The sequence below is a fragment of the Spea bombifrons genome, chromosome 4 (assembly GCF_027358695.1).
Source record: "Spea bombifrons isolate aSpeBom1 chromosome 4, aSpeBom1.2.pri, whole genome shotgun sequence".
NCBI lineage: Eukaryota > Metazoa > Chordata > Amphibia > Anura > Pelobatidae > Spea > Spea bombifrons.
The window spans coordinates 44,668,362-44,740,450 of NC_071090.1; the positions used below are offsets into that span (position 1 = coordinate 44,668,362).

Genomic DNA, 72,089 nt, shown 5'->3' on the forward strand with positions numbered 1-72,089 from the left:
GATTATTTGATGATCTTTAGGCCTGGTAACTTGGTTGTGTTATTTTGATAGTAAAAAAAATGGCTTAATGCGATGCAATGAAAATTTCAATTTATTAATAATTTATATAAGAATACAGTAATAACATAGTAATTATAAAACATAAAAAAATATATCAGCTGTCACTCCATACTTTTGCTTGGCAAACAATATTTATTGGATGCCCAGAGGTTTGCTCGCTAGATGTGGCTTTGTGCACTAAGATTTGTGCTCAAGTAGCTTAATGGCAAATATGAATTTAAAGTGTGATCTAGGTTTTAGAACAGCTCATTGAATCTGGAACATAGCATCTACACTACGACTCTGAAACAATGTTGGCAAGACCGTCATGTTGTACAGGAGGACCAAGTTCTTCTAGTTGTTTTTGTTGTTCACTTTCCAATTCATCCAGTCGCTTGCGAATCAAGGACAAGTCTCTTTGATGCTGCTCCTCCTAGTAAGGCATAAAAATGAACGTTACATTTCATACAATAAATAACGATTTAATATAACTTAGATCAAAGCTTCACAAATCTCAGAAGCCATGGCACCTAATTTTGTGTGATATTTTATTGTGATCTCCATGGGTGTGCAACTTTCTGAGCTAAACTATCCTAATTCCCGATTCCCATTTTGCGTACAGAGAGTCAAACTGTAGAAGAGTGCTGTATGAAACTGCAATCATATAACTTTTTTGCTGCTTTTGCTCTAGACCTTCACTAGCACACGCTTGTATACATTATCAATAATTAAGAATCATAAATTTAGGCATGGTAGTGTGAAGTACACACATTTTATTGAAACAGCCTGTGTGGAAAGGCCTGATTTCTTGCAAAGTAAAGGGGTCAGTCAAAAAAACATTAATAATTTAAGCATGGTCCAACAGGGCTGAGGGGTTGAAAGTGAGGGGATATACACTAAAACCGTCTGTACCCTGTTGTAGACTCTGTTCTCTGCGTGTGTATATCCAATAAATAAATGGGACACAAACATTAATAGATGTCTCATTTAGAAAGACAACCCACAGTTTATGTATCAAATTCCTTCAAATGTGGTGGATGTTACTGCTAGAATTCTCTAGAAACGTAGAGATGCATATTTACTGCTATAATTTAACCTGTGGACACCTTTGTACAAAGTGGTGAGTGACTGTATGGCTCATGATAGGAAAGTGTGCTTTAAGATCTATAAAATCTAAACACGTAGAACTTCCTGTAAGAGTTTATAAAAGTCGGATAATCTGCTGCCTCCTAGCAGACTTTTTGCACTTCTCCAGTAGTTTACCTGGATACTGTGGGTAGGAAAGTCTGCTCCAAGTAGTGCTGAAGATGTCATTCCCGATACTGGTATATTGGGATCTAACATTAAACTTCGAAATTCGTTGTGTCTGCGTTGCAGATCCTTCAGCTGTTTCTTAAGTCTCCCATATTCTTCACGAGGAACATTTTGCCTAATAGTAGCAAGAAAATTTTACATCTTTAAGAAATGGCCAGTAAGGGTTTGGTGTAAATACATAGATAGATAGATAGATAGATAGATAGATAGATAGATAGATATAGATAGATAGATAGATAGATAGATAGATAGATAGATAGATAGATAGATAGATAGATAGATAGATAGATAGATAGATAGATAGATAGATATATCTATGCTACGATTGTTCCAAATATGAACATGAAAAGCACACTTCAAACATCTGGAAAACAACTTTGCCCATTGCCACAAGGCATTACCTATCAGCGACTAACACATGCCACAAGCAGTAGAAAATAGAGTTAAATTGAATGCTTACTGATTTAATAGGTTGATTTTTGCCTCAAGTTCTTCTTTTGTTGCCTCTAAAAGTTCAATTTTTTCTTCATATTGTCTGCACCTTCTTTCATTTATGGCTTTTCGCTGTGGGAGTAAAAAGTGAATGCACTGAAAATAAAAATGACCTGTCCGTCTAAGAACATTATATCGTTTATCAGTGGTATAAAGCGTAAACTGAAACAATTCTACTTCCTTGCATGCTCGTTAATTGCCAAGACAAGTGTAACCAGTGCAATTACTACTAGGCAAATACAGCACAAAACCTAACCAAAGTGACATTTCTTAAAAAAAACGGCACACTAGAAATATTCATGTATTAACCAAAAAAAAATGTAGTTACATTTTCTTCTCAAATGCCATTATTACAATTATCGCATAAATTGTTACCTTCTTCTGGGCGAAAGAAGCTCTCTGCAGTTTTTCCTTCAGGTGATTATACTTTTCTTGCAACTGAGAAAGTTTGTCTTGTAGATTGTGCTTTTCCTCTAGCCAATCTATACGGTTCTCCTCTAATTCTCTGCAAAATTTCAAAAATGTGTTTCTGAACTAAATTGTATCTTCAGACTCAAAAAATAACCAAATGTATTAAAAACACAGGATAGTTAGACACTAACAAGTAAAACAAGAATAAAGTGTAATTTGGTGATTATATAGTTTGAATACTGTAAACCATGGACAATTACTATGTTACATATTACAAATTTGGAGAAAGCAAAACAAAAAACAATACAGGAACAAAAAGAAATCTGTCTTCTAATAATACGCAGGACTCCTTATTACAAATTATTTTATTTATAACTATAAAAAGTTGTTATATTACTTTTCATAGCTTTCTTTTTGTTCATTTAGTTTGAAAGGGACTTTGGCAGTGAACCATTTTAATATTTTTTTATTATATACACAAGGCACACCTTATTATAATCAGCACCAGAATTTCAAGAGCAAAAAGCTTACAGAAACTTAAACAACCACCTATGTGGCTATGTTTAGCAAACAAGTCATGAGCAATTTATCAGCCAGCCAAAAAAATAGTTAGAAGAGTTTGATGACCCCATTGGTTATACACCCCATTGTCAGGTGTCCCAATACGTTTGTCCATATAGTGTATAAAACATGTTAACTCTTCAAAATAGGAGCATTGTCATATTTTTTCCCCATCTATCAGATAACACTATGTTAGGGCCATAAAATGTGTTCTTTATATACGGTTAGCTGGGGGATACACATATTGTGAGCATATACCTTGTTAACACACACACACAGAAACGATCATGCCAATCCGCTAGTGTATGTTTAAACTTTATATTTGTCAATTCAAAACTATATATATATTATATATTCACATGGCCAAACAAAAGAATAGCAATAAGGAAACTTTTTTGTCAAATACTTTTCTGCTTCTTTCTGGACCCTTTCTGCGTGGCCCCTGGTGTTTCGAATCTCCTGCCTTAAAGAATCCACCGTTTCCCGGAGCTTTTCATTAGCTCGCAGCAGGTTATTTTCAGACTCAGAAACAGAACTTATTTGTATTTTCAAGTCATTCATTTCCTGTAATGTGAAAGAAAAACTTATAACCCATGGTTCTATGGACCAGCTAGCAGGGACACCTTCCATGAATCATTCAGTACAGTTATGGGCAATGTACATGTTTTACCAACTATTTGTACCACCTAAAGCCAAAATGAAGGGAGCACAAGGTCTGCTCCAGAGCTCCGTGCCAATGTCAGTGATTGATGCAGAGTGCCGAGGTGTGATGAGGTATAGGCAGATGTCAGAAGAGAAAGAGAGATGTGAGTTTGTTTCGGCATGCATTTGCAAGGGCAGTTTACATAGATCCGCCATAGCATTATGCACACCTGCCTAATACTGTGTAGGTCCCTTTGAGGACAAAATATTCACTTGCTGACTAATATATCCCACCTGCTGACAGGTGCCATAATAATAACAAGATTATCAGTGTTGTTCACTTCACCTGTAAGTGGTCATAATGTTATGGCTGATCGGTGTATGTGTGGTATTTTGACATCTATCCATTATTGTTTCAGTTTTAGACACACGGGGAACAGAGTGATTCACTCAAACATTTTTAACCCAAGGAGACTAGTTAGTATTTAGTAGTTTTGAATAAAATGACAGTGTCGTTCATTAAATCTAACACATGTGAAAATGTCTGCCATGAACCATGTCCGTGCCTCATAACCATACAGATGGAATGGGAAGATGTGTGAGGGCCAATACAAGTCCAGCAAAGCCATCTACAAACACATAAAATCCCTCCTGTTATGGTTCGATTACCTATCATGAACTGGTATCAGTAGCCCAGTTGCTTAAACCCACTCCAGTGTAAGCGAGTGAGTTCCTTCCTTGGATCAAGAGTATGTAAATATGTGTTATCGCTAGTTTCATGACATCAGATCATCAGTAACCTGGATGTAGAGAAACTAGCTAGGAGGCTATACATTGGATTTGGATGAAATATGTTAAGCAGCAGATCTTTCATTTGCCCATTTCAGCAGCCATCTTAACTTTAAGTTTTTAGGATCCGATGGTTTCTGTGACCTTCCCTTTGGTGGAAAATGTTTTTGCAGCATTTGTGAGGACTGTGGCAGAAATCTAATTGATATGCTAGCTGTGCCACAAATCTTAGCTTCCCTGAGGTAAACCATTCCCTTATTCTTAACCCCTTCATGACAATGGCCGATTTTATTTTTTTGTACCCTTTGTGACAATGGCCGTTTTAACCCCTTAACGTCCAAAACACAAAACAACCAATTGACGTGCCTGGCACGTAATTTTATTAAACAAGCTTAATGGGGCAATAAAAGTACCGTTTTGCTATTTCAAAACCATTTTTTCCAAATCTGGTAATTCTTCCCCCACATGTTATTTCAGGTATCTTTGAAGCAGGCCAGTGAAATTTACCCCATTAAACCATATATTTTTATACCCCAGGGTATTTCAAATGCTACTATTTTAACCCTTTCCACTCTCTGTCAAACCTTTTGCATTTCTTTCCCCCAGCCCCCCCCCCCCAATCTCCTGAGCACAGAGATACCACTCATGCATGGGTTTGCCTGGCTGTTTGGGGCAAAAGGGCCACATTTGGGGCATGCACATTTTTCAATGTTGAACTCTGACATTTGGTGATTTGCCCATGCTCTATTTGGTACATCTTTGAGCCTGGCCAATTCAATGGCAATCGTTAATCACGTCCTAAACTCTTAAACGGGCGTCCACCGCTATACACGTTGACACGGCCCCTGATGCCGATCTCGTTGTTGCTGATTGCTTTGACATCAAGGCATTACAGCAACACTGTTTGGGTGCAGAAATCAAACGTAGATCGATTTCTACACCCGTTTAAAGCCATGAAGGTCCCGGCACATCAATTGTCACTAACTGGATGTTTGTGCACAACATGCCCAGACAGTCAATTGTCATCAAGGTGGTTAAATAAAAGAATCCCTACACAATAACACTGATCGAAGGAAAAAAAACAACATGTACATGTAAATTTAATAAATTAAGTTCTGCTGCAAGTCAATTAAGTTCTGCTACCCTTTCATTTTAGCTAACACGCTGTGAGTCTTACTTTTTATGGTTCTAATAGTAATCTTGTAAAACAAGGTATACCTGTTTAAGTTCTTCTTGGTCACATTTTTCTTTTTGCAGCTGCTCAATTAAAACTATTTGTTGTTGAATATTTGACCTGAAAATTAAATGAAATGTTTATTTATATTTCTAGGTATAATATATGTTAATATATGCCTATTTGCTGTCAATTTTACCTCAGATTCTGAAGTTCCCTTTTAGCGGACTCCTCCGCGTTTCGAGCAACGCGTATATTTTCTTCAAGATGACTAATTTCAGACTGCCATTTTTCATCTTGTTCCGCTTTGTATTTCTCAATTTCTGCAATTCGGTTTTCCAACTCCAATCTAAATAAGCACATAAATGCTGCAGCGTTTGTGTGTGTAATTATATATAGCAAATCTTGTGGAATAATTAAATGTGAGGGTCACACAAACAAACAAGCTGTGCAATGCCAGGCAAACAATGTTTAATAAAGGGGGGGGCACACAAACAAATAGCAAGATGTCCAAAAGAATACATTTGCTCACAAACCTTTCATCCTGGAGTGCTCCAACTTGCTGAAAGCCGGCTTCTTTGGCAGCCTGAACTTTGCGTACTAACTCTCGCTCTTTTTCAGCCAATAATTCTTTATGACGTTCCAACGTCGCTTTTAAGATTGTATTTTCAGTTCCCACTGCTGCAAAATTAACATTTACAGAAATTAGCACAGATTAGAAGAAAGGCAGGATGTTTGCTTTATATTATATATAAAAATCAACATCCGCATACAGCACACAGTCAGAATTTAAAAAATTATATACCATCTAACTGATTTTGGATCTTGTCCCGATCTCTCTCCGCTTCATTCTTTGATTTTGCCGCTTCTAGTTTAATGTTATCAGTTTCAATTTTGTGGGACTGTTTAAGCTCATCAACCTGTTTAGAAAATTACCAGTTAGGTCAAAGGCAATATTACTTTTTCGAGACTGAATATTTAAAAATACGCAGTTGTTTTTGTAGCCGTACATGTCTTCCTTCCAAAACTGCCAAGGAAAACCCCTTGAACATTGAATGCATGAACAAAAAGGAAGCTCATGCAACTCTATATACTAATACTTTATTGAAAATACATGTGTTTCATACAGGTATGAGAATTAGAAATTGGGAATTAAGATAGTTCCCCTAAGTGATTTGCCCCTATTAAGACTTTCCCATTTAATATATGCTTGTCTGTAGGATGCTCTTTGCAAAGTGGTCAACCTGGGTGCTAACTTTTGGTTTTGGCATCAAGAAAGAAATACCTAAAATGTTTCCGCATACAAGGATAGTGGGCAATGCTCTTGAAACAGACTTGATACATACCTTGCTAGCTAGATTGGTAACCTCACGCTCTGCCTTGTGTAGCTTGGTTGTGAGAGCTATATTTTGTTCTGCTGCCAGGTGCAGCTCTTTCTCTAAACGCTCCTTCTGCAGTTTCAATGACTGCTTTTCAGACTAGAGAGATTGAACATTCATCATTAAGCAGTAAAACATGCATGGATCTAAAGTAAACAGAAACGACTGCAGATTACAGTCATTTGTAATATCTGAATGTATATCGATTCCACTTTGCATGCAGTTTGTAGAGTCTGAGTCATTTTCTTGAAAGACAAATTCACCTGGGAACATATTAAAAAACTTTGTGCAAGGTTTCAAAGATTTGAAGTCAGGTTCAAATACCCAGAAAAAGAGTGGTAATAGAGGCTTTACACTTGGATAAAGCTTAAGAAAGCCCATCACAAGTAGTATAAAAATAATGTAAAAAACATTCAGGATGGGACTGGACGACAACTTCATGGGACAAATTGTTATTTAGAGTCAAAATCTATGTTTCTATTTTTTAAACACTAAAGAAGTTTTATTAATAAATTTAAAAAAAAAAAAAAAAAAAGTGTTGCCTCTTCTGTGCCCTTTTTCATAAACAGATCAGTGTGTATATAAATGTCTTTACCTCCAGAGACCTCATTGATGCCTGCGTGTCAATCATCTGTTGAGCCTGTGTCCTTTGAACACTTTCTGCCTGGGTAGCATGATGTTCTTTCTCTGCTCGCAACTCTTTCACCTCAGCTTCTAAATCTTTTAATTTTTGACATAGATGGGCTTTGTCCCTGAGGAGGACTTCCACACGACTGCTGTCTCTTTTGGGATCAACAGTCATCATTTGATTATACAGCTCTTCTTTATCCCTTTCTAGCTCCGAGATCTACAAAAGTAAATAAATGTCTATTGGTGTTACTAACACAGGTGCCTTCCAACCTCCTCCACAGGAACCATCTGTACCCATTACTAGCATTGTGCTACAATGGCAGTTGCAGCCATTGTAATAATAAGCATTGTAATAGACGATTGCCTGTGAAAGAAACAGTATTTGTGCAGTACCTCTGTTTCATATTTCAACTTTTGCTCTTCTGACATGCGTGTACGCTGATCCAATTCATGTTGAAAATGTGATTTCAAAAGAGTGTATTCATATCGGAGTTTGTTGTAATCTCCTTTATACCTTTCAACATCCTACATGAAAGAAAAAAAATAGCACAGGTTATTATGCTCCTTTAATATAAAACACATTCAAATATATATGTACACACATACAACGTTCCATTTATAAATGAAACAGTGAAGAACAACTCAACTAAATCAACTAGAGAAAAACACACTCAACTGGCTCAACTTGAATAGAGGTCTACATCTGAGCCCAAAAACTCTTTTGGACCTCTAAAATATTCCTTATGTTTGCAGGAAAGCTCAGCTCAGTTCATGTCACATACCCTTTTAACGTATATGTAGTTACAAAGCTAAACAAAAGCTGGGAGTTTTTTTTTTTTTGCTACATGCATAAGTTTTATACAGTCAAGGATTTCAGTTCATAACAGCACGAAGGGTTAAGTACAATTCAATATTAATAGTATGTGATGCCTGGTCCTGCATACACACACATACATGTGTTTACTAACAGCAGTGTCCTCTAGTACAGGTATGCAAGGATAAATATATAACCGCTGGCACTCACGTCTTCCAGTTTTTGTAATTGTTCCTTCATTGGAGCTTCTATATCTTTTTGAATCTGTATTTTCATATGTTCTATTTTCTGAGGGGAAGGTACCTATAATTCAAAGATATTTTCAAAGACATTGTTAGAAAGCCTACCCAAAACAACAATAATAATAATAATCATAATAATAATAATAATAATAATAGAGAAATGCCAGGCCAAACATTTTAAAACAAAAAAACAATTTATAAAATCCAATCAGTAATTAAATTTTCACTTCCATAATTATTTTATCCACTGCCTCCAAAAAGATTTACATTGCTTGTAGACTGCATCAGACAGATATATTTTAGAAATGTAATTTTCCTTCTTTGGTTTCATGGCACATCGTGATGGCTCAGAAGGTATATATATATATATATATATATATATATATATATATATATATATATATATACACACACACACACATTGTATAAAAGGAATAATTAACACAGCTTTAAATAACAACATTTCTTTGTAAAGTACACTCACATCTAGCCCATCTATTTATTTCCACATACCTGTAGTTTAAGCTCTTCCACTTCTGTTGTTTTCTTTACTAGTTCTTCCCGCAGCTCTGTGAACAGTAGCTGGAATTTCTCAATTGTATGCTGCTTCTCAGCTAAATCTCGCTTGTATTCCTGTTGTGATCTTGCATGGTGATTCTGCAATCTACCAAGAAATTACACAGGATCACACTCAACCTTTAACCTACTAACAAGAGAAATGGGTCAAGAAACAACTGAACACCCAACAAAACAATCAGGTCAGAAAGGGATAAAGTGGCAAACTCTTATTGAGGCCTACAGAAAATGTCTATGAAATGATCTGGAAATCAAAGAGAAACTTAAATGTACCGTATATTTTCTTCCTTTAAAGTTAGGTAGTGGGTCTTGTAAATCCCACATCTCTTTCTTTCATCTTCCATAAGTTCCAGTAGCTCCGCGTCTTCGGAAGAGACACCAGCGCTTCCACTGATTTGAGGGAGCATGATCTTTCCTTATTAATGTGCAACCTTAACAAAGCACAGAACAATGATCATTCAGAAGCTGCAGGTGTATGTCTTCAGCCCTCTAAGGATGATATTGTGCATGTCTCCTGAGACAAGTGGGAAGCGCTAAAAAAAAAATATTAGAAAAACAAGTCGATCAAGTTACATCATTATTTAATGGGGATTCGTAGACAGATAATTGAGGTACGCATGTGCTGAAAAATAAAATATGCTAAAATTACTTAGATTAGGAAAAATCTTTGTGGCTCACATACTGATAAAAGAGGTTTCTCATGGATGTATATATATATATATATATATATATATATATATATATATAAATAATATACACACACACACACACACCCCCCACCCAATACAAACTTGCTGCTGTACACATGGGAGCAGATATCTCCACCCTCAGCATGTTACAGCCAGGCCAGGAGCGTCCTGTCCCCATGGCAACGGAGGCACTCTCAGCTCACCCACATATGCCCTTCTAACTAGAGTACAACTCAAGCTTATCTGTGTAAAATGCCCTGTCAGCAAAGCTACCTGCACAGCACAAACCCAATAAATCCATTATCTTCAGAACCTCAAAGTGATGCAGCTCAACACGTTATAATGACACGTTATAACCACCAACATCATACAGGACTCTTCAGCTACTGCTGTATTTTTACTTTATTACAGAGAATTCATTCCTACTTCGGTCTTGGGGTGATTAGCAGCCGATGATATTTCAGAAGCTATCGGCATTCATATAACGCTCTAACATATGCCACACCAACAAACCATTATCCCGCCTCTGCCCAAAGTGTGGCACCAACAGCATACAAAACCGTTCGCTCTCACGGCACTCGGGTTACTCACCGGTAATATCATATAATAAACCGACGTAACTACAAAACACCAATAATTCGCTGGCTCTCCTACCACTCAACCGTCACATATTATTTAAAAATGGCGCTCTAGCTCCTCCCCGGTCTGAGATTCAGCTCTGACCACGCCCCTATTTTTGACGCACAACGCTGTCGCCCGGCGGCTTCGAGACAGTGTGGCTGCTGGCTTGGGCGTTGAAAGGGAAGCCCGCGCTACATTCTGTAATGTGTGTTTCTCTCAGGAACATGGACGAATGTATAGCAGGAAGCTCTGTGGCTATAGGTTGGGCGCTGCTCCATGACGGCAGTAGGGGTTGGTGTGTGTGTGTATTGGAGCAGAGCGCGCGCACACAGTAGCTCATCATAATGGGGTGAAGGGATAAAGTTGTACCGTGTTAACCCGTTATGGACCGGATTGTGTGTTTTTTTTTTTTTTTGTGGTGTTTGTGTTTAGCTTTAATTTTCATCGCTCTCATTTAGTGTACCCACTCAAATTATTATTATTTTTTCAGGACGGGAAGGGCTTTGTTTCCATATCATTATTTTGATCAGATCTGATTAACTATAAAAAAAAACCTCTCTCTAAAATATTTGAAAAATCTTTTACTCATCTACAATAACCTACTACATAGATTCTAAGATTTGTCCTGAATTTATAAATACCCATTTTTTTCTGCAAGTTATAGGGCACCCCATTTCCCCATTGTAAACTTGAGAGCAGAGCCCTCTCTACCTAATGTATCCATTTGTATTCTAGTCTCGTCATTCCCCTTTGTTGGCAATATATTAAATAAAAGGTAATAATTGTAAATAGACCCCAACGAATATAGTGTATTTGATTTATAATCGCACCAACAATTACAATTTTCACAGCACTTCATACAATACAATATAGTGCTGAAATTGTTTAAAGCCTCTCAGCAGTTTCAGAGTAGAAACCATGGTGGCAGTAGTGCACCAGAGATTTTGTGAAAAACAAGCTGAATATAATTGTTTTGCTTTTTTTTTTTTTTAATTTTAATTAACCACAAGGTGTATATATCATTTTGTATAACACTCCTCACACAGAAAGCTTTTTAAGCACAGGCACTCCCTCTATAGCTTTCTTTTTGTTGTGGACGCCGGGTCTTGCAGCAAGCACCGGCAACAGTTGTTAGAAGCACAAGCAAAGAGACATGGAGGTGTCAAATGTTTCACCACCCAGGCCTTTCTCATGTGGGCGCTCCATTCATCTATCATTGGATTCATGTAGTGTACAGAGTAACAATTATAATTTATCCCACCTGGCTATCGAGAAAACTTTTAACCCCTTAAGGGCAATGGGCGGTTCGTAAACCCATTGAAAACAATGCATTTTGAGCCCGTACATGTACGGGCTTTGTCATTACGGGGTTAAACTCAATATTTGCATAAGAGTGTGTTTACTAGACTTGTGGTTGATGGAGAAGGCAGTTGTAATATTACTGTGAGCAGGGCTGGTACAAGGATTTTTGTCATCCTAGGCAAAAGCTTATTTGGCCGCCCCCTTGGCTCTGCTCCTTGTATATCGCCCTAGAGCAGACCTGGGCAAAGCACGGCCCGCGGGCCACATCCGGCCCGCTGAATAGCTCGGACCGGCCCGCAAAGAGTGTCCTGGTGACTCACCAATGAGTCCGGTGTCCCCCCCGCCCCGGTCACTTACCTTAAACTCCTGTGTTGGAAGCGTTTGTCTCGGGTGCCGGCGCTTTACGCTGGGCGCCGGCATATGACGTCAGACGCCGGCGATCAGCAGTGAAGCGCCGGCACCCGAGACAAACGCCTCACGCTTCCAACACAGGAGTTTAAGGTAAGTGACTGGGGCGGGGGGGGAGATCCTGAGAAGGGGGGGTTAGGGAGTTAGAGGGGAGATACTGAGAAGGGGGGGTTAGGGAGTTAGAGGGGAGATACTGAGAAGGGGGGTTAGGGAGGGAGGTCTTACTGTGTGTGTGTGTCTTACTGTGTGTGTGTGTATCTTACTGTGTCTGTGTGTGTCTCACTGTGTCTGTGTGTGTCTCACTGTGTCTGTGTGTGTCTTACTGTGTCTGTGTGTGTCTTACTGTGTCTGTGTGTGTCTCACTGTCTGTGTGTGTCTCACTGTGTCTGTGTGTGTCTCACTGTGTCTGTGTGTGTCTTACTGTGTCTGTGTGTGTCTCACTGTGTCTGTGTGTATCTTACTGTTTCTGTGTGTGTCTCACTGTGTCTGTGTGTCTCACTGTGTCTGTGTGTGTCTTACTGTGTCTGTGTGTGTCTTACTGTGTCTGTGTGTGTCTTACTGTGTCTGTGTGTGTCTCACTGTGTCTGTGTGTATCTTACTGTGTCTGTGTGTGTCTCACTGTGTCTGTGTGTGTCTTACTGTGTCTGTGTGTGTCTTACTGTGTCTGTGTGTGTCTCACTGTGTCTGTGTGTGTCTTACTGTGTCTGTGTGTGTCTTACTGCGTGTGTCTTACTGTGTTCATAGCTTATTCAGTTATTGTAATAAATATTTTAGCCCATTTTTTAGCTCAAAATATTTTTTCCTTTTTTTTCTCCTCTAAAATCTAGGTGCGTCTTATCAGCAGGTGCGTCTTATAGAGCGAAAAATACGGTATGCACTCCGAAGCCTTGTTCATTTTGTTCACTTCTGTGCTGTGCTAATAGTTATTCAGGCCTTACTTATTCAAGCACCTCTACCAATGACGTAGGCTTGAATAACTTTATTAAACAGCACATAAGTTAACAAAATGGACAAGGCTTCGGAGTTTGTAGTTTGTAGAGGTCTGGCCCTCTAAAACCATTCCAATTTCGCATGTGGCCCCATGGGAAAATTAATTGCCCACCCCTGCCCTAGAGGGTGGCATCATGTGTGCACATCATATATATATATATATATATATATATATATATATATATATATATAGATATATATATATAGATATATGCCCCTCCCAACATTGATGGCACCTTCATTGCAGGCATAGATTAGAGATTGCACACCCCAAAGGCCACCCATATTGCACACATAGGGCTTGTCCAGAACCCAGATTGCAGGTATAAGACTTGCCCTAGCACCAAGATTGCATCAACAGAACTGCTCAGGACTGAGATCTCCTCTCATATCTCCCTTCTCTTTAGTCCCTTATTGCTGCTCTTTACATCCACCCTTTTCCCTATCTCTCACCTTTCTGTTTCTCCCTCCCCTTTTCTCTGCCCTCTGCTTTCTCATTAGCTCTCCTCTTTTTCTTCATCTCATCTATCCCATTTATGTTTCTCTCCTCCAATCTCTCTTTATCTCTGCCTTTTCTCATGAATTCCTTCTCCCCATCTCTCCCCTTTGTCCACATCTCTTGTCCTTCTCATTATTTTGTGGCACACATATAAGCACTTGTGACTAACACACATGCACACACGTCGTGTGACCCTGCCTCCTCCCTCTCACACCTCAGTCTATCACAGGGGAGCAACTTCCCCATTGCACCCCCCCCCCACACCCCAATGTGCTGCGCCAAACTAGGACATCATATGTGGCATTGGCAGAATCACAAAGGAGTAGTGGGTGCTGATTGGAGGGGGATCCACAATCTCCCCAACTGGCCCTGCTCATCCAGCAGGTCTGCGCGTGGGCACCTCCAATACAGCAGACTGGAACGCCCCTGCAGTCAACTGAATCCAGGGTGTGGTGAAACCATACATGTTTCTGAACAAATACTTTGCTTGTGTGAACGGGTACCTTATCTGCTTATTAGGTTAGATGTAATCTTGGTGGTGTACCAGGTTGATGGCATTCAAGCATATAGTTTACTAAAGCACAAGAAATTGTGCTCCCGAGTTTCATCTCCATGGAGGTCTATGTGAAATTTTTTTTTTTTTTGGTTAAAGTGAATAAAGGACATTTTAACCTCCTTTGCTTACTATCAGCTTAAAAGTGTAGGCAATGGCATATACAGACATGTCATTACTAGGGCCTGAGAGACAATCTATGGTTAGCACATTAATGTATACTCTTGTGAACACTTGTTCAGTCATCCAGTAAGGTTTCTGGTAACTATTGGACTATGACAGATGCTAAATGATTTGTGAGTAAGCACTTAATATTGTCCAATAGCAATTTCTCAAAATTTCACACTGCTCTACGATGGTTAAATGCTATTCCCATAAGGAAACAGGCTTAGAATAGATCTCAGAAACTCCTAGCAACAACTGTAAAACAGATGTTTTCAAATTATATTTTGCTGTGTACTTATGCACACAAAAAATGGCATTGAATAACAAGTCATCCCATCCTGATGCCACTTAATTACTTTTGGCATGTTTTTTTCACTCTTTGTTTTTGGATAACAGCCGTCATGTGTAGACAAGACAAAAAAGCCTACCTTGTGTCACGTATGATTGTATACATCGCTTGCTATTATATAAAGTGAGTGCATCAAAGTGCTCTATATAGCTAAGACATAAAATGTATATAAACAAAGTATGTTTACCGATCAGCCATAACATTATGACCACTGACAGGTGAAGAGAATAACACTGATAATCTTTTCATGGCACCTGTCAGTGAGTGGGCTATATTAGGCAGCAAGGGAACATTTTGTCCTCAAGGTTGATGTGTTAGAAGCAGGGAAAATGGGCAAACATAAGGATCTGAGTGATTTTGACCAAAGTACCAAATCTTGCAGCTCTTGTGGGGTGTTCCTGGTCTGCAGCGGTCAGTACCTATCAAAAGTCATCCAAGGAAGGAAAAGCAGTGAACTGGTGACAGGGTCATGGGGGGCCAAGGCTCATTGATACACGTGGGGGGTGAAGGCTGGCCCCCTGTGGTCAAATCCAACAGACGAGCTACTGTTCAAATTGCTGAAAGGTAATTCTGGGTCTGATAGAAAGGTGTCAGAACACACAGTGCATCGCCGTTTGTTGCCTGTGGGGCTACATAGCAGCAGACCAGTCGGGGTGCCCATGCTTACCTCTGTCCACTCCTGAAAGGGCCCACAATGGGGCGTGTGCATAAGATCTGGACCACGGAGCAAAGGAAGAAGATGACCTGGTTTGATGAATCAGTTTCTTTTACATCACTTGGATGGCCAGATGCATATGTGACGCTTACATGGAGAACATACGGCACCAGGATGCATCCATGGAGGCTCCACCTCACAACTTACAGGACTTAAAGGAGCTGCTGCTATAGTCTTGGTGCCAGATACCACAGCACACCTTCAAAGGTCTAGTGGAGTCCATGCTCAATGGGTCAGAGCTGTTTTGGCAACAAAATGGGGACCCACACAATATTAGGCAGGTGGTCATAATGCTATGGCTGGTCAGTGTATAATTTAAATGTAAATAAAGCAGGTTGTTCTAAATGTGTTACTCAGTTACACAAACAGCTATGGAAAGGTCAGAAAGTCTTGGAAAAGCCTTACCCTCCAACCATGACTCAAATCAAAGCTAAGGTTTGCACATTGTTATCTTAAACATTTGAGGGGGAAAAACTAAACCAATGCTTCCCGCTTTCTCTCCCCAACAGTATATGTGCTGGCAGTGTCCATAAACACGTATATTATACACATCTCATAGGCGTTCTGCACAGTCAGTGCTTACACATATTAGCGCTTCGTAGGGTAAGCACAGCTGTAGTATCTGTTATGTAGGCCAAGGTCATGATAGAATAGTATAACCTTACACCCTTCTCTATGGAAACATGGCAGCTATCTAGAACTGCAGTTTATGTTGTGTCATGAATCCAACAAACCAGCAGAACAGGCAACTATAAAAATGTTTATTTTTAACATTTCTCATTTCACTGCTGGTATCCAGGTGCCCCATAATGCCAACATTCACCATCTGACAGGAAAGTCAGCCCTTTTCATAATATTTAAATAACATACACAACACATATGCATAATGAGCACAATTTATGTTTACACAGATTATACAATAAAGTAGTTCTGCATTTCTGCAGCAGATTACCAGGCAGATATAGAAAAAGTCTACTTTATACTACACCTGAAGATCGGACCAGCAGGTGGGTAGCATTCACAAGTCAAGGAATTTCCAAAAATAGTTATTTTAACAAAGTGGTTTGTGGTACTTACATTTTCAATCTTGTTTGATATATACATATATTTTATATACATGTTTCCACACCTTTTGATTTTTGTTACTAGCAACCTTGCACTCAAGTGCTTGGTGATTTAATTTTTTAAGCAAAAAATATATATAACATTGCAAAATACAGAAAAAAATACAATATCTTATTTTGCATAAAAAGCTCTAAATGACATATAAGCTCTATTTTCACAGCATTGAAATGTGCAATTAGTGGTTTTGAAGAAGATAAAAAGGTGCAAGTTTAATTATGTGTATATTTTGTTCTTTTTCTTTCAAGTGACCGGACGTGATTCTTTCAGCATCTGAGCACAATGCAACTTAAATTAGTTGCAATGGTTTTATGGTCTGAAAGAATCATTTGTAAACATAAAAGAAGTACATAGCCGACACATTGATGTAAGATGTACAATGGTAGTACTTGGGGGGGGGGGGGTAGTGGATTTGATCATTTCGTTTTTAATGTTCCACAAAAATAAAATAGGCTGTGAAACAATGAAATTGTGACAAATGCTTATTAAACATATGCTGAAGATTAAATGCATGGTGAAGGATAGCCATGTCTTAATTTTAGAGGTCAGTGAAGACTCCCTTACTTCACAAAAGACTTCATGGATTTATATAGACTTACGCACACTGCTAGTATGTTTGCCCTAGCAGACCAGTACAGGCATTAGAAGAGGAAGGAACTGGTTAATATTTTAGCGGACACAGAATGCAGTGCACAGTAAAGGTAGGCAGACCCATTAAATATTTAGGACAAAAAACATGGGGCACGACTACTTCTTCACAGTAAACGGCTTTGATCCAATCTAGTTTGCAAAATGATTGCATTTTGCTACTAGAACCAAATTACAGTTGTATATGTATTAAGTCCTCCTGACCTTGGAGGCTTTTCAGAAATATAATATGTATCTCAGTTTGACAAGAGCAAGGCGTGGGCAATTATATACTTTTTTCCCCTTATATACTTGTTTAACCCCTTAATGACAAAGCCTGTAAATGTAGGGCTCAAAATACATTGTTTTCAATTGGTTTAGGGACCTCCCATTGTCCTTAAGGGGTTAAAAAAAATTTGGGCAACACAAAAACTTGAGGTTATGTGCCATTTTCATAAAGGAATTCTGAGTGTATAAATTTGGAGCCATTACTAGAAATATATATTTTTTCTCAATTTTTTGATTGCTTCAAAACATGTTGCTCCATATTTGCTCAAGTTTAGTGGTAATATATACAAATCAGTGTGTTTTAGAAACGGCATTATATTATTAACAAGTGTTTTGGTAAAACCGAACAATATAACGACATGTGTCTAGTATAAACAAAGGTTTATTGTGTTTTGTTCTTCTCTTCTTGCTTAACTACATTCTCAACATTAGGTTTTTGAAACAGAATGTATCTTTTTTTTTTAAATTTTTTGGGGCCTCAGCAGTTCATTGAGCTAAAAATAAATTGCAGCCACAAGACATTGCATTAAATATAACTCTGAAAAAAGGGAAAGCGTCCTTATTAATGTGTCACGGATGAGAACAAACAGGGCTACAATGCATGGGTTAAAATGCTGTCAAAGCTAGACGAGCAAAGTGTTTTCTTTTATAATTAGCAGAATTAGGAGAAATATGGCTGAAGCACACAACAGATGGGTACTACTTGCTGCAAAACATATTTTCAGTAAAACGTGTTTGATGTATGTTGGCACATAACTGCATTGTGTAGCTTTTCCTACTGAATCAAAACAAAAAATATAGATGTTCAGTTCAAATGAACCTTTTTGTTCATCACAAGAAATCTGGGAGTGGAAAGTTGTTCCTCCGTAATTTCTCGGAGCTAAATATACATGGTGTTATTAACCACACTGTTTAATAGCATATGCTTCCTATACTCATTCAACTGCTTACCAACGCAGTGTAATAAAACATAATGCGACAGTTTCACCAATGCATATAACTAAGTATTTTGCACATGAGTTAACATATAAGACTTAAAAGACAGAACTAAATCTTCTACCATGCAGCACAGTTTGCAATGGGCTGCACATTTGTCTGGGACAGAGTTCAAAGCCAACATAACACAAAGGTCCTGGACTCAACTGGATTGCACAAAGGGGTCAGCTTTGTAAGATTTAATAGAACATAATAAAGCTTTGGTTGACTAGACCCATGGCAGGTGAAGCTACAGCACCCGTGGATCAACTCCCACAATGGTTGTGAGAGATCAATTTCTTGATTTACAGATAACCCACCTTTTATAGAATCCTGTAACATTCCATGCCTTACAATAAGAAATCTAGTTATGTGGCTTTAAGGCAACATAAAAGGTGAGCATGCCAGAACACATGACCAACTCCAACAGTCTACCAAGAAACTGAGCGGGGAGTAGATTTCCTGACAAATTCTGGTCAATATGAGGCTTCTTTTTCAGTTTGTGACATGTCGAACGTACGGATCCAAAGGTTGCAGAGCTTATTTCGGCATTACAATGCGTTCAATGGCACATGCTATGTGGTCCCAGTTCTTACAGAGTATCGCTAGCAAAGTCACTGCAAAGAATGTGCAGGCTATATGAAAGCGGCTTTTCATCATCGGTGCTGTGAACTTTGCAATGGTGGAAACACAAACCAGGACAACAGTAATTAAGGCAAGTACTATGTTTATGCATTTCCCCAGGAGTACTTTGGCATTCACGGTTTCAGACTGTACTGCAAGTTGTTCTTGCTGGTGAAGCTCCAGTTTAGAGACTCGAGTTTGACAGGACTCCAAGGCTTCCTGTAAAAAAACAACAATGTATAGATATTAAAATGTATAAGATTTAAAGCAAAAGTGTTTTGTTCCTTTAACTATTGCAGTTTTCTCCCCTGTAGTGTTTTGTTCTGAAATACTCAGAATTGCCTGGGTATTCCCCTTTCCATTGGGAACATGTTCACCTGTTGAAAGCTGGTGTTCCACAAGCATGCGCAGGTTGTATTTTATAGCCCAACTCTGCGTAAAACTAGTTATCCCCACTGTCTGTACACACAGCCTGGACAAGAAGCAGCTGCTGGGAAGTTAAATGCATATCTTGGAAGAAGGGAATCAGTGAAATATATATATAATTACACACAGATGCATTCACTGTCCATTTTCTAGTGTATATAATTGAAACTGTCTTTTACCTCCCTGTCCCCTCCACAATGAATAATACTGTTTACTTTTTCAAACATATATAAACGGACATATGACGAGAAGTGGAACTAGGTTATTCAAGTTTCATGGTGTACAAGAACTAATTAGCAACTCTTCATTTCTACTTATGCACATTAACTTGATTACAAGACTATCAAGGCTCCCGAAGCAATTATAATCTCCTGTACCGATTATTTATGCTTGTAACTTTTTCTTGTGTTTATGCTAGTGGATGTATCCATTTGAGTTTGCAAAATATGTAATAATGCGTGTTATACAGTATGTGTCAAATAATCTCGAATTATTATTTCAAAGTCTTTCATAGGGCATTATTTTTGCTTCTTACATACATGTTAAATTTCATATTTGAATTTTAGTATGTTGAGTACTATAAATCTTATTTTTGATGCTTAAATATAAAGAACAAGATAAAAACAACATGAGGATCACACAAATGATTTATAGCAAACAGCTAGATGAATACATTTTGGGTCTGCTTCAACACAGACTATTTTACGTCATATACTGCTGTGGATTATCCACCATGTTTTTTTTAAATCTCATTCTCAAAAAAGTTAAGCTACTTTTGTAATTGTGTTAATTATGTCTAATAATAAAACAAGTATTAGCACAAATCTCAAGTTAAGTTTCATGGTCCTTTCATCTTTAAGGCAAGATTCTAGCAATGCAGTTTCCATGGAAACACAGGCAATGTTACATTTTCATCATGTATCCCCTGTTTCTTTTAAAATTAATCTACACACAGATTTGAGATTTTGGGTATTACTTCCCACTAATCTCCTGCCATCAGAATTTTACAGTTCTATTCCCGCACAGCTTCTCAGCTGATCTTGACAAAATAATGATTAGATTTATTGTACTGCAAAGAGATATACATGACAAGTTCTTGGCAATCATGCTGTCGGTTCCAGTAAGAAATGTGTAGAAGCAGCACGCTCACAGGGTGAGAAGAAAATGCAACAATGGGAAGTTTAAATCATAATAATTGAATATGCAATCCCATTTAACAGTAGCCATACCAAAACACATCTGTTATACTGAAAATTCACCTATATGTGTCTGTGTTATGTTATCGCATCCTTAATTTGTGGGTGAGATGTGCCGGTAGTTTATCTTCAAGGAAACTGGAACTAGTCTACAGCTTTCTTACATATAAAATAGGGCTGAAACAACTAATCGATAAAATCGATAATAATCGATAATGAAAATCGTTGTCAACGAATTTCATCATCGATTAATCGGATCGATTTTTATTGATTATAAAAAGAGGTTTTTTCAGAGCAAATGCTCTGAAAAACTCCTCTCCTTATATAATCCGATCTCAAACAGAGATCGGATTATAACACCGGAATCCAGATCCCCCGCAACGCTGCAGGAGACCTGGATTCCTCTCACTGTCGGCCGGTCTCTCACTTCCGTCTCTCTCCCCCTCCCATCTGCCTCCTCCCCCCTCCCATACATCACTCTGCCTCTCTACCCGGCACCGTTACTGACATGCACTTTCACTGCAGCTTCATAGAAGCCTCAGTGTGAGTGAAGGTGAGTAACGGAGTCTGTCTGTGCGATGCTGACCCCCCCCCCCGGCTGACAGAGAATCATCCTCTCTGCATCGCACAGACAGACTCCGTTACTGCCCTTCACTTACACTGTGGCTTCTATGAAGCTGCAATGAAAGTGCCTTCAGTAACGGAGCCGGGTAGAGAGGCAGAGCGGTGTATGGGAGGGGGGAGGAGTCAGAGGGGTGTATGGGAGCCACCCTCCAATACACCACTCGGGCTCCTCCCCCTCTCATACGCCACTCTGCCTCTCTACCCGGCTCCCTGGTGTCTTGTCAGAAACGGAGGTTCACAGGAGGCAGAGTGAAGTATGGGAGGGGGGAGGAGGCAAAGTGATGTATGGGAGGGGGAGGAGCCAACGTGATGTATGGGAGGGGAGGAGCCAGAGTGGTGTATGGGAGGAGGCAGAGTGGAGTATGGGAGGGGGAGGAGCCAAAGTGATGTATGGGAGGGGAGGAGGCAGAGTGGTATATGGGAGGGGGAGGAGGCAAAGTGATGTATGGGAGGGGAGGAGGCAGAGTGGTGTATGGGAGGGGGGAGGAGGCAGAGTGGAGTATGAGAGGGGGGAGGAGCCAGAGTGGTGTATGGGAGGGGGAGGAGCCAGAGTGGTGTATGGGAGGGGAGGAACCAGAGTGGTGTATGGGAGGGGGAGGAGCCAGAGTGGTGTATGGGAGGGGGAGGAGCCAGAGTGGTGTATGGGTGAGTTATAGTGGTGTATGGGGGGTATTATGAATTTTTAGGGCATATAGGGGGTATAAGGCATATGGATATTAGGCATATCAGGGGGGCATAAACATATCTGGGGGTAAAAGGTATATCAGGGGGCTCAGTGGCATATAGGGGGTATCAGGGGGGCATAAAACAAATCTGGGGCTAAAAGGTATATCGGGGGCTCAGTTGCATATCACTGGCATATAAGGAGTATAAGGCATATCAGGGGGCACAGTGGAATCTGGCATATAAGAGGTATAAGGCATATATGGGGGCAGAGTGGCAAGCTGGGGGTCAGATGTGCATAACTGGGGGCAGTTTGGTAAATAAAAAAAATTAAACAAGGCTTTTTTCTCAGTTTTTATTAAATATGAAAAATAGTTAACATATGAATTAATATTTACTAATAACTTTGTATTAAAACCTAGTTTGAGAAGCACTGTGTTTGGGTTCTTGTAGCTTGTATTATTATGTCAGTAAAATAAGAAGGTGAATAGAGAGAGGCCATTGCAATAAAGAGATGAAAGTGTAAATTGTACGTTTTTTATTGCAATTTTTCTTCAATTTAAAATAATGTATTTTTTTATCCGATTAATCGATTAATCGACAAAATAATCGGCCAACTAATCGATTATTAAAATAATCGTTAGTTGCAGCCCTAATATAAAAAGGTATTTATATACGAATAAATACATGTCCTACAAATTCCCACACTACACTAGTTATGAACTTTTAATAGAGAACAGAATTTCATGCTTTCCTACTGTATGAAAATCAAAATACATAAAAGGGTCATCGCTACATGGGAACTTAGCCTGGAACAATGGCAAAGAATCAGAGGAAGATCTAACTGAACTCTCCAAAGTAAAAAAACATGCAAGTCCATGGAACCCGGAGGGATACACCTAAAGTTATTAAAAGAGCTTTAAAGTGTTAGCAGACTTAATAATCAGTCTCTATTACCGGGCACAGTTCCAGAAAACGTGAGGTCTGCAGTTGCCGTACAACTTCACAAAAAAAGGTAGACTCAGCCAACTATAAGTCTTAAGTTGTTGGATAATAAATGGAAACAAAGCTAAAGAACAGGATTGTTACATACCTGGATGTAAATGCAAGACCAGAAAACAGCATAGGTCAATTAACTTCATTAAGTTGGGATAGCTGAATGGCTAAGACAATGCTTCAGTAATATTAGACAAAAGTTTGTAGTTAATGGTGTATATTCAGAATGGAGTGTGGAGAGTATTGGGACCCATACTTTTTAATAATATTTTTATTGGAGATATTACAGAAATGGTCTTAATGGTAATGTATATAGTTTTTGCAACAGGGTCACCATTCCTGGTGCAACATGCAAATGGCATAGAATGGTCAAGCGTGTGGCAGCTGCAGTTTATATGTTGATGAATGTAAAACAATGCACTTTGGACCTAAAAATCCCAAGGCAGAAAATAGCCCTTGGGAGCACTTGAGGGACATAGGAATAACTATTTCTCATGACATAAAAGGTAAGCAGATAACGCAATAAACAAATCAGAAAAAACAAGCAGGGTGCTGGGCTGTGTAGCGAGAGGTATTAGAAGCAGAAAGATCTCTGGTCAGACCTCAGCTAGTGTATTGTGTACAGTTTTGGGGATCCTATCTCCAGAAGGATATTGACATATTGGTGGAAGGGCTGCCAAAATGGTAAATGGATTACAGAATAAGAATTATCAGGAAAGACCAAGGCAACTGAATATGTGTAGTTAGAGGTACAGAGACACATAAAGGGATTAAACAAAGAACAGGAATGAGGTTTAGATGTAATGTAGGGAAGTTTTAGTTTAGGTTAATACAGTGAGGGAATTTAAACACGCATTGGCTTTGGATAGCTTTACACCTAAATAAGGCCAAAGTTATTGATTAAGGTCTGAGTCTTTACATCAGGGAAAAATGGGCAGACTAGATGGTTCTTGTCTGCTGACAAATATGTGTTGCTATGCTGTTCACAAATTTAGCTGTCTGGCTACTAGGTTGTGGGATAACATACATGTGTTTGATCTGCAAATAGCAGCCAAAATAAGCCATGATATACTTCCCTACATCATGTTATGGGATAAAATATTTATGGACACACAGCATCAAGTATAAATCGCACATCATGTCCATTTCACATAATATGATGTAACAACACTGCAGAGTTTATGAGAGGTTTTATGAACATGCACATAAAATGCAAACTATGTGGTAAAACACATGTTTTGTTTTTAACATGTTGCAGTAGAATGTTCTTGTTTATTTCTATTAGGATGGAGTTAATATCATAAGGGTGCAGCTCCACTAAAACCGTCAAGGTAGTTTGCATTTACATTTACCTGTATATCACGGGATCTTTCATAGGCTTGGTAGGCAACCTTTTCTTCAATGCTTGCCAGATCCTGTTTCAGGTTGGTTGTCTCGTGTTGGTGGAGGTCAGTGAGATCATTGAGCTGGTCCTCAAGCCGTTCATACCTAGGAAAGTGCAGAGAAATAAACCATGGTAGGTGTAAAGGTTTATTAGGTTTTTTCAAGCATTGTAATCATTGTATGTTTTCATGTTTATGTATTGGGATTATAGTATCACACGTCATACAAAGATGAGGTATAAAGATAAAGAAAGATGAGAACAAAGAGTAGGGACTGGGAATTGATTGGAGTCAGCAATATAGGGTAGGGGTGTGTGTATACAGTGGGAATGGAAATAAAAAGAGGAAGGCATAACAAGATGGGACCTGGAAGTGGGGACTTAAAGAAAGAGGAAAATAAGGTGTATGGAAATTAAACAAAAAATAAATAAAAAAATAAAAATAAAAAAAAAAATCAGGACGATACAGTATGCATGTCGCAGAAAGACAGTTACCCTGCATATAGGATTTTATTTTCTTCAAACGTTCTATGTTATTAATGTTTCTACAAGAAAAATTAGGTTTATAATACTATAAGGCTAGGTTTCCACTTGGGTTTTTGTCCGGCGTTTTTTTCTTGATGAAAAACGCCAGGAAAACTGCCAAGAAAACTGCCACTGCATTTACCTGCGTTTTGGCGTTTTTTCTGCAGTTTTTTCTGGCGTTTTAGCCTTTCTGTGGAAATTGCTTTTTTTGACCTTAGGCAGTTTTTCCAGCCTTTACAAGTTAGAAGTTTCACCCAGCTAAAAGGGATTAGGATAAATGGCAAGTATCTGCCCTCTCCTGATGTCATTTACTTGGTAGACCCTTTTGTCTCTTTTCTGTGGTTTGTAAGGCATGCTTTATTCCGAATGTCTGCTCCTCTGGGAAGATTGGCCCCAAATGATGGTGCAAATTGTTTGCTGTTGCTTTTGGCACGCAGGATCCAGTTGATGCGTCGGGTATGTTTGTTTGTAATGGCATGTTTGTTCCAAATGGTGTAAAATTCAATATGAACCAGTCCAGGACTTTGTTTTGTGTGAAACTGTTTGTTTTCAGCCTATTTCTCGTAGGACACACAGATACTGGGTCCATCCTCTGCATTGTAACTGTGGAAAAAACGCCATAAAAAACGCCAAGGCAATAAACCCACATGGCTTTTTCATGGCGTTTTTTCTCTTCCATAGACTTCTATTGGAGAAAAACGCCAAGATTTCTTGCAAAAAACGCCAGAGTGTCAACTTGCTGCGATTTTGAAAAACTGCCACAGAGCCCAAAAAAGCAGAAAAACGCCAAAGAGGACTGAAAAAACGCCAAACAGAAAAACGCCAAGTGGAAATGGCATTTCGCGATTTCCTATTGAAGAACAGCTAACATCTGGCTGCAAAAAAAACGCCAGGTGGCGCTATTGGCGTTTTTATGGGCGTTTTTAGCAAAAAAAAACCAAGTGGAAATCTAGCCTAAAAGAAATATATAAAAACAATGTGTGGTGTCCACAGAATTATGTCAACATGGCATTGTGCACCACCTATATAAGGGTAGGCAAGGTAATAAACCATCACTAAATTATTATAAGATACTATATATAAAAAAAAAAAACAGTGCGTGTGCCCTGTCCTAAAACAAATAACAAAAATGGTACAAGGAGAGTGAACAGTAGATATGAAATGGAGATTGGTATGGACTGCTGTTAACATTATTCCCTGCAGGCTTCAACATAAAAAACATGTTTTTTCCTCCCTCGTACATTTTCTGTGATGATGTAATGTATAGCGGACCATTTGAGAGTTACTCGGGCTATCTATGTACAGCTCAAAACGTAAGCACTACGGAAGCCAATTTTTCCTCCCATATTTCAAGTTTGATTTGAGACTTTCATCCTCAGGGTAAAAAAACTGAAGGGTAGCTTCCTTTAATAAGTGGCAGAATTATTCAGTATCCCGGTAAAAATGTTTTTAGTAATCCCATAATGTCTATAGCCACTGCACGACTCCTGTTTAATCTTACAGTTGGAAAATCCTGCAGCTGTACCTGCTATGCCGCAGTTTGTAGGAGAATTGCTGCTTGATGCATAATGAAAACCCTACGCTGTGTATAACGCAAAGATAAATTAGTGAGATGTCTGCAAAGCCTCCTCTGGACCATACATGATATAGTGCCAACACAGCCCTTTTTGCTAGTGAAGTCAGACGTTGAAACTGAAAGTCAAAGACGAATCAGCACTCTTATAAATTGAATTTCAAACACAAAGAAATACTGCTGAGTAAGAATAACTTTTCTCAGTCATATGATCAGTGGTATGGTTACAAAACTGCTTGCGTGGGACACAGTTCATACGAAGAAAGCACATTAGGGGATATGGCCTGCAAATAAATCTATGTAAACCCACTGCATTAAGAACAAGATTTATTATTTCGCTGAATAACTGTGTCATCTTAGGACATGCACGTGTACATTTTAGAATACAAATACACAATATGGTAATAAAATTATTGGGATCAAGGTGTACATCTGAAGCCATTCCAAGTGTGTTACAAAGAGCAATTTCATTTACGATACCAGTAAAGAGCCTACTCCCAACCAAATAGCCTATTAATTAGAATTAATCATTAAACATTACTTTTGACTGTGCATTCAGAGAGTTGCCAGGTTACCCGTAATTTTCAGTGTCCCACACAGAAACCAATCCACTGCACAGCAAGAAACGGGCAAATGCAGAACACCCCCACACATTTTGAACAGGGACAACATGAAAATTTAATGTGACCACTCATCTGCCATACGCATCAAAGTACAGATGATGAAGCGTACCTTTAAAAGAAAACATCATAGGAATACTATAGGACAGCTGTCCTAAATCCTACTATGTGGATTTGTAATGTTGATCTGAAAGCATCAAGGCTGGTTTTGTAGCTTACCGCTTGTAGAGTTGTGGGGGGGGGTATAATGCAAGGTTTGAGCACCATTAATTAGGTAGCTCACAGTTTTAACGTTACAAAGTTATGTCATTTCTGTTAAAGATGTATGCTATTTGTATTTACCTGTATCTCTCTTCTCGTAATGTTTGTGAAATAAAACCATACTCTCTTTTGAATTGTACTTTCAAAGATTCAATGTCTTCTGTAAGTTGAGTTTGAGCTTCACGGATTTCTCTTAATTCCTCTAAGAACATGGACATATTCCCATGGCTGTCAGTGTTTGTCCTGCCAGCGTCAAAGTTTTGGTTTCCGTTGCTATCGGCTGAGCCTGATGTTCCACTGGAACACTCGTCATCACTTATATATTTGGGCTTTGTCACTATTGTGGCACTGCCGCTCAAGTTCCTGGGACTGGTCTCTGGATGAAAGTCATCAAGGCTGTTTTTAAGATGTGCAATGTTATCTGCACTTCCAAACTTGTTACGAATCAGATTTGCAAACTCCCTTGACTTGTTGAAAACAAACATTGGTGGCGTCAATGATACACCAGGCACACCCATTTTACTGCATTCCCCTTGTGCTGCTGTCCGAGAACCACTGTTCACATCCTTTAAAGAGTGTTGCAGCTCTTTGAGGCCATCTTTGGAAACATCTTTCGAACTTTTACTTGTGGATCCGGTTTGCTCGATATCTCTTAACTTTTTATGGTACTGCTCTAGCTTCTTCTGGAGTTGCGCTATTGAATGAGCAGACTTCTGGTTCTTCTTCTCAAATACCTGCTTGATGCGCCCTGCCTGCTGCTTATCAGCACTGTTCACCAGTTTTAAGTACTCTGCCACATTGCCATCGCGGGCAGTTTGTTCAATTTTTATCTGTTCAGTAACTTTGAGAATCTTTTGTCTCAAGCTGTCAACAGAAAGCTTTGCTTTGTGAAAGTCTAGAATGCCATCTGGTATATCAAAGTTAAGGTTAGTATCAGATCCTCCTCTTCTGATGTTTAGAGGCAAACTGAGGGTGTTCATATCCGACCTATCCACCTAGAAAGAAAAAAAAGAAGCACAATAGCATATGAGAAACAAAGCCAACCTTTTGAATAAATTCAGATGCGTTTGAAGATCTTTAATGACTGATACTTATGAATGGAGTATTAAACCTAAGTATTGGAAACACAGAAAATACCTACGATTAAGCACCTTTTCCACATTTATTTTGGAATAATAACACATGAACTGTTAATCAAGGAGCCTATAATGAAGCACAGTGTCAAGTATTGCTTATGTCCACTAGACTAAAGCTCGAACACTTAGACCTTAGAAGACCGACATAATGCCAGCACCCACATAACAAAATTGCTGGCAAATGGGTATATTAAATGTTATAATCTATTATAATAATGGAAAAAAAAAATGTAACGTTGCATACTAAGTCAGCCTTATTTCTTTTAATAATGTTAAATCACTGCTCCGCTTTCACATGCCCAGTAATACTGTAAAAGCATCCAAAGGCTATGTCTTCTAAAGGTGTATATCAACGTTTAAACAGAAGCAGACAGTGAATTAAAAGGTTGTTCTGCTTCCTGGCTCACTAGTTATAACACTGCAAACATGGTTACATTTCAATTTTATGGCTGCCTATGACACACACACAACAGAAGATATGTTAATCGTCTCTTCCACTCGCTACTGTTCCGCATCATAATTTAATGACATGTCTGATTTTGCCTGGCTCCTGGTTAAGTGCATCCGCCCTGTTATGTATAGCTTGTTAAGAACCAGTGGGAGGTGTTGGAATACGCAATAAAATGTTCCAAAAACGACAGCAAAGTGTTTCCAGTTAAACAGGTAAATCGGAATAAAATAAAAGCTCATCTTTAAATGAATGCTTCTCCAAAACCACTCTGGCCGTATACGAGTCGGTAACTAACTCAGACAATCACTCGAGACAGCAGGCACATTAGCAAGAAGGTAGATCGGCAAAACATTTATGAAGCATGGAGTTTTTAGTCAATGTTGATACATTTAAATGGGCCAACATAGAACAGGATGAAACATTACATTAGCTTTTGGTACTTTAAATTGGTTACATTTCAAAAAGAAAACTATCAAAAGTTTATATTGCATCTTTTATTATGCTGGCCCTATAAATTATATATTTTACTTTCGACTAAAAGTTCAGTATTCTCTCTTTGGCTAATATGGCCACATCCATTTTTCTCTTTATGAAGCAACAAGTAAATGGGTGGCATTACAACACTTTTTGGTGACATTTATCAGGATATTTGATTACTTGACGGGACCAGATAATCTTTATTTCCTTAAACTATGTGTAAGTGACGGTGACGATCCATCAGCCCAGTATAGATACAGCCTTCTGATGTACAGTCAGGATCTACTCTGTACTGGGGAACAGGAAGAAGGCACATAGGTGAAAAAAGCATTGGCTTCTCAAATCTTTATAAGAGCGGGAAGGGCAAAAAAATATATATAAAAAAATAAACTTTACAGATACTGTAAGTATTTTGTTACAAAAATAGTAAGTACCAGAAAGTAGTAGGTTCCATATAAACATGCGGATTTAAAGTGTGATATTTATCATAAAAAAAAGTTAAATCCACAAAATTCAACCATTATGGAATAGAATTTTTTGCTTGTCATCCAAACTACTTCAATTCAATGTTCCAGTCTCACCTGATATTGCTCTTTTAGGAGCAGTACCTCATGGTATCTCCAGATCTAAATCAAAATTACTGGAATATATACTGTTAGCTACCAAAATTGCCATAGTTAGGAAATGGAAAAACAACAAGGGCCCACAATTTTCAGAAGTCATGCATATTTTATTAGATATAAAAAACATGGAATACATGTCTCATTCTCTTTCAGATTCAGTGGCTATATATGATCAGGTCTGGGCTCCTATATCCAACATAGCCCTTGAAAAAACTCTTACTTAATCTGGTACTTTTTAACAGGTTATTCTTTCTTTTTGTAGAGTAGTAAGTAAAAAGGAAGGGAAGAGGAATGAAACATGATGTATATGCATGTGTAGGTATATGTGTATGTATATTATGCATGTGTATGTAGGGATATATATATGTTTGTATATGGATTTGTGTAAATGGGCCCATGGAGAGACATGTATTTTTTTTCCTAATTAATTTTCTGCATGTATCATATACTATGTGTAGTTATGTTTGTGTATCCAATTATAAATGTATGTATTTGCTACTGTAACAGTGCGATGTATTTTAGTTTTTTTCCCTTTCATTTTCATGTACTTAACAAGTAGTATTAATAATTGGTTCACAATAAGGTAGAAATAAGGCCAGTGGTTTTTGTTTTTGTTTTCTAAGTCAGGAGTATTTTCTCTTCATATTGTATCCAGCTAATATATTCTTATTTTAATATTCATTAATTTATTATTTTCACATACTGGAGCCAATTCAATTATTGGAGACCAATTCGGAATTTAATATCAGTTGTAACACATTTCTAATGTATTTTCTTCAACTCAATAGTTTATTGTAAGTTACTATTGTCAATGAAATAAAAACTTCAATAAAGATTACTGAAAAAAAAAAAAAGTTAAATAACGAACTCAACGCTTTAACTCCTTGAATATTGTGCACTGGAATAATTCAACATGAAAACAGATACGGGATATGGGTATGAAAAAACATCTATAAAATTCCTAAATTAGAATGGATGTGTGTGAAAAAGGTTCACAATTAAAAAACTGCCATCTGCACTAGGTTGGACCTTAGGCTGCATTGTTATCTAACTCCCTGCAGTTTAACTGGTATATACATACAATTCTAAACTATTGGAGAAAAATAAAGGTCATAAAAAAACAGTTATACTTAAATGGTGTCTGAATCAGAGGATGAACAAAAAAAATTCCTACACAGCTCATTTTAATGGACGTGTAATTAAACTTTTAATTATGAGAATATAAAATATGACGCACACGGGATCAATTAGTTAATACGGATGTAGAGTTTGCCTCAGTGGAAACAAAAGGACGTAATGGGTGATCTGTCAAATCTATACGTTCCTAAAAATAAAAGGGAGCATCGCACATGCAAAATGTTTTTAGGATTATACATAAACACAGAGCAGTTATACAAATGTTTATTGCTCAATTACAAGGTTATCAGAGAAAACCCAAATCTCTGGCAAGATTTTGGCCCCCGAGACCAAGTTGGAAGACAATTCTAAATACAAACAAAACAAACAGACGTCAGACAAGTCATTTTCAAGGTGTATTGACCTCACAATTCGTCAGCAAGAGTGAAATCGCGAAAGCTCTAGCTTCCTCAAGCAAAAAATAAAATGTCTGACCACCGGGAAATTACCCAGTATACCCAACATAAATACTGAACACACTGTTCCTATTTCCTGAACTGGGAGTCTCTGTTAAGAATGTTTGTTTGAAGGAAATGAAGGCTTTAATCATGAATTAAATAAAAAGGTCAATTGTAATATGTTGGTGCATCTCTTTCGTAACGGAACATTTTGTTTTTATTTATATGTAAGGAAAAAATTACATTTTTGAAAAGTGACAATTGTCAGTCCTTGAAGTTTCCAGACACAGGATAATTGGGGAATCTGCCAGAGGTACCCCTGCTCCACCCTTTGAATGGTCAAAACACTCACCTGTTACTGAAATGTCTAAACAATTGGAATATGTGGATTTCTAAGACAGTCAATAAATGGTTGCACAGGAAGAGATACCAACTATTTAATACTATGTAACCTGAAAGACTTGGCAATACACTGAGGTATGATGACCCAGTGGCAATCAACAGAAAACATTGTAGAACAGATAAATAACAGAAGGGTAGCATATAGCTATATTTGCGCTGCTTAACACGATTTTTAAAAACAAAAAAATGATAAAAAGGTTACTGGTAAGTACTACAAATATTTTAAAGAGTAAAATGGGATAACAAACCATAATTGTTCAATATCCATGGAGCGAGGACTGGCTGTTATTGATTTGTGCACATGGACAAAAATGGAGAAGAATGAATTATGAAGTTGCAGAGAAGACGAAGCGAAACTGTGGAAATGGAGACATTGCGAGAGCGCGAGACAGAAGGCGAGTGTAGGAAACCAAATTCGAATGAAGTTTTGGAGCTTTGTTTTCGTTTGAGTTGGGGGCCCCAACTCATTTTCGAACATTCGTACAAATTTTGTTAATATTCTAACTGGTACGAATCCGAATGCACAAGTCTAGAGAACACTGCTAAAACAGAGTAATCTTCTGCAGTATAACATAAATAGCTTAGAAATATAGCATGTGGAATTATTATAGCTGCATAGTTTTACATTACAGAAACTGCTGAGGAGCGGAAAGATGCACTTAAGTCATTAAAATGAATACATTCGCAGCTGTTCAGCGGCACATCAAGATGTTTAGCAATTATGTCCCTTGACAAATGATTGTATAGTTTAGCATATAAAAAAGAAAAAAAACATCAATTAACCCACGTCTGTTTAAAATTAAACAATTAAAAAAAGTGCTTCCTATAATATAGGTGTGGCAAGAAAACACAACTGAACACCAACATTTGTGTAAAACCGTCTTAAATATGATATCTTCATCTAACTTCCATTAATGAACAAAAACAGTTTGAACTAATAACAAATTATTGTATTGCTGCTGTCCATGTTGAATACATTATTAAAAACATTTACAGTATGGGTTGGAAAAGGTATGTGAATGCCTAGGCTAATCACTTCAACAAAAGCTAACTGGAGTCACGAGTTTGCAAACTTTGAGTCCAATCTTTGAAACTGGATCAGGTGTGTTTTAAAAAGTTACTTAAAAAAAAAACAAAAAAAAAAAAACACAAGCATTTTAAGCTTGCTATTCTCAAGAAGCATCTGCTGATCCATCACAAAAAATAAATCTCACAAGACCTATAATCAAGAATTGTTGATTTGCATAAAGCTGCAAAGGCTTAAAGAGTTTACATACTCATCAATCCACAGTTAGATGATTTTCTGTGGCTACTCTCCCTAGAAGTGGGCACTCAACGAAGAAGACTCCAAGGGCACAACACAGAATGCTCAATGAGGTTAAAAAAACAACCAAACCCTAGATTAAGAGCTAAAGGCTCCGTTTGAGAGTCTACCATATGCGAAACATTGAACAGGCATGGAGTTCATGCCAGGAGACCACGGATGAAGCCGCTGCCCTCCAATTTAACATTGCTGTTTGCCTCAAGTTTTCAAAAGAGCATCTTGACAACCCCAATTTTACCAGGAAAATGTTTTGTGGACTGATGAAACCAAGGTTGTAGAAACAACATTCAGCACTACGTATGATGTAAAAAGGACACCGCATACCACACATGAAAACATCACCCCAATGGTGAAGTATAAAAGAGAGAGCATCATGATTTTGCTGTCTCAGGACCTGGACAACTTACCATCTTTCAGGGGACACCGAAGTTTATCAAACATTGTTTGTGTATTATTAGTTTAAGCACACTGTGTTTGTCTTTACGTATGGCTTTGAAACAGATTAGATCACATTTTATCAACAATTAATGCAGAGAACCAGGTAATATCAAATATTTTTTTATGCCACAGTAGTATAATACATTTTGAAGTGCACATGTCAGGAAAAGGCTACAGTTATCCCAACCCACACTAAATGAGGCATTATACACAGACAGATACCCACAATAAAAATCTAAAAACACAAAAAGATACAAAAAAAAAACAAGATAATTACAGAAAAAATCATAGAGAACAATCCATTGTCTCCCACAGTACAAAGTTTAAGAAGCCACAGCAAGCATTCCACTAGGGGCTACACACAACCTCACCCTAGAAGGAATCCACAAAACTCTAAAGAACTTAAAGCCACTTCTCTCAAAGCATGTGAGAACACATCAATGTAAACACGCTGACAATTACAATACCTCTGGTCAGGTCTGACCTAAAGTATTGTGTACAATTCGGGAGCCCATCTCTATAATTATATTGGCATTTTGGAGTTCAGATGAGGGCTACTAAAATGGTGAATGGTTTGAAGGATACAAAATGATCAGCAATATGTATGTATACCTATGTGTACAGGAGGGAAGTTTATTTCAAAAGCGGAGAAATTTTAGAACAAGAGGTCATAGTAAAAAAAACTAGGTCAGGGGTTTAGATGTAATATAAGGATGTTTTACTTTACTGAGAGGATAGCAGATAAATACAACAGCCTCCGTCAGTGGCGTGGTGGATGCTAATACATAAAGCTATCCTAAACCAAAAAAACAAGATTAAGGACTGGTAAAGATCCAAGATTAAGATACCCAGGATAAAGACATCTGAAATCATTATGATCAACCACGTCAGTAACAAAGAAATATGAACATAGGATTCCTGACCAAAACACTAACATTTCCTGCCTTTAATTCTACATCATCATTAGTGCTGTCCACATTATGTTTTGTTGTACATACACACAAACATATACTGGCATATTTGTTGTTATATGAAATATAAATATACAAGATTTTTTTTTTTTTTTTTTTTTTTTTTTTTTTAAAGAGGGCAGCCTACATTGAGGCCAATATGGTATGCAGAGAACACACACATAATATGCCAACATAAGTTCTCATTTGTCTTACTTAGGAGAAATTAACAATGGGTACATAACACCAATTAATGCACGATCCAGTATAGCAGTGAACACAATGTATCCAGCAATCAGCGAGGGCTGCAGGTTGCATCCATTGATTGCCAAGTAAACATCTGGCTCCGGTCTCAGCTTTCCACTGTGCAACAACTTGCGTTATTGCGATTTAAATACCCCTTTTGCCTTTAACAAAGTAATTACAGCACCTCTACAATACCAGGCCAAACAATGTGGGGCAGAACAATATACCAAAATCTGTATTCACACTGTCAGAGAGATTCCATTTCCAAAAGGCTAGTACACAAAAGTAGTAATGTAATAATCGCTACCTGGCATGAAACATTCTTGTTTGAAACAATTAAAATGCTTTCAGTCACTTGCTCGCCTGCAGCCATATGACGCATAAGTAAAACATTTTCATTTTTTTTTTTAAAAATGTTATAAAAATATCTAAAAAGCATGCTCACATTCTATTTCTATTATACCCGGTTATCTAGATACCTCTTAATTGTGGAGTAACCCTACTGACTCACCACCCAGTCCATCTAAGGAGTACGGCTAATTTGTGCACAGGTGGGATTATGGTCCTGCTTTTAAGTAAAGACCTGAATAAATATTCCTTTTCAAGTTTATGTGGCACTTTTTCTTTTCATAGGGGTCTATTCACTAAAAGTGGAGATTACAGCATTCATTGTGTTTTAGCTCCCTGACTTCACTATTTATTATGAGGTCCAACCCCAGTGAGCTTCTCCTGCAGGCACATAGACATACTGTATGTAGGTCCCGCTCAAACACTTGCTGGTGAAACTTGCTAGTGCTGGCCCTTCGTAATGAATAGTGAAGTGAGGGTGAGTGAAGGGTGCAGGCTATCCTTGCTTTTTGCTTCCCCCCTGTTATATATGCCACATATCACCTCATGAATTTGGTCCTATTGCTTTAATCTCTTTCACACCCCGATTGTTCATTTTATCGTGTACCAACGTATTTAGCTTTATTCACGTCTTCATAGGGACACAGTTTTTAATTAACCAATGTCAGCATACAATAATGTTAACATCCTTAAGCGTCAGCATGAATAGGGATGCACGGACAGCAGTATGCTATTCTTGTTAAGAATTTAATTTCAATAAAACTCAAAAAAATATTTAATTTTAATGTATAATATACTTTAATATGCAGTATTTTTAAGTGGGACTGTCCCTTTCCTTTTTTTTTTTTTTTTTTACCATATGGCGATAGAATGCTTTACCCCTCTCAGATGCCTCTGCAAATAAAATACATGATCAGATCTCCTGAAACATTCCATTTTGATTAAGTACTTTAGCTCTTCAACCATCTGGATTAAGCAACACAAATTAAGGAGGGTTATCTTCTGAGTTATGTGAAATACTGCTAGCTCTTTAGACATGGTCTGAACTAGGACTGCAAATCTGGTAGTATCAATCTTGGTGAAAAAAAAATTAAATACAGGTGTCATGTGAACACAGCGTGCATTCCTCTAATGCTTCTATCCGAGAACTGCACATCCCTGCTCTGGGCTAACATATGCTGAGCCTGTATTATATGCACACACATACATCACATCCCAAATAAACAAAAACCGCTTCTTCACATGTGTAAATTCCTACTAAGTGGCGGCATGACCAACATTCCGTGAAAATTAAAGACTGAGAAATAAAAATACACACACGCATCCATATATATACCGTATTGGCTCGAAATATAGGCCGCACCCTTGAAGTTTGGTGCTATTTTAAAGAAAAAAAAATACACATTAGTGGAACAGTAAAACAGTATTTTATCTAATGAATTGTAATTGAACATTTTTGATATTTATTTTACAGTTTGTCAGCATATGTTATATACAAACAGAAAACCAATAGCCATTTTAAGGTTCCCCTTAATTTATAATGTACCTTACTTACATAGATATGCCCCTCTGCCCTGGATATGCTTTATGCCCCCCAATAAATGCCCACCTGCCCCCTAGAAGTGAACCAACCCCGGACTTACCAATGCACCCCCAGACTCCCTGGTTTGTGCGATGCACGTAGAAAACCTCCACTGCCCGCACTTCTGCCAGGGCTTCTATGGTGGAGCACCGGAAGGTTATGTCAGGCGGGTGCTCCACCATAGAGGCGCCAGGTTACCCACAGCTAAATGAGAAGAGGAAAAAAATAAAAAATTATATAATTTAATTATATATATATATATATATATATATATATATATATATATATATATATATATATATATATATATATATATATATATATATATATATATATATATATATATATATATATATATATATATGAAATAAACCCGCCCGGCACTGCATGTCCCGGGCGATATGAGTTGCGCACCTCTGCGCTAAGCCCCGAATATAGGCTGCACCCCCACTTTGAAGACCTAAAGCGACGGAAAAAAGTGCAGCCTATATTCGTCCCAATAGGGTATATGCACACATAAATACACATCCCTTAACTGTCCGGATTTATCCAGTACAGTCATGCAGGCCAGCAAGGCACCATTCCATCCTGTGATGTATCATTTCCTTCCATGACATTTTCTTTCAAGTGATGTCACATCCGGCACACAGTTCAGTGAGACACATTTGGAGGAACATGCCGGGAATGTGGTGGGCAGTAGGAAGGAAGGTAAAGAAGACAGCGTACCTGCACCGAGTTGGGAACCATAGATACAATCGCACTAAAAACGTTTAATCCGGGAATGAAACAGCCCACGAGCGCACAAGATTTATGCTTATCAATCATTAAACTAATCTTAATTAAAAAAATGCTAATATGTTCTAGATGTTAGCCTCACTTTTTTGTATTTAATATAATGCTCTATTATATAACGTCCCACAGCAATGTTTGGCACTAAATGTTTTGCTCTGGTCCAAATGATATTTTTAACACTCCTTTTCATGTGCAGTGATGCATAAATGGAAGGATTCTGTGGAGGGGTGTACTTCAAACACATACACCATCAAAGGGAGACTTGAAAGAAAGGGTCAGAATACAAAGCCCGGGTCTATAATAGGCTCACAGGAAGTCCTGTAAATAAACAATGTAATATGATTACACAAAAACATAAATGCATATATATTTTTTGGTTCTTTTGGCGTTTACGTAATGTTGCAAAAATGCAAGTTCGTTTTACAATATAGCTTGTACACCCATTTGTCACACCTGCACAAACGCTTAAGGCCGACTTCATAGGTTAAGCGTTCCGTATTCAAATAATGCAATAATGAATACATAGCAAATACCGTATATATGAGAAAAATATATTCTCTAAAAAGATGTACATGGGTGTTTGGCAGAGGCAGGGTATGTGAAACAATGTCTTGTCTCAGTGACATCATTGCAGGGCACAGTCTGTGAGAATGACCCAAGAGCAAAGATACCGAGTTCTGTTAAGTCAAGGACAGATATATGAAACATTAAAAGTCAAACTGGGACGGGATGTACGGCGTTAACTTTCATACTCCTTTGAGTCCTGTTATGAGATCACTGTGATCTCCTCATAAAGAGTATTTCCTTCCGATTAAGGAGGGTATGTTCCACTTAAAAGGACTACAGTAATGATAAATCTAATAAGGCAGGATAAAGATCCTCTAGTGTTCTCACAAAAATGCATTATAAAAAAAGGTATTTACCAAAGTACCGTAGTTTAATGCATTCATCTTTGGCGAGGCTATTTGCTATCTCAGATTTTTTATGTGTATTATGCAAGGCCAGTTTAACCCATTGTGCAGAGAGGCTCACTAGGAATAGAAGATTATGATGCACACTTGCACAGTAATATTAGGGAATGTAGATTGCTCAGCCTTTGTACATCCCCCGGTAAGAGCTGTGCCGTGAGGCCTGGAGTCAGTATGTATATGTATAATGCTGGATTCAGCGTGTGTATACTGTAGTACCAGTAGATCTACTATACTGTAGTGCCATATTCAGAGTGTGAAATTTTACATATGTGTAGTGTAAGCCTGTGTACAAGATTGTGGTGCTAGCATGTATGGTGTTTGTTACAGTATGGCATTAGCATGAGTGTGTATATGTCAGCATTTAGAGTGCGTGTATTTGTATATGGTGTCAGCATGTGTGTACATGAGCATGGATGTGTGTATGTTACTGTGTAAGGTGTTGGTGACCATAAGATGTTAGTGTGTGTTACTGTATGGTATTACGAGTATGTAAATTTATGTTAGTGTATGGCAAGGCTTGACAAACCCTGGGCATCAGGATGATGATTGGAGAAGAAGTGGGAAAAAAATGGCTCCTACACCAAAACCAAATTTGCCAAATAGGTAGAGCAGTCCTTAGTGGGCTAAAAATGCCATTTCACACCACCATCTTTGTATTCCTGAACAGCCAAAGGAAAAAAGCTAGGTTAGCTTGGCTTATCCCGATAATATCACAGCAAAGACTCTCCACTCCTGCTAAAAACAAAGTTCGTTTTTATTCCTATTCATTCTATAGAACCACTAATTTCACAATATTTTTTTCACAGCACATACCCTTCCTTCCTTTAGAGCTCCAGATAAATACTCTAACCAGTATTGTTAGAAAGTAGTTTTTTGTACAGCACACTTTGGGAAAACATTAAACATTTATTAATGTAGTATACAGGATAACCTGTATTACACGTCTCTACATAATAATCTCCATACTTTCCTTTCACCCCCAACTGTTTCAGACCAGGAGAGAGATATATCATATACATACATACATACATACATACGAATATGTAAGGATGCATGAAAAAAAAACAACAACTTTATATTGCATACTCTTTATTATATAAAGGAACATGTCCCCGAAGATGTTCCATTATACGGTTTCTGTTCCTTACAGTACGGTCACTGAAATCAAACAGCACATTACCAGTAATGAAATCAGACCAATTGCTTGCAACAAAAATAGAAAATAGCTTAGCAACGAACTGAAAACTTCTGCAGAAACAGGTCGAAATTACTTAGTGAACAGGACATACAACAAAGACACAGACCAGAGAGACACACAGGAAAAGACAAAACATTGTATTAAAGTAGTTTGCTGCACGCCAGAGATAACCAGAGGTTTGCAAATGCTTTTCATTGTAAAAAGGGAAATGCAATGGAAAAACTATTTTTCTCTTTGAGCATAAAATACAATGCAGTGCACAGTAATGACTAAGTGATTAAGCAGCGTTGCTTGAAGCAGACAATCGGCGGCAGGAAAGCTATCCCATTGAAAACAATAGAACATGAGCACCAGTATAACAAGTCCACGATGAGTTGATGTGTTCAGCCAAACATCTCCTGCACACAAAAGTCGCTGGGGGTTTGGGGAGGGGGGGTTAGAGGCAAATACATATTGCAGGGTTTTGCAGAATCCATCTCATGCATTAGCAAGGGGGACACTACGAAAAATTAAAAAGGTACTAACAGCTATTAAATGCATTGTCTAAACTAATGAGTTTCAATACACTTTCGTTATACCCTTAAAGTAAGTGTAAAAAAAAAAAAAAAATTATCTGGTATTGTTTAAAATATATATATATTTTTAATATTAAAATACAGTGTAGCCATTGTTAATGTTATAAATGAATATTGTAGCTTAAACAGCAGGTTTTTTTAAATGGAATTTGTTCATAAGCGCTCCTGTATTCCAATGGCACGTTGTATTAGCTAACCCAAGTTTATCTTTACAAGGCCAATTGATCATTAGAAAACCCTTTTAAGATTGTATTTCATGTTAATTCAGCGCATGTCCACAAATATTCACAGCTGACCTGCAAATCAACTTGGCATCTGTGCTATCTTTAAATCTCAACCTTCATCACAAAGGTTGTTTGAATACCAAGGGAAGTAGCTTTCCGGTGGGTCTGTACTCCAGAGCCGAAGTAACCTCTGGCTCACATGTGGAATTTTCCAGGTTCTATGCAGACAATACGCTTCTAGAATGACCTTGGAAATACCAGGATTTCGTTGTTTGGTGGTAGGATATAGACTACAAAAGTTTGCATTAACCCTTTCGACACGATCATGACTTATCTTGATTACCACTTACACATGTACTACCTTAACTAGCGTAAAAACGGGTTGCACGATGTGTAGTTGCGATACGATTTTTCACATTACACACATTCTTTTTATTATTATTATTATTATAAATTAAACATCAAACTTTAGAGGTATAATGGTATATATTTACAAAATAGAATGAATTATACAATTTAGGGTAAATAAGGTGCAAATATTCCACAAACCCAAAGCCATTTTTAGTTAATCTTTTCTCAATATTTAGGTCTTTATATTATGTAAGATTTCGGTCGGACACGGACAATTAAGTCCTTTTGGCAGGAGTTCATATAGAAGCATGACTGGAACCTGAGGAATGCGCAGGTCTCCATGACTGATCTGAAAGCACTACAGCACTTCCCTTTCAAAACATTTTGTGTAAAATGTACATACTCTGATATCAATATTAGTAAATTACAGAAGAAGCGAACAAAGACACATGACAAACTCTGTACCATTATCCCATCCACGCTTATTGTTGATATGTAATTGAATATACTATGCAGGTGTGTGCACTATATATACTAATCCAGTATTGGTAAATAGGGGCGCTTTATTTGCTTCACTACATAAAAGTTTTCATAAGACAGGTTTATATAAATTTTTCTGGAAAATGTAAGCTTGTTTGAGCAGGGCCCGCCTCACCTGTTTCTGTAAGTCAAAGTGTTATGTTATATAAATAGTTGTACAATGGGTTGACAGGACATTACAGCACTACGGAATATTATGTCTATATAAATTTTTTTTTTTTTTTTTTAACCTTGGAGTTGTGTGGAAAGTATTTTTCTTTGTTAAGCCTATATGTCAAAGTTATAAAAACATTAAACATGTAAAAGCAGGTTAGTTATTTTGACTCTTATCTCCCTCTACATAGAGTTCAAAGATTATAGCAGAATTGACTCATCCTATAAGAGTCATCTGTGTTGGCACCAAATCTCCCTAATATGACAAACTCGTTAGGAAGGGTGCTGTACACAACAGTTCTGGTTTTTTTTCCCAACAAGACTGCCTCCCTGCAGCAAAATGGATTAACAGTATCAAAACAGAAGAAAGTCTGCCTTTAAATTAATGCCACTGCACTTACTAGTTTTGTTTTTGAACATTACACATTCCTCTATATAAAATGTAAAATGAAAGGAACAGAAACATGTCCCAGTCATTAAAATCTACTCAAACATTTTGACCCTGCATGTCCTGTTTTGCAAACTTAAAACGGTACAGATAAGACTAGTTATAGAGAGTGCAGAACGCAGCTTTTGTGAAGGCTTAAAAAGTAAAATGAAGATCGAATCCCTGTCTGTAAGAATGAGGGTTATTGGAGCTGCAGTCCAAGCTTGTACCCAAAGGTGCAAATAGGTGTCATGCGTGTGGAAATGTGTATTTTCTATAGATTGTATTTATTCACCATAATTATGGCTTTCAACCCTATCATATGTGCGTCTCCTCTACAATATTCTTATGTGTGTGCTTGGTGTGTACATACATTTATCAAATATACTTGTGGTTGTATTCATTACTTCATTTTTTGGCAAATACAGAAAATAATGTTTTGGGTTTTTTTTTTTTTTAGCATTTGTACACACACACACACACACACACACACACACACACACACTAATATATAGATATTCATGTATATATTCCTTGGGAAATGAGTTGCCCTTTTTCACCTCTGATTTGCTGGGCTGCATCTCTCATTAAAGTGCTGTGTGACATTTGAAAAATCACACCCGAGTCACAAGCTACCATGTAATCGGAGACATTTCTCCGTCAGCGAGCCAGACCATTATGAACAATAGATTATATAAAGTATCTTGCAATCTTTAAATCTTCAACATATGTATTCATTTAGAATAGCCAAAATGTTGCTGCCGCTATACAAACACTGTCTGAGCCCTACCCCTCCCGTTATTGAAGGTTTTTAAGCCATTGCATGTGATAAGCTTATGAAATCTGTGGTCAAGGTAACATGTAATAAAAGATATCCTGCCAGTTTCCACTTGTTTTAAAATTAGAACAAAGTTATCGTTTTATAATACCTCAAAAACCTTGATACACCTGAACAATCGACATTGTTTACTTCATGCCTGGGATATATAGCCTTGATTGCGCAGTTTGTTTGTTTCTATTGCCTGAATGCAAAGTAATAGTTTTGGGCGTTGTGGTTTCAGCCGAGAATGCTTTCAGCACACAATATTGCTATCATCAAATCACAACGAGATACTTTATCCGGTTGGTCTACCTACTGCCTTCTACAAATATTCTGTGTGTGTGTATATATGTAAATATATATTATATGCTGTGCGGGGAAATCCAGGTCAAGTCATCCACTCCTCCAACTATATAATATGTAATCTAAAAAGGAGACACTTTTCTTGAAGTGGTTTCATTTTGTCAGTATCAGTTTGTAGGTAAAACCACCCATCCCATGAAAGTTAATATTTCATCCTACTTTATTGCCAAATTACCAGTATTTTATGATTCAGGCAACCAAGGCCAAGATTATTTATTGCAGTACTATGGTTTGGTCTAAACCATAAAAGGCTATTAGTTGCATTTAGTTATATTTAAGATCAGGTATTAAAGCTACATTAGTAGGCACTCTTTAGCTCAAAATCCCTCATTTATTGTTATTAGTACAGGCATGGTTTCCCACTGATATCTATAGAGTAGATAAACCAAGACAGGGCATTGGTGCGGCAGGCTCTAGGCTCTTGAAACGATGGAGGAAAAAGACCTTGCCCTTCTAAAAATGGGCTTTTATACCCCCTTTACAATATCAGTTAGGGTAAAGTTTTTACTGTGCAAGGGCAATATTTGAATATTCCTAACGCCATTGGACTATTCATGTAACATATTAGCATTCCAGGAAGAAACACACGTTCCTAGCACTCATACCTAATCTGAATTAATGTATGTATGTATGTATGTATGGCAAACATTGATTTCTTAAATGACCATATTTCTAAAAATCACATGTATATGAAGTCATTATATGAAGGTCGCTACTTATAAATACACAGGGTGGTAAATTAACGCATATCACATGAATGCAATTTGGTTCTGCAGAATGAATAACTGGCGATTTATCCAAATCTGCAGATGCAGATTTATTTCCTGAGAAAACATGTAATGTTAGTCTTTCTATCATCATACTTAATGATAATGCAAAACCTGACCCCGCTGATAAGGAAAAAAACTAAATCAAAAAGCAGGTAATGGATAAACAAATGATTAAAAGGGCATTATGCAAACATTTAGGTGAAATAGAAGGAAATAACCATGTCTAAAAATACTCTATATCTTTGTAGATGGTTGAGCAAGTATGCAGGTGCATCAGCTTGACCCTAGTTTGACTCAGTATTACTTTAATCTATGTCCCAGGAGATCATAACAAGGAAAACACGAGCCAACTTGTATTTTACCGTGCTTTGACAAAGTACAACTTTTAGCACCACAGGTTTGCTATTTTAAGTATGATGCATCTGTTTTGCCATGTTAAAAATGAGGGGGGAAAAAAGACAAACACAAACAGCTTTGTAATTTTTTTATATGTTTTTCTTCCAAACACGTGTATAGTATCTTACGCCAAGTTTTAGTTCTAATAAAATAAAGGAAAGGCTTAATTTAAGGGAAACATGCTTGCGAAGAATTTTTGGATTCAGTTTCTTGATTTAGATATATTGGTGACAATTTGTAGTTTTTTTTTTGTGCTCGTCTAAGTGGAAAGCTTCTCACAATGTTCTCACTATCTTCCGGATCTGTTTATAACTGTAAACTCTGCAAATAGCAGCTTCTTGCAGCCGATAAGATACAGTGAATTAGAGATTAGTGGAACTTCCTCTGTAAAAAGCGCTTACATTTTCATTCTGCTGTGGCGCGTCTAAGAACAGAAGCTATCTAAAACGTTAAGAGATCAGTGACGCAGTACCTCCAAATAAACAGGAGGGATTTGCAGTGTTTGCACTGGGAATGAATGGCCTTCCATACAACCATTCATTCCGTTTTGGCAGCACAGGCGAGAGACAAGCTGATGTCGCAGGTAGATGGCTCAGCGGGGATGAATGAAACTAAACATAACTTCAGCCCAGTAATCAAGATAACCTATACAGCTCAACATCACATTTCCAGATGCCCAAGTGGCATTCTACTATTACATATAATCGAAGTAGTCATACAGGATTTAAAATAAAAAAGCTCAAACATGTTAGATTTCAGTTACCTTTTATAAACAATGTATTTTTACAACAAGCCTTGTCCACAAGAAACGATATCTTATTTGCTACAGAGCTCTCTTTATGAATAAGTACAGCCCAGATAGTTTGTGACACCCAAATGCTGATAATCTACTGCTTACATCTTGGCCGCTCTTGGTTTATGAAGTGTATGTTTTGTATATAACAAAAGAAAAAAGAAACTAATATTTAAAACCACTATATGAAAACAAGGAAACTGATCAAGTATATATTTTCAGAAAAAAATAAAAAATTTGGGAATTTGACCCCTAAGCAACGTTTGAAGGCTAACCATCTCCTACCTCATGAACCAAAATGCATAATTGTCCTCTTTAAGAAAACTGCCGTAAGATCTGTTTTTGTCCCAAATGATAGCTGTGTAACAAAGTAACCTGCTGTGTGCAACTTTACCAGCACAGATTTCCCAGGTGGTCACATCCTCTGCAACACAATGGGCTAATGCGTATGCTCACTACCAATAAAGCACGTCTCTGGGTAATACGTTCTAGAGTTGGGCACCATAAGTAAAGTAATTGAGCTACAAATTAGAAAGCCAAGATGAGTTTCATACTAATCCCACAACATTGCTCCAAATGGAAAAGCCAAAATATAATATAATATAATATAATATAATATATATATATATATATATATATTTACGAGAGAACAAACCTCTAAATAACAGGCAGCAAAAATATGTAATCGTACACAAACCAAGTACATCTTTGTTTTAGTTCATTGTTTCAGAGCACAATAACTCTGTCATGCTTCCAGAGGTTTTTCTCATCCATTCACTGACCTGGGCGCCATAAAACAATGAGGGCCCTAAGAGGCTGTTTCATCATTAATCTTGACACATTATACATGTGTCATTACTGTAATATACTCAACATGCTAACAAATAGAACGCCTACACTAATACATTAACAATATGTGAAATATCAGATGATGCATTACTATTTGTAATAGATGAAGTAATGAGTTATCAATGGCATTCTACACTAAAACAAAAATATCTTAAAGCAATGTTTAACCAGCAGGTAAAACCAGGGTGTCCAAGTGTGCTTCCTTGTTTAAAACAAAAACACATAGCATGATAGATCTAATGACATTTGCGCAAGACTCTCTTCCCTGTCCTGATTGGCCCTATATAGGAATGCTGTATCTGTTAATATTGTAGCATAATCTAAGTAAAGGGATTATGTGAACAATTCGTAGATAGTAGGCCAAGCATCAAGACTAAGAAGTGCTAATTAGCGATTCTACATTGCTAAGCACCGACAATGCACTGGTTAATTCAGAACACTCAAACAAGGCATTCTAGTTTAATTTACCATTTTTTATGATTATTTGTATGCATCAAAAGTCCCTGTATTTTGTGAAACATCATTTAACTGATCTGGACAAATAGCAGTTCATCCAGAACATGCATCCTCTTGCATCACAACAAATGGCAGAGTGTTGTTACAGTTACATTATAGGCATAATATATCTTGGAAATACATTCTAGCGAGTTTCCAAATTATGAACATAAACATTGCATAGAATAAAACAGAACAAACAAGATGAAACCATTGCAGCTGAATGGAAACGGCTTTGAGTTTTCAAGACATATTTAAATTTAGGAACTACAAAATACACCTAAAAGGAGCAATTACAATGCTTTACGTTCTATCTGCTGCTCTGTGGAGTGTTTCTCTGCAGAAGTGCCCACTCCACCCGTTTCCAATCACTGGCATGCCAACGGCTGGGATCATTCCTAAACACAGACACTAAATAAGAATGTATTGTTAGCGCTTGAATGCATATGGGAAAGTCAATGCACAGGTATGTAGGTCTGCCCAGTGGTGCTGGTTGACAGTATGGACATTTCCAGGAAACTGGTTCTTCACACATCAGCCCAAATAATCCTTTGTGTATGGGGGGTGGGGTAAAAGGACATTCAGCACACATCTATGTATTAAGCAGTTAACTGTTAAAAATATCCCAGGTTAACAGCTGTTGTATGCAATGCATAGCCCTAACCATATGGATTTTAAAAATAAAATTCTTGATGGGGAAACTAGCTTTCCAAAGAAGGAAGTAAAACAGGCAACTGTTTGTATTTTCTCATATTTGCTAAATTCGCAAAAATATATCAATATGTGTTATTCCATATATAACATAAAGGGCTCTATCGCCTAGGGCCACATAGTCATGAATTGTCAGTGCATGGGGATACCAACAGACTCACCGTCCAAGATAGCATATATTAGTTCGCCAACTGTGTATCTTATTATTGCTTCAGTGTTTCTGAGGTGGGCAGTCAGACATGAAATTGCAATCCAGTTCAAGCTGTTTAATATTATAATGCTAAAATCAGATTTTTTTTTTTATGCAAATATATCCTTCCAGCTGATGTGTATGGTCATATGTTGTGTGCAGCTCAATATCTTATTCTAAGATACAGACACACATTTTCCATTCCTGTAGGTAAAACATAATGACGTTGCTGTGCGTGTCTTCTCTCACTAATCGATGCACAGCAGACAGTCGAGTCTCCACTGACTTGAAATGAATCTCTCATTTCTTTCCTGTGGCTCATCCTTTAATTTTCATTCAACTCTTTTGTCAACAACAATCTCTGCATCTTTATAATTACACATTTAAATGCTTCGCCAGGTGTTGTTCTACCTACCAATTTGTAAAGTAAAACCTTCACTCACTCATTGAGACAACAATCACATATTCCTGGTGCATCTCAATCCTCTGATGCTCAATACGGCAAGCAAGAGAAAAGGACACCAGTAGAGCCTGTCCTGCCGGTCTCCCTATATCATGGACTTCAGACCATCAGCCCACCAAGAATTCCAGCCATTAGCAAGAACAATGGCCATCTTTGTCTCTCCCCTCCGTGTCTTCATTTATAGACAGTGTTATCCAAACAAATGCTATTGTGTTAAAAGAAATGCTCAGTTCTCAGTGGGACACAGTTACTGTGTTTTGATTCTTCATTTTCCTTTGTATATTCCTGCTCGGTTTACTTACAAAGTTTAGTTTAAATATGATAATAGAGTGGCTTATGCTGCTTAATCATCAAAAAGCACAGATGCATAGAAATGATACAATTGTCATGCCAAACCCTTAATAATCATTGCTTTATAAAAAATGCTTTTTTATACACACACACACACACATATATATATATATATATACTGGTAATTAATAAAGACAGTTTTGGACATAAAATTTTGTATCATTGTATCAGATAAAATGTTAACAAGAAAACATATGCCTTGTACAAATTGCTATGTTTCTAAACACGTTACAAACAGAACCATTAAAAAGGTTAGCACTTCATATGAAGAGTATTTTTGATATATCTGGTTTCAACTTAATCCGGTTACTTCTTTCTCATGTTATCTACTAACAGACACAACAAGCGGCTTTGCTACAGTTAAAATGCACGGTTCAGATTTCATGGTATGGTCGTCGTTCCTAGGAGACTCTGTTCACCTGGTGTGGGAGAAGCCGACAACACAGGGTGGAGGCCAGAAATATCATTAAACACTCACACCCAGAAGAATGGGTGCTGTTCATTACACACAGGCTATATAAAGATCAGCACAAAACAAGACTGGAATTTATGTCTCAAACAACAGCTTGGTTTTCTCTGCAAGAGGGGTTTATTCACTAAAGGCTGAGTTGTGGTTTCAACTTCACTATACATCATGAAGGGCCAACGCTAGTGAACTTCTGCTACAGGAAGAGCTTGGCTGGCGCTGTATAATGTACAGTTAAAATCGGTAAGTTATTTTTTCAGTCTCCGTATACATTTAATTAATCATTATACATGGCTAGCTCAACCCTTCCTACATGAGAAACTCAATAGTGTTGGCCATTCCCCTTTGGTGAATAACCCCCAGAGACATTTTCTTTAATGATACGGTATCATTATTTTTACACACTGCTGATACATTAATGAAATCATTAAACAGAATAGAGCATGGCTCATTTTTTATTCACTATAAAGGTTTATTTTCTAGAGAACGCCAATTACTAAACCACCTAACTGGCTCCTGCTTTGGTGTTATACAAATGAAAAGTAATGACCATTCGTGGAGCCTTACCAACAGAAATAATTACCAAGACAGCGAAAATGACTCTCTCTCATCTACAATCACATAGCATTTTTATTTTTCCATTTTCCCTAAGTATATCATTCCTATAAAGGTTAACCGGAACACAATCTCAAATTTATTAACGTCCAACATTAGAATAAAAATTACATTGTACAGACTTAGTACTACACTTGAAGAACAAACATATTTGGTCTTTTTTTAATATGAAAAACTTATATTCCCAATAGGTTAAATGGCTTTGTTTGCCTTGTAATGTTAAGGTATTTTCCCCCTTTACTAAGAGCAGAACATGTGGGGCTCTGCCAAAGGATTATTAAGTTCACAAGATAACTACATCCAGATAATCGCAGAGAACGGCTGGCCTGAACAAACAATGTAGAAAGCACACCACTGACCTGGGTGGTGTAACCGTGTAATATTTCATACCATTACCTAAGCAAGAAAACTCGCCCTCGACTTCCCGGGAAACCTAACCAGCAAGTTGTTTACTAGCAGGCTTTCCTTAAAAATCATCAACCCCATTATCCGTCAACTTTAAACAGCACTTATTAAAGAGACTACCGTTGTTTAGCTTATAGGTAAACCAGAGACAGTCCATAACATTTCATGAACTCCAAACAGCACCATTGGATCTATGCATATATCCGTATTCAGGAATCCTTTTTAAGGACAATGCTGCCAAATGAAATTAATGTTATCAAGGAAATTGCTGTTTGGCTAACATGTTGCTGAGAATGTTCTCAGAGCGTGAAGCGCTAGAGAGCAACACACGCCTAGGGAATCAGAATATAGACACCCAATGCCCCAGTGGCAGTTATAAGTGTGTGTTATGCATACCCTGATATGATGGCAATTGGAAAACTTTCACATGGGGCCGGTCACACCATTGTGCTAAAAGGCTGCCCGATACAGGATCTTTAAAAGTCTAACAAAATATCAAAGAAGTCTGTGGGTGTAGCTAAATATACATATTTACAAACACAACATCTATTGAGAAATGCACCAAACCACAAGAAGGTTTCCAACCCAGCGCCTTTTAATATCATTTAAGAGTCTAGCAACAGGCCTCTGCCATACACTACACAGTAACATATTCCCTTATATCCTTTACTGATGTTTCAATAAACCTACGGAAAAGAGTTTTCTACACAGATATCCCCCCCCCACAGATTTTGTTTACAATCACTAGAGAAACAAAAGAGGTGAACCCCATTACAGTAGTGCACATGATCTGCATGGACTTGTCGGATAAAGGAGCCCTTAACACATCATCCCATTGTACAGCTCTGTGGAATATGATGGCGCTATATAATCAATACATCAATAATAATCTCCGCGCACACACACACAATAATGTCAGTAAGGGGGGTTTGTCACCTGATGGGCTAGTGAGTGATGTGATCTGCTTGCTTAGTGCCATCAATGAATACGCCTGGCACAGATGGCAGCAAGCAGTGGGTGAAGATGATACCCACACACTACAGAATACATTAATACAGAAAAAACACCTTACACGCAGGAATACACAGTGGGAAGAGCATCTCATAAATGCTTCCCACCATAGGATGGCTCTCTCTGGGTTAAATGGACACAGCAGCATGCCTTATTTCAGAACTTGCAGTGTGAGTGATTTGAACCCAGGCACTCTATTACTTATCACACAGATAAGTGTATTGTAAAGAAAGTATCCAGAGATGCCTTACCCTGGTCTTGGTCCTTTGGTGCCTCTCTGGGTCCGAGTAGGTCCTGTCCACAGCTATTCCAGTGTCGCTTCCCGGCATCTTTCCTCCACAGGATTCTCTTATCACAGCCCGTCGAAAATAGATAATAGAAATGAGGGAGGGGACCCCAAAACCTTATGAGAGCCCAGGGAAAGGGAGGCAAGCGACCGTTAGCAGCGCTGGTCCGCCTGCAGCGTGCACATCATGCCTGTCGGGAGTGCTATCTGCCCCTGATCCGCCTGGAACTTGCCTCCCTCCGAAGCCGAGTGCCCAGGGCTGGCTGCTAGCCGCAGCTGTGCTTGCGCTGACTGAGAGTCAGTCCCTGTGTGTATTAGGGGCGGGTCCTGAGCCCTGACACGCCTCCTTCCTCACACCACCCCTTCCCTGCCTAACAGGAAATAGCACAGAGATGCACCCGCTTGCCCTCTGGCTGCGAAAGGGTGCATGCGGTTTGGTGTTTTGGATAGTGAAAACCGAGTATCGGTCACACCAGAGAAACACATTGAGAACAAATACAAACACTCAATGAAAATTAGGTGAGGCCCTTTATACATAATGTATCTCTTCGTCTTGGTCTGTCATGCTACTCGTGTCATACCCTTTGAATGTATGTATTGTGAGAGGCGCTGCGTAAATTGGCGCTTTATAAGTAAAATAGAATAAGTATAACACTTAAGATGAGAGGGCGGTCAGAGTCCATGGGAAAACAGGCTTTTTTTTTAGGAATGCTAGTAAATGCCCCCTTTGCTGTTTTTAATATGTGCGGCAGCACAGATTTTCACAAGGTCGGCGGTAGCGTTTCATGTTTATAGCAGGTAATAGTGTTGACTTCTGACCTCAGGACCAAAAGGGAAAGGGTAAATGTCAATAAAATATATTGAATAAGAATCGATAAATATTGCACTGCTTAAGACATGCAGTGGGGGTTACATTACTGAGGGTGGAATATACTGTATGTGTATATATAAATAGATATATATAAATTCACCCATTTCACTTGTATTATTTATGGTGTATTATTTGACTTTTTTGTGGATATTAGGGCTTATTTTTTTCTGTACATTGCTTCTATTTTGTAACACATTCAATATTTGTGACATATCCTTTTTTGGAGTACACCTTAAATGTGATTATTCATATTCACACATAATTGATGTTAGCGCAGCTTTTCTTTATTTCTATATTTTAGTACGTACACTGAAAAGTAGAGATTTTGCCATGTAATAATCACAGCATTCTGTTTACATAAGCTCAAAATAATGTACATACATGAGCTTAATACTGAAGTTTCCGCCTCTCTGTGCACATGCATCGACATGCACAAACTCTCCAAGAATGTATCGTCATCATACATGTTCCTGTGCACACAGAGGACCTCCAAGACACCAAGATCCTGTCATCATACATGTTCCTGTGCACACAGTGCACAGGGTAGCTGAGTTTATTCCAGTGCATTGTAACGATAATTATTAATTGTGGCTACAGATGTCCCTAGACAAAAATTATAGATGTCATGAAGTGGCTTAGAGTTGGATTTTTTTTGTCCTGAATAAATGTAACCTTAATTAATGATTACAGTTGAAACCATTTTTTATATGCTTACATTCTGACTATTACATAAGATTACATTTATTTATATAGCGCCAGTTAGCGCTGTTACAGTAGAGTACAGTGAAAGTAAACAAGAATTTAAAATCATTAATGGAGGTTAAACATACCTATATTTTACTCTTTACCAAAAATACATAAAAATAAAACATACTCCAGGTAGATTTATTATTGACCTCCTAGAATCATTAACTTCTAATTTGTCTGTTTTTATTGATTTATATTTACATACATATGCACAAGAAACCCCATCTTATATAAGGGACACTAAACATTCTGCAAGATTTGATAGACATAAAATGGCAAGCAGGATCTAGGTGAGTCACTTTTGATATACTGTATCCTCATTATACACCGTAAATTAGGACTTCAAGGCGTTAGTAATATGCTATGTAAAGATATCAATATAACAGCACCCCTGTGGGACTTTCTGGTACAAGGAGTTTCTTTTGTATTACATCCTAGTTATTTTGTTTTTTACAGCAATTGTATTTAGAACAAAATGGCTCCGGCATGGGTACTAAGTTTGCCCCCAGTTAAGCCGACATTTACATGAAAGCGTGGGAGTCTCATGTGTGTGAGTTCAGGATGACTAGATGGTGAATTTGGTTCTATGGTGATACTACATAGCCAAGGTTCTTGTAATTTGGAATGGCACACAAAGTGAATCAGAAGCTTTTGCTTATTATATAAATAATGATTCTTTCCACTTAAATTTTTTACCTGTTCTTCAAGACATAGGGAGTTGTCATCACCCTCAAAGATTAAAGGGGATCCCAAAAGCACAATTTATTATAAACGACTTAAATTGTTATATTAAAATAGAAGTATAACAAGAAATTGTAGTAAAGATTCAGAATTTGTAGCACAGATTCGCCTTTTAGGGAATATGATTAAAAATAAAAATCACAAAAATAACACAAAAGAAATACATTTAGTGCTAGAAGAAGTTAAGCAAATTGATAGAAACATTGTATTGGCAAAACAAAGGGAAACAAATGATACAAATATAACCAAAAGCCAAAAATATTATTAAAAACCATTAGTCTACTCTACAGGAAGACAATACTTTGGGGAAATATTTACCCACAGATTATTTTTCATAAAGCAATAAAATTATTTTAGCACCAAGTGGCACACACCGTGAACAAAGCGTGAGTTCCGTGGACATCCTGCCTACGGAGTGATCAAGAAGGTGCAGTAGAGAAGCTTATTTAAATAAATCGAGGAGGCTATGCATGTAGCCGGGGACAGAACCATGAGGATACAGAACCCTGTACAGGAACCAGTTGGGTCGACCTGGCCTCAGAACCAAGGGTAGAATGAAGAAAAGGGACCTTGAAGAGTCCTGCATGTAAGGATGTTTGTGTGAACATGTTATAAGTATGTGCTCAGCTCCTGTATCTTGCTTTTAAACAATCAGAATAGCGTAAGTGTAGTACAAGGAATTTCTGCTAGGATTTATGTGGTATGCCTTTTTATTTGCCTCTAACTGTTGTCCTGCCTTTGTATTCCATGACTTTAATAATTAATGGATCTAATGACCTTTTTGACTGGCTGGAGGAGCATAGCCCTTTGTGTTAACTCTCGGCCTACTGCTAAGAAACCCTACCAGGTCACCTCAAAGCTTGGCAAACCCCTAAAATTGTATTTGATAGTTTGCTTTCAAAAAGATTTGTATATCAGTTATATAAATAACAATTATTATGTCTTACAATGATTCATTTTACAATTGTGTTGCTATGATTCATATAAATGGATTACTCACATTTAATATATGGAGTTGCTACTGCTGGTTTATTTCCTTTTGAAATTTCAGAATGACATCCCAATTAAAATTGACCATTATTTAGTATTTAATATTAAATTGATTAATATATAATTTATATCAATTAAAACTATTATCTCTCACAGTGATCAATTTTAAATACATGCGTCTTGATTTATGTAAATTGATTGTCTACCATTTACATATTGTTGCTACTGCTGGTAGGTTTATTTTAAAAAGCCACTTCAATCAAAATGGATTATTGTATTTAGGACTTTGCTTTTAAATGAACTAGCTAATAAAGAAACAGGATTCACTTCCAATGTGAATGTACAGCTGTATGAATCACCATAGAAGAATCAGGACTGTGTGATTGTAAATTTGTATGAAAGATTGAATGGTGCACCCACGATTGGACATTGCTACTCATGTGACTGATTGGGTTAGAATTCATTATTAGGCGTGTTTAAAGTCAGCGTGTATATCTATTAACGTAGATGTTTTACTGAAAATGTTTAGCCCTGATGAAGTCTAACTATTAGACGAAACGCACATGGCTAGTATATTATTTTTAACTTACTCTTGGCCACTCTCAGGGAATCATTATTCACACAACGAACTGGACCACGATTCTTCCATCCACAGTAACAGACCTGAGCATCCTGTTTTTATTTTATCGTGGGAGGAGGTGGTGCATTCTTGTTGAGAGTGAAGTTTCAATAAATTATAAATGTTTTAAATGTTAACAGTGTTGCATCTTTTTGTGCATTTCTGGGCCCTAGTTTTGCGAACTTGCAACTTGTTTAGTGGTTGAGGGGAAACAGAGACAGTAGGAAATAACTGCTTGAGTGAGGATGAGTTGATTGTAGCGAGGGTGGTATGGAGAAGTGCACAGGTGGACATGACAGATGGTTTTGTTGGCATGCTGATTGAGGTTGTTAGGAGGGACGGTTGTATGATTCTCAGGATAGGTGGGTTTTTACTAAACATTTGAAATTGGAGGATGTGAAATCTTGAATACATGAGTGGGAAGTGGTGATAACAATAGAAGAGAGATGTAAGTCATTGGAGAAACAAAAAGGGCAGTTCTGAGTGCATTTGCATATGAGAACAGAGATGTAGGAGGGTGCAGAGAGTTTTTAATGGCTTTGTAGGTCAGGGTTTGACTTTAATTCTGGATTGTATTGGGGCCAATGGAGTGATTGGCACAGTGGGGTAGCAGATGAAGAACTGTGGGAAAGGAAATTAGGCTGGCAGTAGTGTTTAGGATGGTCTATTTATACAAAGTAAATGTCCTGTAATTTTGTATCTTACACTACACTTACAGAACCAATTTGAGCAGGGCCCTCCTCACCTGTTGTACTGTAAGTACAATAGCGTCTATGGCAAGCACTGAAATTGCGCCCCTGTCCAAATATCTAAAACCCATTTATTAGCCCCTGCTGCCCATATATATATATATATATATATATATATATATACCGTATTTGCTCGATTATAAGACGAGGTTTTTTTCAGAGCAAATGCTCTGAAAAATACCCCTCGTCTTATAATCGGGGTCGTCTTCTAATCAGACCTCAAATAGAGGTCTGATTAGGAGACTAAGATCCAGATCCCCCGCACCGCTGCAGGGGACCTGGATCCTCCTGTCGTCGCCCCCCCCCACCACACACACACACTTACCGGTGCTTCCGGAGGTGAAGTTGGCAGCGGGGGTTTGTATGCGTCCGTCGCAAATACCTTCCCCGACTGTCAGAGATCAGAGTTCCAGAGTTCCTGATCTCTGACAGCCGGGGAAGGTTTTTGCGACGGACGCATACAAACCCCCGCTGCCAACTCCACCTCCTTCCGGCTGCCGCGGAATGAGACGTCAGCCCGCTGCCCCGGCAATACAGCAGGAAATTGGAAGCACCGGTAAGTAAGTAAGTAAGTGTGTGTGTGTGTGTGTGTGTGTGTGTGTAGGGCATTTCTGGAATGCCTTACACCCCTATATGCCACTCTGGCACTTAGGGGGTTAAAAGGCATATTATGGGGCAGAGTGGCATATAGGGAGGTATAAGGCATTTCAGGAGGCAGAGTGGCATTAAGGGGGCATTTAATAGTGCACTCTGCCTCCTGAAATGCCTTATACCTCCCTATATGCCACTCTGCCCCATAATATGCCTTTTAACCCCCTAAATGCCAGAGTGGCATATAGGGGTATAAGGCATTTCTGGAGGCAGAGTGCTCTATATAATGCCTTTTAACTCCCTTAATGCCACTCTGCCTCCTGGAATGCCTTATACCTCCCTATATGCCACTCTGCCCCATAATATGCATTTTAACCCCCTAAATGCCAGAATGGGATATAGGGGTATAAGGCATTTCTGGAGGCAGAGTGGCACATAGGGGGTCAAAAGGCATACCATGGGGCACAGTGGCATATAGAGGGTTAAAAGGCATATCATGGGCCACAGTGCCATATTGGTGTGGCAAGCCTGGGGGCAGATGTGCGTAACTGGGGGACAGGTTGGAAAATACAAGAAATAAAAACAAAAAAAAAATATTTTTCTCAATCATAGCTTTTATTAAAAAAAAATAGTTTACATGAATTAACATTTACTGGTAAAACTTTTTTCCTTTAGGGTCGTCTTATATTCAGGCTTTTTCTTTTTTTCCTAAGTTAATATTCAGATTTTGGGGGGTCGTCTTATAATCAGGGTCGTCTTATAATCGAGCAAATACGGTATATAAAAGTCCCTGCTGCTGATAGCAGGTATAGATCAACACACAAACCCAGATCAATTGAAATTCACTTGTGATCTCATCACTGAAGGTATAGATCAAATAAACAGAATCAGACATACTAATCCTTTATTTGCAGGTATACAATAATAACTTATGAAACGTAGCATCACAGGTATAGATCAAATAAATACACGGAAACAGCATTGCAGGTATTAATCAACTGAATAAGACATATTAACCCTGTATTTGCAGGTATACCGTATTTGCTCAATTATAAGACGAGGTTTTTTCCAGAGCAAATGATCTGAAAAATACCCCTCGTCTTATATTCAGGGTCGTCTTATAATCAGACCTCAAATAGGTCTGATTATGAGACTAAGATCCAGATCCCCCGCAGGGATGCAGGGGACCTGGATCCTCCTGTGTTAACCCCCCCCCAACTTACCGGTGCTTTTGAGTCCCCGGTGCTTAGTCCAGGCTACGTGTGGAGCTCTACACGCTTCCCGGACTAAGCACTGGGGACCCAGATGCAGGGGACCTGTATCCTCCTGTGTTAACCCCCCCCCCCGCAACTTACCGGTGCTTCTGAGTCCCCGGTGCTAAGTCCGGGATACAATCGCGTAGAGCTCTACACGCTGCCCGGACTAAGCACCGGGGACTCAGAAGCACCGGTAAGTTGGAGGGGGGGCATAACACAGGAGGATGCAGGGGACCTGTTATGCCCCCCCTCCTACTTACCGGTGCTTCTGAGTCCCCGGTGCTTAGTCCGGGCAGCGTGTAGAGCTCTACGCGATTCGCGTGGAGCTCTACTTGCTGCCCGGACTAAGCACCGGGGGCTCAGATGCAGGGGACCTGGATCCTCCTGTGGTATGCGCGCCCCCCCCAACTCTGCACCGGTAAGTTTGGAGGAGGGAGGGGGAGTGTTAAATGGGGGGTGTAAGGCATTTCTGGAGGCAGAGGGCTCTGTGAAATGCCTTTTAACCCCTTTAATGCCATTCTGCCTCCTGAAATGCCTTTTACCTCCCTGTATGCCACTCTGCCCCATAATATGCCTTTTAACCCCCTAAATGCCAGAGTGGCATATAGGGGTATAAGGCATTTCTGGAGGCAGAGTGGCACATATGGGGTCAAAAGGCATATCATGGGGCACAGTGGCATATAGAGGGTTAAAAGGCGTATAATGGGGCACAGTGGCATATATGGGGTATAAGGCATTTCTGGGGCAGAGTGGCAAGCCTGGGGGCAGATGTGCATAACTGGGGGGGCAGGTTGAAAAAAAAAAGGAAATAAAAACAAAATATTTTTCTCAATCATAGCTTTTATTAACAAACAATTGTTCACATAGTTTACATGAACTAACATTTACTGGTAAAACTTTTTTCCTACAGGGTCATCTTATATTCAGGCTTTTCTTTTTTTCATAAGTTAATATTCAGATTTTGGGGGGTCGTCTTATAATCATGTTAAAGGTTGGTGGGAACGACTCCATTGGTCGCCAGCAGGGAGCTCCTCTGGTATCAACCAATGAAGGAGCTCCCTGCGAGCGACCAATAGAGCCGCTCGTACGGACCTTTAACTCTTGGACCAGAGAGACTAATGGTCAACCCATTTCCCCAGTCAGGAGTTAAAGGTCTGCACAAACGACTATTGGTCTAGCAGAGGAGCTCCCTGCCGGCGACCCATAGAGTCAGACCTTTAACTCTTGGAGCGGGGAGACCAAGCACAGTTTCGCAGTCAGGAGTTAAAGGTCCGTACGAGCGACTCTATTGGTCACCAGCAGGGGGCTCGTCTCACATCAACCAATGAAGAGCAGCTGTACTTCATTGGTTGATGGCAGAAGAGTCCCGGGTGAACCCCGTATTAACCCCTTCTAAAAAAAAAACAATGAAGGAAAAAAAAACGAACACGAAGAATGTACACGAATATTCGCCCGAACCGAACACAGGAACGGGCGAATATTCGTGGATTTTTTTCCCCGCGGAGACAAACACGAAAAGTTGGCTGGCGCCTAAGTCTGCTGAGAATTGCCCTTTAAGAGTGGGCCAGTTACATTTTATTTTTTGTAATATAGATGTTTTGTTTATTTTAATATCATATCACATCCTGTTTCTATTGTTTCTTAAATCTGTTTTCTTAAATGTTATATTTTTAAATATGACACACATCTAACAATAAGAGAAGATTTGAAAACTGTAACTAAGAAACAGACGGTTGTTTTCATTTATTCAGGAGAAGGAGGAATATTTTCTTAATAAGTATCTTATATAGAATAAGATCTGAGAGGAAATTAAAAAGCACAATCCCTGTTGAATGCTGAGAAGCAGGACCATCCACTAGGGTGCCACAGTAAAAGCACCTGCATTAGTGTGCAGCGTGAGGAACGTAATCGCGTCTTTTGTCGCTATAGCGATGCTGCGGAATTGAGGATGCTTAGACACAGACTGCATGTCAGAATGAGAAATGCGCGACTTATCCAGTTTTTAGCTTGTTTGTGCATTCATTTTATTTATATTCTGTAAAATCTCACGTATATTTGTCTCCCCATGATTCAGATTCATTTTTTGTTTTCTTTTGGGTCCATTTGTTTTCGGACAGCAAATTTCATATCTTGTCCTTTCAGTTCAGACAAAATTCTGAGGACTGTCGCTCACAGTCACTCACACTGTCTCGCACTCTCATTCACTCGCACTCTCAATGTCTCCTTACCTTCGCTGCCAACCCCTTCCGTGTCCTTGTCTCCTTTTCTGCAGCTCTGCTTCTTCTTTTGCCTTTTCTCTTTCCTCTACATGTTCTTCTTTCTTCATCAGCTTCTCCTTGGTATTGAGTCTGTTATCCAGGTACTTCTTCAAAAGGGCGGTGTCTTTGCACACACACACACCCTCTCCCCTAATTGAAGGAACGAGGAGAGGCTGTGCCCATGGTGTGAGCTATGGCTCCGGCCTTTTGCGGAAGTACACCAAGAGGAGAGAATATTGAAAATGGATTTGCGGAGAAAGAGAAGCGTTTCTGCACATCTCTTTCTCCTCTAATCCGTCTGCCCTCTGGAGAGCAGCCTCTCGACAGCCTTTTGAGAGTGAAAAAGCAACAGAATGCAGCGCTCTCTGCTTTGTTTTTTTGTTTTGTTGGGGGTTCCTCCTTGGTTTTGGACATTCGTATAAATTACAGAAATTGGCAAATTTTGTTGAAATTAAAATTTGTACAAATCTGAATGCACAAGTCTAACTTGGACTAAAAAATATCACATGCCTTTCTAACAGTTTGAAACAAAGGGAATTTTCTTCTGTGATTCAACCAACAAATTTTGAAAATGCATATAATCAGGCAAAAAATACATACACATAACCACATCGTAACATACAAACTTGAAAAAGCTATCAACACATAGCAAAGATGCAAAGTACAATTAGGCAGTTTATAAACAGAACGCCATAGAAGCAATGACATATTATACATCTACTACCTCCTGTCCTCCCTCCCTGCCTTCAAGTCAAACTACCTCTGCCATCAGTAGAAAACTCTGATATTTTCAGTTCAGATATCTGATGTTATAAGTATGAACAGCTTTTGCAAGAAGAAAAACAGAATCTCATGTACCGGACACACTGTGGCATTATAACTCAATAAAGTACAAAGGAAAGATGAATTACTGGCTAAGCTGTGTGCAATGCATTGTCAAAGGCTATTCTAAATTACTCTGAATTTATTTCTCTGAATCAATGGTTACATTCACCAGCTGAAATTGTTTTGTATAGCACAAGATTTATTGTCAAGGAGTCAGGCTAATTATTGGATGGTAGATAAGTGGAACAGCTTCCAAAAAGATGTTTGAAGGTAATACAGTGAGGAAACATGTATGCTTCCAGTAGATTCCAGTAGATTCTGTGTTTCTGCGTTTAATGGAATTTACTATTTAAATGGAATTTATTTGAACTATTTGTATCCTACTGACAGATCAGCTCTCCAAAATGATCACAACATGACAATAAAACCAATTATAATAACAGTCTTCCTTCATATAGCTCATTTCATTTTGGAAATATCTGTGAATTATCTGTGTTTTAATGTAGCATAAGAAAATAATGATGTAAAATAATAAATCCCAAGGAGACCAAAAGATGAAAATTAATCAGAGGGCTACATTAATAGGCCTGCAAAGATAAAGAAAATGGCCAACAGAATCAGTAAAAGAGACAGGGTGCTGGGGAGTAACTGCCCCTTGGTTTGATCAGATGTGAAATTTGGTGTGCTACCTGAAATGTTTATATATGTTTTACTTGAAATTCCACATAAGGCCGCTAGGGAGTTCTAAAACGACAATATCGCATTTACATGATGATTGCATCCTTCCAGTGCTCTGTTTTCTTTATTTACAGGGATACTGTATATGAAGCACGTTTTCTGCCAAATGTGTTTTGTTTTGATTTATTACAGGGACAAATGGCTGGACTTGCCCCCTCCAGCTGAATGCTGCCAGTCCTCAATCTGCAGGAGGTAGTATTGGTGCTATTCAGTAGCAAGTTTAAAGACATCTGGTTTTTACAATGTTTATATGATTTCTGTTCGTCCAGATTGCTCAACCTGCTTTAGCCATGATTTCACAATAACTGCAGTTTCAAATTATCACAGCCATAAAAAAAACAGTATATGCCAACCATGTGTTGTAGGGGGTTCTGTTCTAACAATTGTTGATTCATGTGCTTCCACCTCTTGTCTTTGCACAGTGGGAGAGAAGATAATATAAATCTAACCATAGATAACATTAATATCCATCACTTTCTTTTACCTGTATAAGAACTGTGTGCATTTAACACCCTTTGAATAATTACCTTATACGCAGACATTTTGTTCCCATTAGTAACTAAAATCTATTGTTCTTAGCTGTTGAAGGCTGCATCATTCCCATGTAGTGCACAATCTGTTTCCATTTTATTATGTGTATAGTTGTCACAATCCTACGTATGCACCTCGGCTGAAAATAATTCTGGCATGAAACAAAATCCAGCGTAGATTTAGAGCTCCAGGTAAGAGCTTGCTAACATTAGCAGCCCTGAAAGAGGTTTATTTGTGGAAAATATAAACTCTTTCAAAAGCCACATGCACTGTTAGAAGAAATCTCTCATGAAGTGAACCAAAATTCTTGCGATATAAAATAACTGTCTGACGGATCTAGCATTATTTTCCACATTAGTCGCAGTGGAAGTTATATTTTATATCATAGCCACAACCAAATTTCTAAGTATTAGTATAGTTTTTTTAGCTAAAGTTTCAAATGGTTTATGACTGCAAGAAGGCATTAAAAGTTATAAAATAGCACTTTTGTTATACTTGCAACTTGTAAAATAATTAGTTTTTTGTAGATATTCAAGTAAACCTGAAACCCTTTCAAATGTTGCTATTGTGAAACTTTATATTTGTTATGTAAAAGTTGGTATCCCCTATTTGCCAACTAGGCATGTAATGCCCAGCAGTAATGATAGTTGTGTGGAGAAGGCAGCTGCTGGTGCTGGTTTATGCCTACACCACACATGCCAGAGCATTTTGCCATATTGGTTGAGTATCAGTGAGCCTAATGGAATTCCTTCACACTTCAACAAGTTTGCCTGCTGGACATGCTAATTAGTAGTGTTCTATTTTTACCGGAAGTTCCAAATCTGGTAACTAGGGGGAGATAGGTTGCAGCAAGGTCTCTTGATAGCTTTTCTCCAATATCAGATCTTGTCAATACTACCTTCCTTGCAGTATATTTTGAAAAGAACATATTATCATTATAATTAACCTGTTTTGCAGCATGCCCTGACTAATTGGGAAGCCTAAATACCAGATTTATTTTAGGGCACTATTTTGTTACAGACTTTTCTGAAATTAGGATCCCTATGAACAGATATTTCTATATGTGTGATTTAATTATTTCTATACTTTTAACACTGAAGTAATTGATGTTTGATCACATCCAGACTGACCATGCACGGAAGCTGTGTGTGGCTTTTGTCGGACTACAACTCTCTCATCTCAGAATAAAACTCTAATAAATGCGAGAGACCTTATCACCAAGTGCTGTAAAGAGATTCCCCACAGCTATTTATGAGAGTGTATGCCTCAAGAAGGTGCAATATTTTTTGCTTCTTTTTGTAGACCACTGCCTCAGAATGGGGGATATTTACTATTCATGGCCTAAATAAATTCACTGAAAGGGCCTCTTGCTGACAGGAAAATTATGAAGTAGGGCACTTTCAGCCATACAACAGACTAATCACTTTCATTTCCAAACCATGCTTCAACTGAAGTGTGAAACGCGGTTTAACAAAAAGATAAGGAAAATAAAGCTAATACAAGGTACCATTTTGATTTTGTAAAGTAAGTAACTGAAGGGCAAAATATAATAATTGATTACAATGTTTGCTGGTATACATTTTACCACTCCATATATATTAGAAAAGTACTCCAATATTATATTCCTAAATCTAATAACAAAGAACTCTATGATGTTTCTTTTCTTCACAATTAGAATTAACTGCTCAGTTGGGATTTTAAAAAGTTTTTTATACCTGCCATGGGACACTGTTAAATTGCAGCAGTTGTAATTATGCAATATGTTATTGTTGTTTGTGCTTTTGCCTTCTGTACGGAATACATTCATATATTATTACCATGCCTTGCACTTAAGATAAAGTGCTGCAGAGTATGATGGCAGTCATAATAAGTGTGTGTATTTCTCTGTCTATGGGGCTTAGTCGGTAATACTATCATTCAAGCAGGAGCTGTAGTGCTGACTATGTATATGTGCCTAAGATCTTGTAACTGTTACTATGCAAGAACAATGACTTGTAGCACAAACAGTGGTTTCCAACTCTGATGCATTTCATTTCATCTACACTTCACCCACTGTCTTTTGATAACCATAAGTGTTTAAATTTAATTTATATTGTACAGCTCAGCTCACATTTCTTGCAGAACCGATTTTCTATTTTCTGCCACAGCCATGGCCAGCAGTGATACCACGAGAGAAAAAATTAGGTCAAGGCTTTATGCTTTATTAAAGTAATAACAAATCATTTATGACACACAAATCTACTTCTAGATTGTAACCTCATCTAAGCACGGCCCTTGACATTACCTCTTGTTTCTGTAAGTCAAATTATTATGTTATACACTACTTGAAATGTCCTGTTTACAGCTCTGTGGAATATGATGACGCTATATAACAATAATACCTACCCTCTTCGGATCTCTCACCCTTCCTCTTAGATCATGTCACTGACAGCCTTGCCTCTATTTCTTACTAGTTGCCTGCACCATGCCTAAAACTAAGTCTCTCAAAAACTAAACGTCCCTCCCTCAAATACTAACATTCCTTCAACAGTTCCCTAAATGCCAATGGTGCAAACCCTCCAACCTCTCATTCACCCTTCCTAACATTCTTGTTCATTCTCTCGTAATCTCCTGTCTTCACTACTGTAACACGGTCTATATTGGTCTTTCTCATGCCCATGTTGCCCCTTATGATCCATCATGAATGCTGCTGCCAGCCTTTTTTTCCTTTCTAATCGCTATACTAATGCCTCTTCCCTCAATGTCTTCACTGGTTTTATGTACGCTTCAGGATTCAATACAAATTACTGACTCTCACCTTTGCAGTTCCCCTACTTACATCTCCTCACTCATAACCAAAATCACTCTTACTTAGTCTCTCTGCTCATTCGATAGGCTTCGCCTGTCGTCTGCTGTGATTCCTACTCCTTATGCACGCTTACAACATTTCTCAAGGGCCACCCCCATCCTCCAGAATGCCCTTCCCTGATTTAACTGACTCTCCTCTTACCCTTAGTCCTTCAAAAAGTCCCTCAAGACCTACTTCTCTAGGGAGGCCCATCAACTGAAGCATTAACTCCCTTACTCCTATCTACCGTTAGCTCACATTTACTAGCCTCTCTTCTGCTTCATACTGTACTTATGTCCAGCAAAACTATTTTTTATTTAGTGTGGTTGGTCCATCGCAAAGAGTAGCGTTTTTACCTCTTGTGTAATATACCGTAACCCCTTCTAAAATGTAACCTCGTTTTTGCAGTGCCCTTCTTACCTCTTGTCAGCATTGTCTTGTTATGCACTACTGGTTGTGTCCTGTTTACCTACCGTATTTGCTCGATTATAAGACGAGGTTTTTTTCAGAGCAAATGCTCTGAAAAATAACCCTCGTCTTGTAATCGGGGTCGTCTTCTAATCAGACCTCAAATGAGGTCTGACTATTAGACTAAGATCCAGATCCCCCGCATCGCTGCAGGGGACCTGGATCCTCCTGTGCGGTAACCTCAGCTGCTGCCGGCGTCTATCACCGAGCGCCGGCGAAAGTGCCGGCAGCAGCCGAGGTTGCATAAGCGCATACCTTCCCGGGATAGCCCGTCCACTGTGGGGAAGCAGAGCCGGTTGGGGAGATTCATCCAGAAGACCGGAACCCGGCGGTACTGCGCTGTCCCTGCACAGACCTCTTCAATTTTCTGGAGGAGGCGGGGCCTAGCGGGGTCACACAGCGTCATGCTGTAATCCCGCGGGAGCTGCAGCAAGCGCTGAGGCATCGCAGTGAGTGAAGTGCCTGAGTGAGTAGGTAAGTGTCTGGGTGGGTAGGTAAGTGTAAGTGTCTGGGTGGGTAGGTAAGTGTCTGGGTGGGTAGGTAAGTGTAAGTGTCTGGGTGGGTAGGTAAGTGTCTGGGTGGGTAGGGAAGTGTAAGTGTCTGGGTGGGTAGGTAAGTGGGTGGGTAGGGAAGTGTAAGTGTCTCAGTGGGTAGGTAAGTGTCTGGGTGGGTAGGGAAGTATAAGTGTCTCAGTGGGTAGGTAAGTGTCTGGGTGGGTAGGTAAGTGTCTGGGTGGGTAGTGTCTGAGTATGTAAGTGTCCCCCTATATGCCACTCTGTCCCATGATATGCCTTTTAACCCCCTATATGCCAGAGTGGCATATAGGGGGTTAAAAGGCATATCATGGGACAGAGTGGCATATAGGAGGGTATAAGGCATGCCTGGGGGCAGATGTGCATAACTGGAGGGCAGGTTGGTAAATAAAAGGAAATTAAAAACAAACAAATAGTTTACATGAATTATTATTTATTTACTAGTAAAACTTTTTTCCTATGGGGTCGTCTTATAATCAGGCTTTTTCTTTTTTTCCTAAATTAATATTCAGATTTTGGGGGGTCGTCTTATAATCGGGGTCGTCTTATAATCGAGCAAATACGGTATTTATGGTGCAGTGGAATATGATTGTGCTATAAATCAACAAATAATAGTAATGAGTCCTGAATTTAACCAAACACTTAAACTAATTGGGAAAACATTTTTGTGTGCTCATAGAGCACATACGTTTAAAGTAGGGTAACAGGTGCAAAGGAAATCAGAGGGAAGGGGTAAAATAGGACATTTAACACATCTTTGCAGAACCAGTGAGCGCATCATACACTGTAGGTCCTGAGAAAGGTCATGGAAAGAAAAATGAAATACCTGAGAATAAAATTCTATACATCTATTAACATGGAGGATACAAAAATGTACCACATACAAATAATGCTCAAAATGTTCCTAAAAAGCGTTTCCCAATTTGACGGTGCTGTATTTAACTCTATAACATATGACAGTTTCCAGTTTTAGGATAAGCCTGTGGACACCTATATGCTATATGATGCGATTCAGTTGCCCAATGAAAGTATCATCTTCACCAAAATTGATCTTAATGGTTAGAGTGATATAAACAATCGCAAAATTAACTTTTCTGTATCACGTTTATATCACTTTATTTCAAGCTACAATGTGTGTCTGGTGTACCTAAAGACAAAACACGCTATAGCTTTCGTTGTATATAAATATAGCATTTACCTTGTAGGTAAGAGAGTAAAGACTATCTCACATTCAAGTTTACTCTAAAGAGATTTTTGTTTTATGCATTAAATATAAACTGAAGAAATTGTGTAACACACTGAGGAATTTAGCATTCCAAAAGATACGTTTACATATACACTTTTATCATTAAACATAGCTCTGTCCAGAAAATATACCATAACACACAGTAATCATCGTCTTAGAATTCCCACAGTGGTGGATTAGAGAGACACCATTTATTGATTACCTACCTGTACATGGTTTGTCTAAATATTACTAAATTCATGATCTTATATTATCACAAATATTATCTTAATTGTAACAGTTGAAAAATTAGAAAAAATAACATTTTAAAAATTCATCGTAGTTGAAAGACAAACCAGGATAAATATTTATGCAGACAAATATTACCCAGGCTGCCTGGAAAGCACAGATGGAAAATTTCTACGAGTAAAACACTTGTCTGTTAACAACATAGAAGGAAACAGGAGATTAGCTGTAATTTAAGTAAGTCCAACATCCTTGTAAAATGAAATATCTAAAAAGGAATAATGAACAGGAAATATTTTCTTAGATAAAGGTACCATGTTGCTTTGAGATAGCATATAAAATTTGCCCTACTAACAAGCTGAAAGATTTAAGCTATAAAAACCTACATTTTAATATTTTATGTGCCTGCGCTTCCACAGCAAAAAAAATGCAATAACATTTGCCCTATAACATATGCAACCACAACAAGATGGTGATGCCAGAGAAGTATTAAAATATAAAGAGTTGTTTCTATATAGTGTTTAGTTGTTAAATAGCAGGTTGCATATCAGGACTATGTTATGTTATGGAAACATAATACAGGACAAGATCTGCCTATTTCTGTGTCCTCGTGTACGACAATACATGCAAATTGCAACATCAAGTGGCCCTATTTTTAAATTAATTAGGCTCTGTGTGACCACCATCAGAAATCTTGGAGCCCAGTATATGCTTAAGGTCTGGGGCCACATGCCCCTCATATCATCCTATCCCTTTTTCATTAAATGTCCCACCGATTGCTCCATCCATCACCCTGCCTTAAGATCATCCCATAAGCACACCTCATGAGAACCGGGGGAAGTGGCGTCTAGAGTTGGTGTAGTCTGGGTGCAGTATTTATTTCAAGGCACCTCTATAACTAACACTCATACTAACACGCAAACTCGCTTTAACACCCACTCACTCTACGAACATACACACGCATTCTTTCTCTTGCTCTTCCTGTCCAGTCCCCCTCCCAGGTGCCTCTAACCCTAGGCTTACCTCTGACACTCCAACACCATAGGCTGATACACAATCTTACAATAACATAAAATGCTGACTCCTATACACACATGCTAACACCAAATACTAACACACTCTAACATCATTCCATAACAGACACATACATGCTAACATCATATGCTCACAAACATGAACACCTTACAGTAACACACACACACTTGCTAACCCAATACATCAATACACACTCTAACACTACATAAAATACGCACATTGACTCTAACACTTTATATACATACTGACTTTAACATGACAGTACAGTACAGTACACATACATACACATATACACACACCACTGCCTCTATAATCAGTGGTGTAACAAATAAATTCCAGGGCCCCTGTGAAACATACGGTTGGGAACCCCAAGCTCCTGCTACACACACAGTAACGTACTTATACACACTTACATACTAATATACCTACACACACAGTAAAATGCTTACACACCACACCAATATCCTTACACACACAAACTAACATACAGTATGCATTTATACACACAGTAACAAACAAACATATTTATACACATACATCAGTAACACATACAGGTGTCAGCTCTTCTGCTCTCTCAAGATTCCCCCACGCTATGTCTGAGCACCGGGAAAATACCCTCAGACTCAATGTGTTGGGAGAAGGTAGCACAACGCCGACCTAGCCGTATGTCCAGGGGTGTTGGGGTTCTGGTGCTAGGGGGCCTCGATTGTGGTTATACCACCCTGGTGGCGGCCCTGAATGCACTTAATAATTTAAAACCTGCCTTAAATGTGAAGTTCGCTACCATTTGTTCCTTGAAGGTAATGAGAAACAGACTGCCTTCTTGCTATGCTATGCTAATGCTGTTCTTCTACAACAACTCTCATCTGCCTCACCCTATATCGGTTGTTATTAAAATGCATTTTGCTTGCATGCACTAAGCATCTATTAAATACTTGTTAAATGTTAACCACAACAACGCCTCTGTTAAAGTCTAAGTAAGCAGTAACCATTAATTATTAATAAAGTAATGGATAACATTGAGCTATTTGACAGACACATTATTACACTTAAATGTTACAAGGAACTTTACAAGAACATGTTAAAACACATTTGGTAATTCTACTAACATGCCCTATTATGAACTGTATGCAGATGTTTTATAGTCTAATTACTCAGTTCACCTTGTTAAAACGGAAAGTAATAGAATTGAAATTGTCAGGGTTTACAAGGATCCAACATTGAGGCCATGCAGCTTCTTGGTGTGCTTGGTGTTCTTGGACCATTCAGTTAGGATGAAAATCAAGGGGCATTTTTAATTCAGGAATGAAATTTGTTGCCCAGTGCCAACATTCACTCTCATTGCACCCGGTTATGTCCATACAGACCAAGATAGAGGATAGAAGATAAAGGAGAGAAGATGGAAGACTGAAGGTAGAACAGAGAAGATGAAAACAAGAAGATGTGAAAGTCGTTGGCAGAGACGTTAGGGAAACATTTGAGAGTGAACGAGAATGTGTGAGTGGGTGAGTGAAGCTTCTTACTTAATTTTCATCCTCTTTGTGGGGAGTCTGGCCTGGTTTTTGTACTTTGTACGAATTTACAAATTATACCAATCCAAATGCCCAAGTCTAATAAATAGTATCACTTACGCAAAAGTGTCCTTACATCTGGCAACATTCTCGGCACACAAGTATAGTATGGGCATCAGTGGAAGAAGTTCTCTAAGTGAATGTTGCTTTCTTAAGTAGAGGGTCACTCGACATTCAGGCCTTTTGAACAAATGTTTCCCAGGAGCTTAAGCACTACTTCAACTTAACCCATGCATCCATCTCAATATTTAGGTGTCCAGGGGCTCGTTTTGATTTAAACTCCTTAATTTTACAGTTAATGTTATCTTATGAGCTCTATGGGACATGAATTAAACTTGGCATCATGTGGACACATTGGCAGAGTTTATCTGAATGGAAAATCTATTTTTGCAGCGCTCAGGCTCCTATAAAATTATTTTGAAAAGCCACATTTGTAGTTTGATATATAGCACTATGGGTGCTAATGGATGCAGTCTTGCGAGACATTTATTTGGGATGCTTGGTACAAAGTGTTATGACGGTTTGCTCCAGAGACTTATGTTTCCGAGGTCTCAAGTGCATCGATTAAGCTGCATTGTAAAAAGCACTCAAGAATTCTGGGTTTATTGTGCCTTTGAACAGCGATAAGTGACTAAGTTTGTAAAAATTCAAGTCTTTGCTGCTTTTGCCAAAAACAGCAATTGTTTTAAATTTTTGCTGTAGCTTTGGAACCTCTTACATCCTGTGCAGGATTATTAAAGCACATTAATGCATATGATAGCTATATTGTCCATTTATGTTTTCATGTTGTCCCTTTTACATTCTATGCATTATGCATTTTCCCATTTCCTACCCTTCAGCTAAATGTCGTACAGGAGGTGTGTTTGTCTCAGCACATCTCCCTGCATGTGATATACCAACCTCCACTCAGCTCCAGCTAAACCATCTCTCCTTCTACAGCACCCCACCTGACCCTATTCTGGGCGGCAAACAACTATGACGTACTGTATTAATATTATTGATTAATAACCCAACCCTGGTTACATCTTATTATAAGATTGTAGAAAAGAAGAAGATCCGTTACAGGTTAAGAACAATCTAGCAGTTAAACTAATTTGTGTCAAAAGCTTCCTGCTGACCAGTCTTGCAGAGCTATGTCTAATTTAGCGAACAGTTGTCTACATGGATTACTGATTTTGCTCCTTATTGGTGTATAGAAAGTCAAACATATAAGCATTGTTATGGTTTAATGGATGTAATGAATGTCTGCTGCATATTATCAGTAAAAAATACTGTATGTCACATTTCATACTCACAGTTCATACCTAAGATCAGTAATGTATTTAGCTTGGACACTGCCCTAGTCCTGACCAGAGGAGCACCCCAGTTGATCTGCCCCCTGAATTTGTGGTAGATGGTCTGCCATTCCCATGGACCAGTTTCCCTAGGCATAATCAGCCTAGATCAGAATACATCGCTAAAAAATCTGCATCCTATACATTGTCACATATGCACATGCATTATGAGAAAGGAGTTTACGTATAATGTCACTCACTGAGAGATGTAGTGTCCTGGGTGCCTCATTAAATTAACAGAGCCTACAACTGCTATATTCCTGCTATAGCTTCCACCTGTAGCAGCCAAAGGAGCATAAAACTGTTATAAATAGAGGTCAGTCTAGATGAGCTGTTCTTAAACCAGTTCTCAAGACTAGCAGATTGTCATTCCAATCCACAAAACCTTTCCTTGTTACTCCAGAACAGAGTGGAACACCCACTGAATGTCGACATGGTCTACAGTCTATATATATCGTATTTTATATAGATATGTAAAAGAGTTGTAATGTCCACATTTTACTCCAGATATGTCCATAGCATGAAAATTGGTGGCTATGAAGATCAATTTTAAACAAACTTATCCACCCGAATTCTATTCTGTGTTAATTTACAGGGAAAAGAATTCTCTATTTGCTTGTTTTACTTTCACTTTTTTGTTAGCTAAAAACTCACTTAATACGTCTCTGTCTGCAGGTGCGAAGCTGTTGCTGTTTCCCAGGTCCCTAATGTCTAGTTATTATTTATAATAACAGCAAGATCCCTTAATGAATTATATTAAAAATAACATAATTTTACTATAAATTATATACCAATATAGATTTATTCATTATTGAAAGAAATCACCAGGTTTCATAGAAATTCATGTATATAAACTCAGAGTTTGTCATGAAAGCTTTATATTACATTTAATCTTTTTTATTCCCATTAACAG

At 38.3% G+C, this 72,089-nt stretch overlaps 2 protein-coding genes across 3 annotated transcripts; both read right to left on the reverse strand.

Moving 5' to 3' along the window:
* Positions 1–225: 225 nt before the first annotated feature.
* Positions 226–10,436, reverse strand: CEP83 (centrosomal protein 83). 2 transcript variants are annotated; one of them, XM_053462674.1, is made up of 16 exons: positions 10,344–10,436; positions 9,337–9,494; positions 9,001–9,151; positions 8,456–8,548; positions 7,825–7,956; positions 7,397–7,648; positions 6,769–6,900; positions 6,228–6,342; positions 5,959–6,103; positions 5,622–5,771; positions 5,467–5,542; positions 3,224–3,381; positions 2,221–2,350; positions 1,814–1,917; positions 1,303–1,468; positions 226–472 (listed from the first exon to the last, which is right to left on the reverse strand). In XM_053462674.1, the coding sequence occupies exons 2-16, from the start codon at positions 9,468–9,470 to the stop codon at positions 335–337; spliced, it is 2,076 nt and encodes a 691-aa protein (XP_053318649.1). In that variant the 5' UTR covers positions 9,471–9,494; positions 10,344–10,436; the 3' UTR covers positions 226–334. The 2 variants fall into 2 exon arrangements, with proteins under 2 accessions (XP_053318649.1, XP_053318650.1); XM_053462675.1 differs by having other exon boundaries at positions 9,337–9,596.
* An 8,098-nt stretch (positions 10,437–18,534) lies between these two features.
* TMCC3 (transmembrane and coiled-coil domain family 3) lies at positions 18,535–51,300 on the reverse strand. Its single transcript, XM_053465579.1, has 4 exons — positions 50,987–51,300; positions 27,337–28,250; positions 24,248–24,383; positions 18,535–19,209 (listed from the first exon to the last, which is right to left on the reverse strand). Exons 1-4 carry the CDS (start codon positions 51,062–51,064, stop codon positions 18,907–18,909), a joined length of 1,431 nt encoding a protein of 476 aa, XP_053321554.1. The 5' UTR covers positions 51,065–51,300; the 3' UTR covers positions 18,535–18,906.
* Positions 51,301–72,089: the final 20,789 nt, after the last annotated feature.

Bases quoted from the DNA above. Each gene is read 5' to 3' on its own strand.
- CEP83 (XM_053462674.1), bottom strand. From the start codon at position 9,470: ATGCTCCCTCAAATCAGTGGAAGCGCTGGTGTCTCTTCCGAAGACGCG. The intron at 6,104-6,227 runs GTATATAATTTT...TTAATTTTGCAG, and splicing joins GATCCAAAATCAGTTAGATG to CAGTGGGAACTGAAAATACA. The intron at 1,469-1,813 runs GTAAGCATTCAA...TGCTACTATTAG, and splicing joins AAAATCAACCTATTAAATCA to GCAAAATGTTCCTCGTGAAG.
- TMCC3 (XM_053465579.1), bottom strand. From the start codon at position 51,064: ATGCCGGGAAGCGACACTGGAATAGCTGTGGACAGGACCTACTCGGAC. The intron at 28,251-50,986 runs GTAAGGCATCTC...TTTTCTTTCTAG, and splicing joins ACCAAAGGACCAAGACCAGG to GTGGATAGGTCGGATATGAA. The intron at 24,384-27,336 runs GTAAATACAAAT...GCACTTTCCTAG, and splicing joins TTACGAGAAGAGAGATACAG to GTATGAACGGCTTGAGGACC.